Below are 72,089 nucleotides of genomic sequence, written 5' to 3'. Positions count from 1 at the left end.
GCTGAGGCCAGTCTTTTTGAGTACTCGCTTGAATGATATCTTGAAAATTCCTCCTTATGCAAAGTATATGAAAGACATCATCACAAATAAGAGAAAAGTACCGGAAGCTGAAATCTCCAGTATGATTTCTAATTATACTTTCGAAGATGGAGTACCTAAAAAACTTGGAGATCCGGGAATACCAGCTATACCTTGCACTATCAAAAAGAATTATGTGAAAACTCCTTTGTGTGACTCAGGAGCTGGGGTTAGTGTTATGCCTTTCTCTTTATATAAAAGACTTGACTTGAATAAACTCACACCTACTGAAATATCTTTACAAATGGCTAATAAATCAACTGCCATACCTATTGGTATCTGTGAGGATGTGCCCGTTGTTGTTTCTAATGTTACTATTTTGACTGACTTTGTTATACTTGAGATGCCCGAGGACGACAACATGTCGATTATCCTTGGTAGACCCTTCTTGAATATTCTAGGGGCTGTTATTGATTGCAATAAAAGCAAGGTCACTTTTCATATTAATGCCAATGAGCATACGATGCACTTTCTGAAGAAACAATTCCAAGTGAATGGTATTAATGTTATTGAAAAATCTCCGACAATCACTATTGGAAATTTTCAAATACCTCTACCTACCGCCAAAAAGAAATATGAAATACTTATTGTTGGGGAAATGCATATCCCCATTGAGGTAACTTAGTGATTTACGAAAGTTCTTTTGTTTCATGCTAACCGAAAGTGGTTGTTAATAAGACCTGATCAACCTTATTAATGAATCATTTTTGAGCGGTATGAAGTTGATGAATTTCGTAAGCACTTCTTTCTATGCCTACTTTTTATTCTCTATTTTTATTAGTTAAATAAAATAAATGCCTTGTTTTTTCTGTTTTCTGAATTTCCCGTGCAATAAAAAAATGACCCAAAAATAAAAGTTCTTAGAATGCCCTGAAAATTTTATATGATTTTTTCTGCATATTTAAAAAAATTTGGTTCAAAAATAACCATAGGGGGGTGCACCAGGTGGGCACAACCCACTTGGGCGCACCAGCACCGCCTGGTGCGCCCTGGGGGTTGTGGTCCCCACGTGGGGCCCCCTCACTTATCTCTTTAGCCCACATTGTAACCTACCTCTAGTAAAAAATCACTCTTGCTCTCTCTCCCGTGTTGTTGCTCATTTCGCTGCCATTTTCGCTCTGTTTGCTCGAAGCTCCATTTCCAAAACTGTTTCGGGGATTGTTGCTTGGTATGTGACTCCACCATTTGTCCAATTAGTTTTTGTTTTAGTGGTTTATACTTTGAATAAATAGCTACTCTTAGTGCTGGTGTAGATGTATTTGCATGTTCAATCCTTAGTGTTCTAAGTAGTTTGAATGCTTGCTATGGCCTCTATTTATCCCTATGAGTAGTTGCTATCAATTTTGTGAAGTTTTATTGGAAAAATTTTGTGAACTAAAAATTTAGATTTTTGTTCATAGGAAAAATTGTACGCGGACATGAATATCTTCAGGAAATATGGCTCTAAGAGGAACTCCAAGGGTGTAATTGGAGAGTCTTCTGATAGTGATCTCCGCCCTCGGAGGTTGGCGGAGGTACGGCCGTGCGAATGGCCACACACCCCATTCCTGCAAGAGGCTGTAATTCATGAGGAGTTCTTGCAATATATTGCCAATGTCGGTCTCACCGACTTCATCGCACATGAGTGTGACCAACACCAAATCCTCACAAACATGTTTGTTCAAAGTTTTACTTTCCTGCCTAGAAATAATCCTCCTGAAGTGAGCTTTGACTTATATGCTGAAAACCATTGGATACCAATTACTGAGTTTTGTAACATATGGATGATGCCTTCTGATGGGAACTTGGCTGAGCCTAAGCCGGCTGAGTTTGAGGACTTCTGTCGCTCTTTGACAGTGGGTGATGAGAGGACAGTGTCAGCCATCGTTGTTGGTGACTTACATTTTCCTGTTGTTCGTTACTTTGCATATTTCATTACCAAATGCTTGCTTGCTAGGGAGAAGGTGGGTCACTTAGTTCACCAGACCTTGTTGTTTTATGTCGTGCAATTGAGGGTGACAACACGTATAGCTTGGGAGCTATCGTGGCTCATCGCATCCACCTTAATAAATCCCAGGATAAAATACATGGTGGGATTTTTGCTACTCTTTTGGCGGCTCACTTCGAGGTTGAGATACACCCTCATGATTACCCTCTTACCAAGGTTTACCTAGACCAAGCAGCCATGTATCACAATCACTTTCTTGTGCATGATCGCCTTGATGTTGCCATTCCTTATAACCTGGTCTATAACGTTGACACTCGTGATGTTATTCCCTTGCTCGCACCTTCTTTGTTTGATTCTATTGCTAGGGGTGGATATCGGATTATGCCTCCAGACATCCTCGCCTACTGGAACGCTCACGCTGTTGTAGAGGCTGCACAAGCACCTCCACAGTGGGATCAGTGGATGCCCGCTCCTTAGTACCCTGACTACTACCCTCCAGGCTACTGATCGATTACCAACTTAGGCCAAAAGCCTAAGCTTAGGGGAGTACGTGTTTCTCACCGACATTATATTCATGCTCACATATCATTCTATCTGTTAGTGTTCACACTTTTTCATTGTGTCATCCATGCTTAGATTTATTTTTCTTCCTTCCTTCTTGTGTGTTTGAAAAACTTTGGAAAAACCAAAAAAATTAGTTGTAGTTAATTTACTTTCTATGCATGCTTAGTAGTACTAAAATAGAAAATCCAAAAATATTTCCTTGTTCTTCTTTTTCTTGTTGGGAGCTTTCCCGTGTAAATAGTTTTTCTTGCTTTTGCTTTTCCCTTATTTGCTTGCTAAAGAAAACCAAAAACTCCAACAATATTTTAGTGTGTTTCTCTGAATTTCTTCTATTTTTATTCGAGTTGTACCAAGGAGAAGACCACGATGAAAATGTTGAGTGGCTCTCATATGAATAACTGTTGAACTAATAAGAGCCCATTTTACCTTGTCTTCTCCTATTGAATAAAATGCTTTGCAAATTCCAGCTTAGTCCATGGCACTCTTGCACTATTATTATTTTCATATCATTCAGTCATGCAAGTGAAAGGCAATAATGACGATATTCGATGAGACGGTAGTTATCGGTGTCAAAACCGGCAGATCTCGGGTATGGGGTCCCAAACTGTGTGTCTAAGGATCGATAGTAACAGGAGACAAGGGACACGATGTTTACCCAGGTTCGGGCCCTCTTGATGGAGGTAATACACTACGTCCTGCTTGATTGACTTTAATGAGTAAAAGGGTTACAACTGTTGATCTACCACGAGATCATAATGGCTAAACCATAGTTGTCTAGCCTATATGATTATGATTATCTCTACGGACTAAACCCTCCGGTTTATATAGACACCAGAGGGGGCTAGGGTTGTACAGAGTCGGTTTATAGAGAAAGGAATATTCATATCTGCACGCCAAGCTTGCCTTCAATGCAAAGGAGAGTCCCATCCGGACAGGGGGAAAGTCTTCTATCTTGTATCTTCACGGCCTATTAGTACGGCCCATGATGCATAGCCCGGACACCCAAGGACCCCGTAATCCAGGACTCCCTCGGTAGCCCCTGAACCAATCTTCAATGACGATGTGTCCGACGCGCAGATTGTCTTTCGCATTGCAAGGCGGGTTCCTCCTTCGGACACTTAGAAATATTTGACCACCAGCACTATATCCGGATCTATACAATAGTCACAATCCTCAAATATAAAGGTAAAATGCAGATAAGTTCCGTCTTCTGATGATTTAACGGACGAGACGTTACATCCAGCCGTTTTATCACTTCGAACTATTTTTCGGCCTCCCATTTCGCGCTTCGAGGTGCAACCTTCAGTGACACGTCTTGACAAAGCAGAGATCGTGCCCCCTTATTATGGGATTCTCATCAATACGAGTTTTGGTAAAACTACAAAAAAAGACACTTCCGTGATGATACGTGTTTGTCACAGTAGGTCACGTTTTCTGTCATGCATGTACATCCATGACAAATTTATGACAGAATCAAGATAGTCATACATGTGCTGTCATAGAAGTGTTCCATGACATTACCAAAATTATCATCATGTAAGTGTCCACTTCCATGAAGATAAATCACGCGTCATGGAAGTGCTTTCGTCAAGGGTGACCGACATGTGGCATCCACCATAACGGAATGTCGTTAAGCTATCGGGTCCGGTTTTGGATCCGATAACCCGCTAACAGCCCGGACCAATGAGGATTTTCCACGTGTAAAATTCTCATTGGCCGGAGGAAACACGTGTTGGCACACCGTTGGGACAGATGTCATTCATTCATTGGATAGGAGGCGCCTATGATACGTCGACACGTGGCACAGCCCAACAGAGGCCCATTTCGGTGAAAAGGCCGGCCTGTTTGACTTGGTCAAAAGGTAACGGGCCGGCCCATGGAAAGCCTGTTAATGGCCTGTTCGTATATAGCACATTTACGGCCCGCTAACTCACGGCCCGTTACGGCCTATCCGAATTAAGCCAGTAGCTTCGTCTGGGCCTTGCAATATGATTCTAGCCCATTGTAACTTCTGGCCCATGTATGGCCCATGATGTTTTGGCCCATACGAGACCATTGGTAACTCTTGGTCCTTTAACGGCCCAGTGAATCTGGCCTGCAATGAACAATGTACCCCTTTATACCCATTAACGGCCCATTATTCCATTGGGCCGTTTCCAGCCCGTGTTATATTTCAGCCTTCTCGGGCCCATTTATTCTTGGGCTCATTTATAGAATTCAGTTAGATACGGTCCGTTACTGGCCTGTTCAATTTGTGGGCCAAATACAGCCCGTGGTTACATTCGGCCAGTTTGTGGCCCGCTAACCCGTTGGGCTGTTTTCATATCGTTATCAAATACAGCCTATTAACGACCCGTTATGGTCCATGAATAGTACGGCCCATGTCTGGCGAAATGATTATACGCCCTGTAGAAGGCCCATGGATCCTATGGCCCATAGAAGGCCCATGGATCATACGGCCTGCAGGAGGCCCATGGTTACAACAGTCCATGTGTTTCCATGATTATTGTGGCCTAGTTACCAAAACTAGGTTATTGTGGCCACTAAAAAAACGCGGAAAAGAACTGCAGTGACTACAAGCAAACAACTAAACAAGACTATAAGGAAATAAATAAGCAAGCAACTAATGCTACCCTGTTACAGCTATTACACATATTACATCCACTGGGCATCAAAGTTCGCCACCAGTGCAAATATAGGGAACAAAGCAGCATATTACATACACTGACCGTCAAAATTGGCCACCAGTACAAATAAATGTAATAGCAAAACAAGTCCATAAATGAAACAACTTCAGAAGAGCTCAAGAAACGTTATCCTGGGTATCCACCATGCTGGCAATAAGCTTAGCAAGCTTATTAGCTTTGTCCTGTTTGGCGCTAAAATCCTCCAACGCTTGCTATTGCACCAGAAAGTATGCATCTGAATGCTCCAGGGACTTCCGCAGTCCTTCCGCTTCTTGCCGCAGCACAATTGATCGATGTCTTTTAGCTTGTAGCTAAGACACAAGAAACCGAACTGATTCATACAGTGAGTTTGAATAGCTTATGCAAGCGGTAGTGGCCAGTAACTCGAACAGTAAACCAAGACAGGACTTTGGGGTTGCCTCACTGTCTTCAAGGTAGTTTTCCTTAGCTGTTTTATCATCTTTGTTGGAGAACAACAAGGATGTCTCATGATCCTGAACCTTATCTGCATTACTTCCTTTATCATTGCTTAATACGGCACTCTTCCCAAATATTCTGACAGCATTCTAAAACAAGAAACAAGCAAACACATAACAGTTTTAGCATGTACTAGTATATGAAACTCATTTTGGTGAACCAGTTCATTAGTAAGGTGGACAAGATTAAACTACCAAGTCTGTCGGATGTGGGGCTCCGGCAAACTCTTAAGGTTTGAACACTGGGGTGCGCGTGAAGTCTTTTCCTCCCACCGATCTATGCCCTAGCTCGCTAAGATCTCATGGACGAACTCAACGAACTCGCAACACAGAAAGACATGAGGTTTATACTGGTTCGGGCCACCGTTGTGGTGTAATACCCTACTCTAGTGTGGTGCTGGTGGATTGCCTGTAGGGCTGATGATGAACAGTACAATGGAAGAACAGCCTCCTGAGGTTGAGGTGTTCTTGAGCTCGGTGAGCTAGTGTGTGTGTGCATGGTTTGAATGATCCGTCCCTTACTAAGGTGGTGCTAGTCCTATTTATATTGGCCCTGGTCCTCTTCCCAAACATCGAGCGGGAAGGGAGCCAACAATGGCGGGCTAATTCAAAGGGGGACAACTAGTATAAGCTATCCTGACAAAAGTGGTCTTCGCCTGCCAAAAGCTCTGGTGGTGACGCCTGGAAACGGGATAAGGCGAAGACATGCACGCTGGCGAATCTTACCCAGCTTCAGGGCTCTTCGTGGAGATAACACCCCTAATGCTGCTCTGCAGGGTCTCCGCATGATCACTAGCTCGGTGGGTTGCTACAGAATGCTCCTTGAGCTATTCGGTGAAAGGTTGAGGGAGGGCCAGGCAAGCCCGCTCCTCTTCTCCTTGTGGTGTCTAAAATCTATCCAAAGAGTGATCTCCCTCTGCATGGGAACCCTGGGGGTTTATATAGGCCTACCCCCCAGGAGTACAATGGTTATCCGGCTGGGCGTGGGCCCCAGCCGTCGGTGTCTATGCCCGCCGGCTTCTCCGCCGACTGGTGGGGCCGCCGGCTGCCGACCCTTTGGCCGACAGGCCGGCCCCACCCCTCGGGGATCTTATCGGGGGCTGATTACTATTACCTTACCCCTGGTGACGATGGCTTTGTCGTGGTAAGCATGGCTACAGTGCCGCCGCGAGGAGGCTCATCACTATAGCCTTACCTTCTCTTGTCTCCTTAATGAAGCACCTCCTTGGAGGGAAAGAGCTGGCCGGCTGTGGGAATCCTGGCTGCCTTCGGGATCTCCCTTACCAAGGGGGCCCGCCACCCATGGGTCGTACTCACCCCTCGCCGTGGGTGACGTCACGATCATCGTGGCAACAGTGCCGCGCCGGACAGGGATGGTCGCCCCGTATGGTGCACTGTGGCCATGCGTGCGCCGGGATTCAGGGGTAGCAGGCTTTACTGTAGCCATGTCCTGTCTTGTCGCCGTTATGTGGGTGCAGACTCTGACGGCAAGATCTTAGCCGCCTGCTGAGGGGCTGGCTCCCGGGAGTCAGCCCTTTCATGGCCGGCTTTTGGAAGTCGGCCTTCTCGTGGTCTTGTTTCTCAAGGATTTCAGGGCTGGGTTGCCTTTGCGTAGCCGGCTTGAGAGGTAGCCGGCTGGGGGAAGACGGCCCCATGTCTTGGAAGCTTGGAGGCTTGTTCGGCTTGTAATTTTTCTGAAGTGCCAGGGGAAGCCGGCTAGGCTACCCGTGGTCATTTACTACGATAGTAGTCCCCAAAGCTGGTTGGGCTCCGAGGCAGAAAAAAGTCGAGGAGCTCGGTCATCTTCCTATCTTGAGGAGCCGGGAACCGGAAGCCGATTTTGACTAGGCGCGCCATCTCTTAGAGATCTCGAAGTTTGAAGGTGGGTGCCAGTCGGCGCGCGAGTCCGGCTGTGAACTGACCGCTCGTCATCTGCGTGCCACGTGGCATCCCCGGCTGGAGGGGCCTGCCAGCCCATGCGCGCGACGGGACACCACCGCAGTCTGGGGCCCGCCACTACAGGGCCTCGGCCCACGCGCGGATCTTCTGCGGCCTGGACGGACCGCGCGCGCCCCAGTGGAGGTTTCCCCACGCCGTAATGGCGCAATAATTGCGGGGCGTGGGGGGAGTGGGTGCAGTTAATCCCATGCCCCCCACGTCCTGCCTCCTCGGCTTCGCCGCACGAGGCTATAAGTAGGGGTAGAGGAGGGGAGCGCCAAAACGCTCGCGCGCTCTCCCTCGCTCCGCCCCTCCTTCTTCTTCCTCCTCTCGTCACGACAGCCACCTGTCGCCGCTCGGCCTTCGTGCCAATCTTCTTGGCTCGCCGCCGCTTCATCGCAGCTGGGTTGTGCGCCCTCCTTTCGGCGTACCTTCGTCGCTGCCGCGTCGTCCTCATGGCGTTGTCGAGCTCCTGGGACGGCTCAAACATCCATGACGACCACGTCGACTTCATCCGTCGGACGCGGCGGTTGCCAGGCGCGGATCTCATACGGGTCCGCCTCGCGCCGGAGAGGGAGATCTCGCCGGCGCCAGAAGAGGATGAGCGGGTGATCTTCTGCTTGCACTGCCTGCGTGGCTTCACCCTGCCGGCGAGCGGGTTCCTCCGCTCGTGTCAGGACCCCGATTCCAAGTCACACCAATCTAGCCGGTAACACCTCATATCACTTTGCGGCCTCACGCATGGTATCCCACGGGTGTCACCTTACCATGGCCCGGGACCGTTTGCGCCTTTTGGCTCACGTATATGATAGTGTTGGTAGCATCCATATGACAAAGAACCCAGGCCGACATGGCTAGTCGTGAACCCAAAGCGGCACAGACCTATGGAGACAGGCATACATGAATCACATCGAGCATCTCGATCATCAACGAGTGATTCCGGGCTGTAGCACTGGGCTAACAGGACTCCGGATATCATCACGTGACATTTCCCCGAAGGGACAGACATAGCAACGAAGTGAAACACATGCCGGCCAGTCAAGTGTCCTGAGCAGTAGTGCTGGGCTAGCAGGACTCCAGTGAACCGGGCTGTAGCGGACTACTATGGCTCGAGGAACACTAGACTACATTTCCCCATAAGAAAGGCTGCCAAGGATAAACAACTAGATTGTCGGATCCCACTCATACCAAGCATTTCAATCATACACACAATATGCCCGATATGAGTATATACAACATGGCATCACAACAAAACTCTACAACTCAAGTACTTTATTTAAAGGCTCTAGAGAGCCATACATAGCATGTTCATACAGATAGGGGTCACATGACCCGACACTCAAGTCATATAATCATTCAAGCACATGCGGAAGCAACTAGTCTGAGTACAGACTCTAGAAAGAAAGAAGGCTTCTCGAAGCCTGTCTATCTACATAGGGCCCTCCATGGCCAAGATCACCACCTGGGTGGCTAGTCACTCGTCGACGTCAAGGTCTACGTAGAACCCATCTGAGGGGGCGGTGTTGTCGTCTAAAACAGTAATTAAGCAAACATGAGTACAAAGGTACACAGCAAGTCTTACATCAGAACCTACTATACATGCTTATTCTCAAGAAGGCGGTGGGGTTGATGCAGGAAGCCAGCTTTGACTCTTGGCTAAGCTATCCTATGGAACTCCACCAGTAAAATAGTTTTCGCACACGAGTCCACTACTCACCAACACAATACTCCACCGGGGATCCTCCCTCGTCATCCTACGAGAGGGCCATCCTCGGTACTCACACTTATCTTGAGTCTTTTAGTAGTGTCCATTAACTTGTCTATGAACTGTATAGGCAACCAAGTAGTCCTTTACCGCGGACGCGGCTATTCGAATAGTTTATACCCTGCAGGGGTGTACTTCGTCATACACGCTTTCACCACTTACCGTCGTTTACACGACATGTACTCGGCAACCTTCAAGCGGAAGCCCAGCGAGGGTGTCGGCCACGGCCTACCTAAACACTTAAGTCTCTAGTCCAGGTTTATCGCCTATCCAGGTTCCATCCGCAGGGAGTCCGGCCGAGGTTTCCACATATGGCCCCGAACGATGTGAACAGGGTTCCTGAGACACCAAACGGGTGACTCGGTACACCGTGCCACGGTGTATCTACCGCAACATAGCCCACCCCTAGGGTCAGCGCTACGCACGGCCGCCAACACATAACCTACAAACACTAGAAACTAATTGCAACTCCTGGATAGAGTACTAGGGTGATTAAGAAGCCGAGAGGGTCCATTGGTTTCGGGCCCAATGTACGGTAGTAACTGCATCTTAAATCACACATACAGATCTCAGTTCTTATGGACGGCCTCAATGAAACAACCCACCATGTACTCCTACATGGCCCCTCATCGATACCTTTACCAAAACATGTTCAATACATCCCTCATATTACCGACATAAGCATTTCACTCTAGCTCATCACCCAGATGAACCAGACCTGACTCAACTCTAAGCATAGCAGGCATAGCAAGGTAGGAATCACATACATGGCTCAATCAACTCCTACACATGCTAGTGGGTTTCATCTAGTTACTGTGGCAATGACAGGTCATGCAGAGGATAAGGGTTCAACTACCGTAGCACACAGCAATTTGAATCATGATGTCTTAATGCAGTAACAAGAGCAGGAGCGAGAACATGGGTTGTATCGGAATGATCAAGGGTTGCTTGCCTGATGGAGTGGTAACGGGATACGGCCCTTCAGTTGGATACTCGTGAATATCCTCGGAGGCAGAACCTACCACGAAGAACACATCGGAACACAATCAACACAAGACGATATGCAGCAATATGATGCATGCTATGACATGGCAATATGATTGTGTCTTGGCCTAATGCAAGCTAAAATAGAAAGGGATGAACTCATTTGAACCAAAGATTCAAATATTAGCTCATTAAAAATGGCATTTATGGTGCATTTCCTTATTCTGCTTAAGCAGCAAGGTAAACTTGTTTTGTCATGCATGAAACCATTACAGATGGATAGATTGAATTTTTCTGATAATTTTTCATATATAATTTATCTCATTTGGAGCTATGGTTGAATTTCTATGAATTTTTGAAGTTTGAACTATTTTCTGGAATTTCCTGAATAAAAATAATTCCAGAAAATGCATTACTACGTCAGCATTGCATCATGCTGACCTCAGCAGGTCAAAGGTGCCAGTCTAGGTCAAACCTGACTGGTGGGCCCCTTCTGTCAGCCTCTCAGTGCACTAACTACGTTTAGTTAGCCTAATTACTGGGCAGGGCCCACTAGTCAGTGACTATACTAATTAAACTAACTAATTTTTAGTTAGAAACTAATCTGGATAATTAGCAGACGGGAGGGCCACTTGTCATTGACTCAAAGGAGTCAACCTGGGCCCACCCAGTCCATGTCAGTGGTCAAACCACCGGTCAACAGGGCTAATCCCGCGGGCGTTGAGTCACCGGCGAGGCCGAGACGGCGGAGGGCTTCGGCAAACGCCCTCAGGCGACCAAAACGACGGCGGAGACCACCCGTGCGAAGCCCAGGCTCTCGCGCATCCAATGGAGCAAGTGTGAGGAGCTGGGGTGGAGTGAGCTCGCCGGAATCGAGCTCGTGGCGGCGGCCGGAGTTCTGGCGAGGTCGGTTTCGACGCTACGGTGCACGGGAGGAAGAGCTGGTGGTGGCTACAGGTTCTTGGTGCTGCACTGAGCACGGTGAGGCGCTCCGTTGTGAGCTTGCACGGCTGTGGCCATGGCTGTGCCATGGCCGGCGGCGGGGAGCTCTCAGGTGCGGTGGAAACGGTGGCTACAGGGGCCAAACGAGCACGGGAGCTAGGGGAAGAGGAAGAGGAGTGCACAACGAAGTCGGAGAGGGGGTCAGCGAGCTCGGGGAGGTCCTGGCGGCGGTGAATCGACCGGAGATGGCTCGGGTGCCCGAGGTTGAAGACGAGGGCGAAGGCGGCGATGCAGGGCCTCCGGCGATGCATGGCTCGGTGGGGAGGACGAGGGAGTCGAGGCGGAGCTAATGGGCTCGTCGGAGGGGCGAGGGAGTGGCTGTAGTGGCAACTACGGCGATCGGCGGCGAGGGACGTGCTCGGCCGTCGCGGGGGAGAGTGAGAGAGACGAGGGGGAGAGTGCGAGAGGATGAGAGGGAGACGTGGGGGTCACGTGGCGTCCTCCGGGCGTCTCCCGGCGTCGGCAGAAGCAGGAGGTGGCCGGCGCGCGGCGAGCACGCGCCCCTGCCTCCTGGCGCGAGGTAGGGGGTGACTGGCCGAGCCAGTAGGCTGGGCTGAGCCAGGTAAGGCCCAGGTGGGCTTCTTTCTCTGTTTTTTTGATTTAGTTTCTGTTTTCTATTAAACTGCAAATGTTTAGCTTTATTTAAAATACTAGCACATTCCCAAAAATCCTGAAAATAAATGTGGCCTCTGTTTAGATTATTTCCAACAGGAAACATTTACTCCCAGAATTATTTGAGCATTTAAATGCCCAAATTCAAATACTTATGATTTAATTCAATGACCCTTTGTTTGACCTAGAAAATTGTGCACCAATTTTGCCAGAGGTTCTAACCTAAGACAAAGAGAGTGAACATTTTAGAAGGGCATTTCAGGTTCATTGAAATTATTTTTAGTAAACCCTAGTTGATTTCAAAAGGGATGCTGGGGGTTCTGCCTTCCCCATTTCAAGTTTCTGATGAAAAGTAAACATGATGCACACTCTAATGCATGGACTAGCTAGGGTGTGACAACTCACCCCCACTCAAAAGAATCTCGTCCCGAGATTTAGGATCCTCTGGAAAGAAGGTGGGGTACTCAAGTCGAAGACGATCCTCCCTTTCCCAAGTGGCTTCTTCCTCGGAATGGTGTGACCATTGAACCTTGAGAAACTTGATATTATGACGTCGAGTGGTACGCTCGGCCTGATCAAGGATACGAACGGGATATTCTCGGTAGGAGAGGTTATCTTGTAGATCAAGCATTTCGTGGTCCACTCCACGGATAGGATCCACGAAGCAACGCCTGAGTTGTGAAACGTGGAAGACATCGTGAACTCTGGAAAGATGCTGAGGTAGTTCCAATTGGTAGGCAACTTCTCCTCGTTTGGTAAGAATGCGGAAGGGTCCAATGTAACGAGGGGCCAATTTGCCTTTGATACCGAAACGATGGGTTCCCTTTAACGGAGTAACCCGAAGGTAAGCCTTCTCGTCGACTTCATAAGCCATAGGCTTATGTTTATGATCATATTGACTCTTTTGACGAGATTGGGCTGTTTTCAACTTCTCACGAATAACGCGGACCTGCTCTTCTGCTTCCTGAATCATATCCGGGCCAAAGAGTTGTCTTTCCCTGGTTTCTGACCAGTTAGGAGGCGTTCGACATTTCCGTCCATAGAGAACTTCGAAAGGAGCCTTGTCTAAGCTGGCTTGATAACTATTGTTATAAGCAAACTCCGCAAATGGATGGCATTTCTCCCAACTCATTCCGAACGAGATGACAGAAGCTCGGAGCATATCTTCCAGAATTTGATTGACTTGTTCCACTTGACCACTTGATTGAGGATGGAAGGCGGTGCTAAAGGAGAGACGAGTTCCCCTAGCATTTTGGAAACTTTCCCAAAATCGAGAGGTTAAGAGACTCCCACGGTCTGAGTTAATTTCCAATGGAACACCATGAAGAGACACTATTCGGGAGATGTATAACTCAGCTAGCTGGCTAGCGGTGATACTCTCACGAACAGGTAGAAAGTGGGCTACTTTGGAAAGTCGGTCGATCACAACGAAGATGGCATTATTCCCTCTCTTGGTCCTGGGAAACCCAGTGATGAATTCCATACTGATTTTATCCCATTTCCATTCAGGAATAGCCAAAGGTTGAAGGGTGCCAGCAGGCCGTTGATGTTCTGCTTTAACACGACGACAAACGTCGCAATTAGCAATGTATTGAGCGATTTCTCTCTTCATCCTAGTCCACCAAAACCTTTGGCGTAGGTCTTGATACATTTTGGTACTACCGGGATGAATGGTGAGAGGGGATTCATGAGCTTCCTTAAGGATCAGTCGCCTCAGGTTTCGCGCCTTCGAAACCACTAGGCGATTCCCAAAGTATACGACAACTTGATCATCAATGGAGAAACAATTCGCGACTCCTTTCTTAATGTTTCTCTTAATATGGGAGATTCCCGGATCTACCTTCTGTGCCTTGATGATCTAATCCGTAAGGGTAGGTTCCGCTACCAGGGTGGATAGGAATCCTCGAGGAACAATGTGAAGGTTTAGCTTACGAAATTCCTCATGGAGAAGTGGTTGACTTTGTTGTAACATCAGGTTGTTACAATAGGACTTACGGCTTAGCGCATCAGCCATGACATTGGCCTTGCCCGGGGTGTAAGTTATTCCTAAGTCGTAGTCCGAGATCAACTCGACCCAACGTCATTTCCTGAGATTCAAATCTGGTTGGGTGAAGATATATTTCAAACTTTGGTGATCGGTGAAGATCTCGCAACGATTACCGAGAAGGTAATGTCGACAGGTTTTAAGTGCATGGACTACAGCTGCAAGCTCTAGATCATGTGTAGGATAATTTTCCTCATGTGGGTGTAATTTCTGTGAAGCATAGGCAATTACCTGACGATCTTGCATGAGTATGCAACCTAGTCCTTGTCGTGAGGCGTCGCAATAGATAATAAAGTCCTTGGAGAAGTCTGGTGGTACTAGTACGGGGGCAGATGTCAGGCGTCTTTTCAGTTCTTGAAAACTGATCTCGCACTGTGGAGTCCACTCAAACTTTTTATCTTTCTTGAGGAGTTCAGTTAGAGGTTTAGCAACCTTGGAGAAATTTTCGACAAAGCGGCGGCAATAGCTCGCTAAGCCAAGGAAGCTCCAAACTTGCTTGACCATCTCAGGTGGAGTCCAATCAAGGACGGCTTGAACTCACTCGGGATTGATAGCAATACCCTTACCAGAGATTACATGGCCTAGATAGGTCACTTCTGGCAACCAAAATTCATACTTGGAGAATTTGGCATAAAGGCGATGCTCTCGAAGTTTCATCAATACCAGCCTTAGATGTTCGGCATGTTCCTCTTCATTCTTGGAGTAGATGAGTATGTCATCGAGATATACTACGACGAATTTATCCAAGTACTCCATGAAAACCGAGTTCATTAACCGGGAGAAGGTTGCCGGGGCATTGGTTAAACCGAAGGACATGACGGTGTACTCGTATTGGCCATAACGAGTAACAAAGGCCGTTTTGGGAATGTCCCCGTTTCTGATTTTGATTTGATGGTAACCCAACCTCAAATCCATCTTGGAGAAGACTGAGGATCCAGCGAGCTGATCATACAGATCGTTGATCCTGGGAAGCGGATATTTGTTCTTGATGGTGACCAAGTTGACAGGTCGGTAATCCACAACCATTCGATCCGTTCCATCCTTCTTCTTAACGAAGAGGACGGGGCAAGGACAAGGAGAGGAACTGGGACGGATGAAACCCTTTTTCAAGGACTTATCGAGTTGATTCTTAAGCTCGGCTAGTTCTAGGGGTGCCATCTTGTAAGGTCTTCTAGAAATTGGAACGGTTCCTGGAACAAGGTCTATCACAAACTCGACATCCCTGTCAGGTGGAACACCTGGCAGTTGTTCTGGAAGGACATCCGGAAAGTCTTGGACTACCGGAACATCTTCAAGGTCTGGAAGGGGGTTGGCATTTAGGGAGTAAAGTTGGCGCTTGGCCACTCGAGTTAAGACATTAACTGTCTTGCCCGAGGGGTGGGTAAGTCGAACGGTTCTAGTGGCACAATCGATCTTAGCATAATGAGCTGACATCCAGTCCATACCCAAGATGATATTTATGTCGCAGGACTTGAGAGCTATTAAGGATGCAAGGAAGACAAGTCTATCGACAAGAATTTCGTTCCCAAGGCTTACTCTAGAAGTTTGCCATTTGGAACCCGGAGTTTGAATTACCCTGGAAGTGGGCATGTCGCAGAATGTCGTGTTATGCAATCGAGCATAGTTCTCGGATATGAATGAATGAGATGCTCCAGTATCAAAAAGAACAGATGCCGGATGGCAGTTAACAAGGAGCGTACCAAGGACGACGTTAGGATCCTCATGAGCCTCCTCGGCTGAAACATAATTGACATGGCCACGTGCAGTGGTGGCCGGCTTGGCGTAGAAAGTCTTCCCCGCTGGCTTACCACGGCCAACGGACTTTCCAGTTCGATTTGGGTTGTTGTTCCGGGGACACTCTCGGCTATAGTGACCCGGTTCTCCACACTTGAAGCATGTCACCACATTGGGGGGTGGAGAAGCATTAGCAGCGGGGCCACCATAGGGCTTGGGCGGTGCAAATTTTTGGTTGGGACGAGGCGCCTCAAAGGATGGCCTCGGAATGAACCTGGGTGGCAGTGCCGTGCTTGGAATCCACACCTGGCGCTTCTGAGCACCAGAGCCAGATGAAGAGCCAAAATCACGGGAGTGCTTGCATGAAGCGTCATAATCAGTCTGGCCTGTCTCAGCACTGATGGCTTTATTAACCAACTTCTGAAAGGATGTGCACTCGTGCAGACGGAGATCGCGGCGAAGCTCAGGGCTAAGTCCCTTGCGGAACCTTGCCTGCTTCTTAGCGTCAGTAGATACCTCTTCAGGAGCATAACGTGCCACATTCCCAAATTCACGACTGTAAGCATCCACAGTCAGTCTTCCTTGGGTGAAGTTGCAGAACTCCTCCCTCTTGCGATCCATGAGACCTTCCGGAATGTGATGCTCACGGAAAGCCTCACTGAATTCAGCCCAAGTAGTGATTTGACCGACCGGGCGCATAGCTTCGAAGTTTTCCTACCAAAGGCTAGCAGGGCCTTCGAGGTGATAGGCAGCATAAGTAACCTTGTCGGCTTCGGCTACGTTGGCAGAACGTAGCTTGTGGGTGATGCTGCGAAGCTAGTCATCCGCGTCGAGGGGCTCGATGGAATGGTTGAACTTTGGTGGGTACAGCTTGATAAAGTCATTGATTGACACCAAGTCATTTCGCGGGTGGCGTGCAGTGTTCTGCTCAATCCGCTCCAGCAGGCGGTTAGTCTCACGCTTGTTTCTTTCCGCCTCTAGCATCACTTCGTCCTGAGAAGGCGGGTGAGGCAGATTTTCACCTCTAGCTGCAGTGGCTTCCCCCTGCTCCGGGACAGCAGGGTTGCCGCGGGTGTTGACCATCCTAGGAGAAAACAAAACAACGGTTTAGACAAGCATGGCTCAAACTTAGCAAGGAAGTGCAGAATGTAATGGATAACACGGAATGCAGAGATGTTCATCTGTATGTCATGGTAATATAAAACTGCCATATATATACCAACGGTCATACACATCATACATAGTTTAGTACAAGCCCAGGCTACAGTACAACTATGATGAAAGACGTTACATCTCATCGGAGGCATTCCAAGCTCCTATACATTATTTGTCTACACCTCCGGAATTGATTACACGCCAAGTCATATTCCACAAGTCATGCAGGACAGTGGAGATACAACTACTACAATACTAGTGGTATTACTACTAACTCAGATAGCTCCGTAGTAGTCCTCACAGAAGTCACCTCAATAGCCTGGAAGTTCAACGTGACCATCCGGAAACAGACGGTCCTGAGGAGCCTGTGGACCATAGGGGCTAGGATGAGGTCTTGGACCAACAAACGGTGGCCTGCGGGGACCATGGGGTGGGGTGATGCCTCCCACATCACACCAATCCACCATGTACGGCAGAGCTGATCTCACAGGATACACATCCCTTGTATCCATACATCCAGCTTGCACCGTAGGTGCAAACCGAGTCAATGTGGCCCAATGATCAGCACGGGTATTGAAAAGCTCCAGCCTCAAGGCCCGATTCTCTCAGTCCTTATCTTCGAGCATCTTGGCAGTGGTACGAGTTAATGAGTCCTCCTGAGTGGAGTCAGCATAGATGGCCTGAAGATACCCTTGCGCTCCCGGAAGTGAAGCTGGCATGTAACGGAAGTCGGTGTTCTGAAGCAGGCCAGTCCGGACTCACAAGATGGTCATCATGGAATAGGCAGCATCCCGCACAGCCATCTCAATAGTAACCCCAAGTCCATAGGAACAGTGAAGGGGCTCGGTAGATCCAGGATAAGAAGGAAATATCCTGACGGTGCAGAGATATTGGCTTTGATTAAAGTCGCGGAACTGCTCTTCGACAGTGTATTCGGGATCCCAACGGTACCCCGTCTCGATCATTACCCGGACTAACATAGCAGTATGACCAGGCACGTCGAGGCACCGGGTCAGGCAGACCACTTGGTTCTGAACACGGTTGGCCATCTGAAAGCACAACCACAATGCAAAGACATCAGAATTTCTACGGAAAATTGGACAGCATAACGGCTGTAAATGCTTAGAAAAAGATTTGAGACATCCACAACAGTTCACAATACCACTCAACAACATCATATCAAGGTTTTGATTCAATTAGCAACATACTAAGAATAGAGAAACTAAACTGGGACTTGTAACAACAATCCTATAAGCTACAACAGATTAGTAACACGTGAACCTGATAGAAGAAGAGAGTCTAGTCCTTAACCCACGTTGAATGAGAAGAGAATGACTCAGAGCAGAGGCATAGGGTAAAGGAGTAAAAGAACCTTACGTTCCCTCCCACAATCAATTCCCCTACATATAACTAAAGCATTTCTAGACTCGACATCGACCAGTTTGGCTCAACGAACCTACAGGCAGTCCGGCTCTGATGCCAACGCTGTCAGGACCCCGATTCCAAGTCACACCGATCTAGCCGGTAACACCTCATATCACTTTGCGGCCTCACATACGGTATCCCACGGGTGTCACCTTACCATGGCCCGGGACCGTTTGCGCCTTTTGGCTCACGTATATCATAGTGTCGGTAGCATCCATATGACAAAGAACCCGGGCCGACATGGCTAGTCGTGAACCCAAAGCGGCACAGACCTATGGAGACAGGCATACATGAATCACATCGAGCATGTCAGTCATCAACGAGTGGTTCCAGGCTGTAGCAGTGGGCTAACAGGACTCCGGATATCATCGCGTGACATTTCCCCGAAGGGACAGACATAGGAACGAAGTGAAACACATGCCGGCCAGTCAAGTGTCCTGAGCAGTAGTGCCGGGCTAGCAGGACTCCGGTGAACCGGGCTGTAGCGGACTACTATGGCTCGGGGAACACTAGTCTACATTTCCCCATAAGAAAGGCTGCCAAGGATAAACAACTAGATTGTCGGATCCCACTCATACCAAGCATTTTAATCATACACAAAATATGCCCGATATGAGTACTGTGACACCCCAAATTTTTGGCCTTGTTTTATTAAATTAAAATGTTTCCAGGAATTGAAACTTTGATTTTTTTTTGGACTCCCTTTCTTAAACATTTTCCTTTCTTATTATCATTGAGTTGTTCCCTAAAATGAAAACATTTCAAATATGTTATTGGACTTGTTTAACCTCTCAAGAAAAACTTCTCTTTTATCAGTATAACTAATTACATAATTAATTTGCTTGATCTTTATTTTCTTGAAAAATGGTTTTTCAAGGTTATATGGCCATATTTGAACTATAACCATTTGATAAATTCACTTAAAATTCCAACCAAAATTTGGAGATGTCATGTGATGTTTTTAAATCACTTTTATTCAAAAATATCTTTTATTCATGTAATATTTTAAGCTCTGCATCAATTTTCCTTCTCTGGTCCAGAGTGCAATTTTGCACTACAACCCATTTAAATATTTCTTTCTGGCCTCCACGAAAATTATGGGATGTTGGTAGTAGCATATGATTCAACATTATGCAAAAACCTAGTGCTGTTCTTTGAAAATTTTGAGTGAATCAACCTCTTTTCCATTCTGGTCCAGCCTTGTGATTTCTACTGCAACCCTATTTATTTTTGCTCCAGTAACCTTGTGCCTTCTCCTGCTTATAGTCCTCCCTACCAAACCCCTAAGTCCAGGAGCATGCACTTATTGGATCATTTTTAGTTCATGAAATGATGCCATCTATCTCCTGTCCAGAATTGAAGTTCAGCAAAACTTGCACTAGCAAGTTTCTCCTTTTGTCCAAATGACCTCACCACTCTCTCTTGCATCTAAGGAGACCTTGATCTGGAGATTTTGGCCACCCCAAGTATTGCCTAGATGCCCTTGGCATTTTGACAAACACCCTGTGTGCATAGCCAGATTTGGCATGGATTCAAGTTTACATTGTGAACTTGGCCACCTGACCTAACCACCATGTCCATTCACCCTCTAACTAACCCTAACCTAGCCCTGTTTCTTCCCAGCCTCAACCGCGACCTTTAGCATGCTTTAGCATTTCGTCGAGCACATTCAGTGCGTGCTCTGGCTGTGAGCAGAGCGCGCGTTTTGCACGTGCCACGCCCGAGTCGCCACGTCGTGCCCCTAGTTTTTCCCGCACTAGAGAGCCGCGCCACGCAGTCCCCCTCTCACCGCAACACGCCAAGCAGGCCCTGGTGCCCTGCAGCACCGCCGTCAGAGCCGCTTGGCGGCATGCCTGCGGCTGCATCCGCCACCGCCATGGGCAGCGCCGCCCAAGCCACCCCGGCTCGCCACCTGCCCCAGGGAGCCGCAGGAGCTTATCTCCTTGCTCGTCGGCTAGTTCTCATCGCCTCCACGTCGCCCTGTAAGCTACAGAGAGGCGGTTCGCCGGCATCCTCATCCACCGCCGCGGAACCGACCTCGTCGCGCTATAAAAGGAGGTCCCCGTACTCCCCCGAGCATGCAGGCAACCTCAGGCCACCCCAATGGCACTCCACTAGCTCGCATTCGACCCGGGGAGGCCTCCTTCCTCATCTCCGGCAACCGCAGCCGCCGCCATTGCCCCAGCCCTTCCAACGCCACCAGGTCCTCCCCCTCTCCGTTCTCTTCACCAGGAACCTTCTCATCCTCCTGTGAACTTGTTCCCCTGCTCGATTTTGATCGGGAACCACCGCAGCCCCAAACTCACTTCGCCCCCGAAGCCATCTCCGCCGTGAAGCTCGTCGCCGGCAACTCCGTCCACGTCGGCGACCATGGCGGGTACCCCCGAGTTCGTCTCGACCTCCTGAGCATGCCCATGCACTCAGATCACCGAGGGACGCTGCCATTCGCCGGCGAGCCTCGCCGGAGCTCCGCCTCTGTTCGGTTAGGGGGAGACGACGCGCGCGTGGACCAGTCAAACCTGACCGGTGGGCCAGGCGGGCCCACTGACAGTGACTCACGCGCCAGCCACGCTGGATAAGTGGAGGCGTAAAGGCTCAAATACGTCTTCTCTGTCCGAAAGCGTAATCTCGTTTGAACCGTTTTCTTTTTCTGATTTTATTCAAAACAGATTTTGACCAAATCATTGACTGGCTATAACTTTTTAAATATAACTCCAAATGAATTGATTCTTTTTCCTACATCTCTCAAATTCTGTCTAGTTTATTTTAAGATTTATTTGAAAATTTTCCAAACAACTTTTTTGTACTGTTTTTGAAATATGTGTTATTTGCATATTTTTGAAAATAGGATTTTGGAAGAGAAGAAAGCTTTCAAAAGATTTGGAGTGCACCCTGCCCTTCCACACCATGAAGGTAAGCATTCTAAACCTCGGAATAATATTTTTGGTGTGTTAGTTGACACGTTTATAACACCACCTTATATCGGAGAACTTGTTATTTCATGTGATATGATCATTTGCATGAATGCATATCAGTGATTTCCTTGCTGTTGGAAATGAATATACTTGTGATGGTAATCATCCTCATGTGCCTTGCATGCATGCCGGAAAGAAATCCGGGAAAGCCTCTGCCTTGGGTAGGCGTGAGCTTATCGCCGGTCTCCATCGGGACGGTTATGTCCGGTATGGCATGGTAAGGTATATTGAGTCGTGATTTTGTTGGTTGAAATATATTTGTTATACATGTCATGCAGGGAATTTATAAACCTCCTGAGTCGACCGTAGATCGAGTCTTGTTCCAGTAACCCCCATACTTGTTTTGTACTACCACTTGTCCCTGCCGCAGGTACGGTACGGTTCAGTAAGTCGTCAACCCCTTTCAAGCACACACCTTACAGAGAGGCCATGGTGGAAGATACCGGTTGTAGCCGGTAGGCAGGCCACCTGGTCCGGGGGCATGGGTGTTTCCGATTGGGACCGAGAGGGGAGGCCACCCCTTAGAGCGCGCGATATAAATTTGATCCCATGCTACGCGAGGTTGTAGCCTCCCCACTTAGAGTTTTGCTTAACAAGTGTCGTGGGTGATTCCAGACACTGATGAGTTAAGCTGGTGTGTGCAAGTTAGGCGTGTTTTCAACTAAAAGGCCATAGACGGAATTAGTCCCGATGGACTAAAGGAATCCGTTACTCGTGGGTAAAGAGTACACCCTCTTCAGAGATTAAACCTATTCGAATAGCCATGTCCATGGTTAAGGATTAAAGTCTGGGATGGGTCAAGTGTTGGTCTTAGTGTCGGTCTTCGGAGGTGAAATATTGTTAAACCAAACTTGGATACCTATTCGAATAGCCGTGTCCACGGTTAAGGACCATGCAGGGAATTTATAAACCTCCTGAGTCGACCGTAGATCGAGTCTTGTTCCAGTAACCCCCATACTTGTTTTGTACTACCACTTGTCCCTTCCGCAGGTAGGGTACGGTTCAGTAAGTCGTCAACCCCTTTCAAGCACACACCGTACAGAGAGGCCATGGTGGAAGATACCAGTTGTAGCCGGTAGGCAGGCCACCTGGTCTGGGGGCATGGGTGTTTCCGGTTGGGACCGAGAGGGGAGGCCACCCCTTAGAGCGCGCGATATAAATTTGATCCCATGCTACGCGAGTTGTAGCCTCCCCACTTAGGGTTTTGCTTAACAAGTGTCGTGGGTGATTCCAGACACCGATGAGTTAAGCTGGTGTGTGCAAGTTAGGCGTGTTTTCAACTAAAAGGCCGTAGACGGAATTAGTCACGATGGACTAAAGGAATCTGTTACTCGTGGGTAAAGAGTACACCCTCTGCAGAGATTAAACCTATTCGAATAGCCGTGTCCATGGTTAAGTATTAAAGTCTGGGATGGGTCAAGTGTTGGTCTTAGTGTCGGTGTTCGGAGGTGAAATATTGTTAAACCAAACTTGGATACCGACTGGTTACTTGTGAGGACCATGATTATTATTTTGTGATGGACTAACCCGTTGCATTATTTGTATCCCTGGGATGGTTATACCTCCTGGATATTTATTGTGATCATTTATTTTATGGGCCCTTTATGTGGTGTCGCTCAGACGCCCGACTGTGGCATTTCTTTTATGAGCCCTTTATGTGGTGTCGCTCAGACGCCCGACTGTGGCATTTCTTTTATAAGCCCTTTATGTGGTGTCGCTAAGACGCCCGACTGTGGCATTTCTTTTAAAGCCCTTTATGTGGTGTCGCTAAGACGCCCAACTGTGGCATTTCTTTTAAAGCCCTTTATGTGGTGTCGCTAAGACGCCCGACTGTGGCATTGCTTGTTATTTATTTCATAAATTTTAATACTACTATGTTACTGCATATTCATAAATAACACGCCTGCACGCATCAGAGTTTTATTTATCTTTTGTGACTGACATCATGAGCATAAAATATTTTCAGCACATCATTGTTATGTTATACCTGTGTTCATAATGTTTGCGAGTACATTCAAAGTACTCACTGGCTTGTCCCTGGCTATTGTCTTGGCCAGATTTCTGCTTGGAGAGGAGCGTTGCGGTGACAGCCCCGGAACCCACGTAATGGTGATAGCAGCCTCGCGAAGATAGGAGTTAACCTGGTCAGCTGTTCCTGTGGGAAATGGAGTCCCCTATACGGTCATGATCCACAAACCGCTTCCGCCATCAACCACCAGAAACCTTTTGTTGTACTCACAGGCCAGAATGGTCTTGTACTACATATGTTGTATTTTGCTTGGAATTTCTATATCAAGTTGGTGCCTCATCAGCTAATAGTTAACCTGGGGCTAGTGAGTACAACGACCATTTTCTAGAATTTAAAACCCGGAAAACCGGTCGTGACAGACTTGGTATCAGAGCCAGGCTGACCATTGGCTAATCCTATCTTAGCCGGGTCTATAAACTTAGGCAAACCAACCCACCAAACCATAACCAAACCCTAGCCAAGCTTCTCGTGCAAGATAGCCACACAGTGACCCAACACCTTTTGGCAGTCGATGCCCAACCTATCAACCTAACCTGTCGCTCATGCGCCAGTGATCGAATCTTAAATAGTCCTTTCTCGCAAGCGTGCAAAGGAAGACTCCGTCCCCTTTTTCCCATAAAAAGGGGCACTCTAGCCCCAACACAGCACAGCACAGCCTCTACCCCAAACCAAGCTACAATGCCTGGCCCTGTCGTGCACAATGAGACCACAGCAACCAACCTTGGAGGCTTTGTGACCATACTCGCAAACCTCACCCGTCGTGCCTATGCGTTAGAAGAGCCCCCAGAATATGTTGTGTACCAAGGACCCATGAGCGGTGAGAACCGTCAATTTTGGGCCACTATACACATCTACTGTAGGGGTCTAGAGCCCGAGCGCCCCTACAGGTTCACTGGAAGAACAACTTCCTTTGAGCCACAAGCCATCCAACTAGCTGCTCGAGAGGCTATAATTCATCTCCGGCACTTGTCGCCCAGAGTTAACTGTCGCTCGTTCCACTACTACCCCAGACGTGAAGGGTATGGTAGACCACCCCAAGTTGCCAACGGAGATCACGAGACAGATCCTGCATTGTTGCACCTAGTGCGCTATGTAAGTGCACTAGAGGAACTGTGCGATCAAATCACTATTGATCTAATCGCAGCTCGTGGAGAGCTGGTTCGTCGAGCCCCGGCGAGAGAAGAGAACGAGCCCAACGTCGAAAACCCAGTCGTGCTGTTTGGACACCCGATCGAGTCCCTGAGGCCTGCCCCAGCCATCGGCCAAGGTGCTGCGATAACCCCAGAGGTGCTTCGTCGCATATTGGGAGCACACTGCAATGGGATTGTGGCCAACAATCCCCGAGATGGTCCTCATCGCTACCCCGAGCCTGCAGCCCCTCAACCCACTCCAGCTAATTCCGACGACGAGACCCGTGGAGGAGCCTCAAGGCACGCCCGCTTGGATGTAAACGAGGTAGATTAAGTCACCCGAGTCGTATCGAGTACCAGTGTACCCTCGCTTTGTAATCGTGTGGCCTTGTAATTAAATGCCGCCTGTTGTCCTGCCTCTGTTTTAATAGTAGCCTTGCCTGGATACGCCAGTATGCAGTATAAGATTTCTATCCCGGACACAGTTACACAAATCACCCCGTCAATCCCACAGTAACACATCACTATAGTGAAATGTGTGAATCTATGGCTTGACCCCGACCCTTGGAACAGAGCTGAAAATTTTCTTTACCATTCACCACGGTAGAAATGACCCAGCTCCAGTGCTATAAAAAGGCCACCGCGTGACCTTGCCAAGCACCTCTCACCTTTTGCACCACCCTCACAACCATTTCTTGCCATGCCGAGCCCCAGTATTTATCTGAGAACCCCAGATGCAACCCCGGGTAGTTTTGTCAAGATATTGCGGGATTTTACCTGTAGTACCATGGGCGCTACCCAGCCACCCCAGTACGAGCTGTTCAAATCGAGAATTACCCCTTCCACCTCAAGATATTGGGCAGCAGTACACATCCCTGCCGTAAACTCAAACCAAGATCCAACGGAGGTCTCCTTCGTGGGGAAATCTATGCCAACCCCACATATGTCCATAGAAGCTGTTGCATACGAAGCGCTTGCTCGCCTTCGATTCGCGGTACCCTATGCCAGCGAACGAGGGTATTACTACTTCCCGAGCTGTGCAGCACCCGGAGGGGTGACATCTTTTCCCGGTGGACGAATTGAGAGAGACCCAGTCCTGGCCAACCTTGTCCAGTACGTCATCGCTCAAGAGCGTTTAACCCAACGTGTGATGGGTTATCTCCAGAGCCTCGTAGATTTAAATCCTCAGATCGCCATCGGCAGAGCACTAAGGCCCGACCAGGAGAGACACGTACATCGACTGGTCAATCCACTTCCCCCGATAGAAGAGGAGTGTATCCCAGTACCGGAGATGTTTTCTAGGGACGCCCTCCAGTTACCATTCCCATTTTAGGCGTCGCTGCGGTGTTCATTATTGCAACATTTATTTATGTGTGTGACTTATGCGTGATACCCTGAGTTTGTATGACGAGTCAATTATTTGGCTTCTACTAATGTGTGTAGTTTTTGTTGTGGTTTATGCCCCTTTAAATTAACTGTTTTTCCCTCGTAAAATCCTGGAGTGAGATTTCTTTTCCCTGAGTTGCTACATCTGCACCTTCTCACGGCGTGGATTAATTAATTTCTCGCAACACCACGGCAGCAGACTCACAACCATAATCATGCGAACACATACACTTTTTGCAAAACTTTGCAACGGTGTTACATCCAGCTAATCACCCCCTAACAACAGTTAGCACCCGGCACACCCCATCTACTCCTCGTGATCACCACCACCGCGGAGAGCCAACACCCGAGCAGCAGCGTCGCGACGATCGTCGAGGACCATCGCGCACAGGAGCACGGAGAGCCCCAGCAGTGTCGCCAGCCCTCCGCATATCAGGATCACAAACCAGTCCGGCATCGCCTCCGCCATTAGAGCCTAACCCGAGCTTTTGTAAGCAGTAATTGAGGAAGAAGGAGGAGGAGAAGTGAGGCCAGGTGCGAGGAAGAAGAGAGGGGCACCCCGGCCGTTTTATAGCTCGAGCTCGGTGTACGGTGGGCGAAGTCCACCAACGCCGCACGTCGCCGATCCCCGGTGTTTGGAGACGAATCCGCGAGCAGTGCCGACAGCGCACTGGCCCGCGAGTTGAGTGCACACTGCACCGACAGCTAGCACACCGCGCACTACCGCGGTACGGCCTAGATGCCCTACGCGCTAGACATCGCCGGTGGAGAAAGCGCGGGAAAGCGTGCGGGAGAGAGGAAGAAGAGAGAACCAGAGGGAGAAGAAGAGGCTGACAGTGGGCCCCGGGTCCACCTGTCGGCCAAAGAGAGCACTGTGCTCTCGGGTACGACCAGCGTATTATAAGATTTAGAATTTATTCTAAATTTACTGCGTCCGATGTAGAAATCTCATGTTTTTGTCCCGAACCGTAGATTTTTCCACGCAGCACCAGTATTCACACTGTGGTTTTTCACCACTTATTGCCCTCTCACTGTAGCCACATTTTTATTGCGTATAGTTTTCTTAAAACAACTTTGAACAAATCTCGAGGACGAGATTTTTCTTAAGGGGGGTAGTGTTGTGACACCCCAAATTTTTGGCCTTGTTTTATTAAATTAAAATTTTGCCAGGAATTAAAACTTTGATTTCTTTTGGACTCCCTTTTTTAAACATTTTCCTTTCTTATTATCATTGAGTTGTTCCCTAAAATGAAAACATTTCAAAGATGTTATTGGACTTGTTTAACCTCTCAAGAAAAACTTTTCTTTTATCAGTATAACTAATTACATAATTAATTTGCTTGATCTTTATTTTCTTGAAAAATGGTTTTTCAAGGTTATATGGCCATATTTGAACTATAACCATTCGATAAATTCACTTAAAATTCCAACCAAAATTTGGAGATGTCATGTGATGTTTTTAAATCACTTTTATTCAAAAATATCTTTTATTCATGTAATATTTTAAGCTCTGCATCAATTTTCGTTCTCTGGTCCAGAGTGAAATTTTGCACTACAACCCATTTAAATATTTCTTTCTGGCCTCCACCAAAATTATGGGATGTTGGTAGTAGCATATGATTCAACATTATGCAAAAACCTAGTGCTGTTCTTTGAAAATTTTGAGTGAATCAACCTCTTTTCCATTCTGGTCCAGCCTTGTGATTTCTACTGCAACCCTATTTATTTTTGCTCCAGTAACCTTGTGCCTTCTCCTGCTTATAGTCCTCCCTACCAAACCCCTAAGTCCAGGAGCATGCACTTATTGGATCATTTTTAGTTCATGAAATGATGCCATCTATCTCCTGTCCAGAATTGAAGTTCAGCAAAACTTGCACTAGCAAGTTTCTCCTTTTGTCCAAATGACCTCACCACTCTCTCTTGCATCTAAGGAGACCTTGATCTGGAGATTTTGGCCACCCCAAGTATTGCCTAGATGCCCTTGGCATTTTGACAAACACCCTGTGTGCATAGCCAGATTTGGCATGGATTCAAGTTTACATTGCAAACTTGGCCACCTGACCTAAACACCATGTCCATTCACCCTCTAACTAACCCTAACCTAGCCCTGTTTCTTCCCAGCCTCAACCGCGACCTTTAGCATGCTTTAGCATTTCGTCGAGCACGTTCAGTGCGTGCTCTGGCCGCGAGCAGAGCGCGCGTTCTGCACGTGCCGCGCCCGAGTCACCATGTCGTGCCCCTAGTTTTTCCCGCACCAGAGAGCCGCGCCACGCACTCCCCCTCTCAACGCAACACGCCAAGCATGCCCTGGTGCCCTGCAGCACCGCCGTCAGAGCCGCTTGGCGGCATGCCCGCAACCGCATCCGCCACCGCCATGGGCAGCGTCGCCCAAGCTACCCCGGCTCGCCACCTGCCCCTGGGAGCCGCAGGAGCTTATCTCCTCGCTCGTCGGCTAGTTCTCATCTCCTCCACGTCGCCCTGCAAGCTACAGAGAGGCGGTTCGCCGGCATCCTCATCCACCGCCGCGGAACCGACCTCGTCGCGCTATAAAAGGAGGTCCCTGAACTCCCCCGAGCACGCAGGCAACCTCAGGCCACCCCAATGGCACTCCACTAGCTCGCATTCGACCCGGGGAGGCCTCCTTCCTCATCTCCGGCAACCGCAGCCGCCGCCATTGCCCCAGCCCTTCCAGCGCCACCAGGGCCTCCCCCTCTCCGTTCTCTTCACCAGGAACCTTCTCATCCTCCCGTGAACTCGTTCCCCTGTTCGATTTTGATCGGGAACCACCGCAGCCCCAAACTCACTTCGCCCCCGAAGCCATCTCCGCCGCGAAGCTTGTCGCCGGCAACTCCGTCCACGTCGGCGACCATGGCGGGTACCCCCGAGTTCGTCTCGACCTCCTAAGCACGCCCATGCACTCATATCACCGAGGGACGCCGCCATTTGCCGGTGAGCCTCGCCGGAGCTCCGCCTCTGTTCGGTCAGGGGGAGACGACGCGCGCGTGGACCAGTCAAACCTGACCAGTGGGCCAGGCGGACCCACTATCGGTGACTCACGCGCCAGCCACGCTGGATAAGTGGAGGCGTAAAGGCTCAAATACGTCTTCTCTGTCCGAAAGCGTAATCTCGTTTGAACCGTTTTCTTTTTCTGATTTTATTCAAAACAGATTTTGACCAAATCTTTGACTGGCTATAACTTTTTAAATATAACTCCAAATGAATTGATTCTTTTTCCTACATCTCTCAAATTCTGTCTAGTTTATTTTAAGATTTATTTGAAAATTTTCCAAACAACTTTTTTGTACTGTTTTTGAAATATGTGTTATTTGCATATTTTTGAAAATAGGATTTTGGAAGAGAAGAAAGCTTTCAAAAGATTTGGAGTGCACCCTGCCCTTCCACACCATGAAGGCAAGCATTCTGAACCCCGGAATAATATTTTTGGTGTGTTAGTTGACACGTTTATAACACCACCTTATATCGGAGAACTTGTTATTTCATGTGATATGATCATTTGCATGAATGCATATTAGTGATTTCCTTGCTGTTGGAAATGAATATACTTGTGATGGTAATCATCCTCATGTGCCTTGCATGCATGCCGGAAAGAAATCCGAGAAAGCCTCTGCCTTGGGTAGGCGTGAGCTTATCGCCGGTCTCCGTCGGGACGGATATGTCCCGTATGGCATGGTAAGGTATATTGAGTCGTGATTTTGTTGGTTGAAATATATTCGTTATACATGTCATGCAGGGAATTTATAAACCTCCTGAGTCGACCGTAGATCGAGTCTTGTTCCAGTAACCCCCATACTTGTTTTGTACTACCACTTGTCCCTGCCGCAGGTAGGGTACGGTTCAGTAAGTCGTCAACCCCTTTCAAGCACACACCGTACAGAGAGGCCATGGTGGAAGATACCGGTTGTAGCCGGTAGGCAGGCCACCTGGTCCGGGGGCATGGGTGTTTCCGGTTGGGACCGAGAGGGGAGGCCACCCCTTAGAGCGCGCGATATAAATTTGATCCCATGCTACGCGAGGTTGTAGCATCCCCACTTAGAGTTTTCCCATACTACAAGTGTCGTGGGTGATTCCAGACACCGATGAGTTAAGCTGGTGTGTGCAAGTTAGGCGTGTTTTCAACTAAAAGGCCGTAGACGGAATTAGTCCCGTCGTCCTCATGGTGTTGTCGAGCTCCTGGGACGGCTCAAACATCCATGACGACCACGTCGACTTCCTCCGTCGGACGCGGCGGTTGCCAGGCGCGGATCTCATACGGGTCCGCCTCGCGCCAAAGAGGGAGATCTCGCCGGTGCCAGAAGAGGATGAGCGGGTGATCTTCCGCTCGCACTGCCTGCGCGGCTTCGCCCTGCCAGCGAGCGGGTTCCTCCGCTCGTGTCAGGACCCCGATTCCAAGTCACACCGATCTAGCCGGTAACACCTCATATCACTTTGCGGCCTCACGCACGGTATCCCACGGGTGTCGCCTTACCATGGCCCGGGACCATTTGCGCCTTTTGGCTCACGTATATGATAGTGTTGGTAGCATCCATATGACAAAGAACCCGGGCCGACATGGCTAGTCGTGAACCCAAAGCGGCACAGACCTATGGAGACAGGCATACATGAATCACATTGAGCATGTCGGTCATCAACGAGTGATTCCGGGCTGTAGCACTGGGCTAACAGGACTCCGGATATCATCACGTGACATTTCCCCGAAGGGACAGACATAGCAACAAAGTGAAACACATGCCGGCCAGTCAAGTGTCCTGAGCAGTAGTGCTGGGCTAGCAGGACTCCGGTGAACCGGGTTGTAGCGGACTACTATGGCTCGAGGAACACTAGACTACATTTCCCCATAAGAAAGGCTGCCAAGGATAAACAACTAGATTGTCGGATCCCACTCATACCAAGCATTTCAATCATACACACAATATGGCCGATATGAGTACATACAACATGGCATCACAACAAAACTGTACAACTCAAGTACTTTATTTAAAGGCTCTAGAGAGCCATACATAACATGTTCATACAGATAGGGGTCACATGACCCGGCACTCAAGTCATACAATCATTCAAGCACATGCGGAAGCAACTAGTCTGAGTACAGACTCTAGAAAGAAAGAAGGCTTCTCGAAGCCTGTCTATCTACATAGGGCCCTCCATGGCCAGGATCACCACCTGGGTGGCTAGTCACTCGTTGACGTCAAGGTCTACGTAGAACCCATCTGAGGGGGCGGTGTTGTCGTCTGAAACAGTAATTAAGCAAACATGAGTACAAAGGTACTCAGCAAGTCTTACATCAGAACCTACTATACATGCTTATTCTCAAGAAGGCGGTGGGGTTGATGCAGCAAGCCAGCTTTGACTCTTGGCTAAGCTATCCTATGGAACTCCACCAGTAAAATAGTTTTCGCACACGAGTCCACTACTCACCAACACAATACTCCACCGGGGATCCTCCCTCGTCATCCTATGAGAGGGCCATCCTCGGTACTCAAACTTATCTTGAGTCTTTTAGTAGTGTCCATTAACTTGTCTATGAACTCTATAGGCAACCAAGTAGTCCTTTACCGCGGACGCGACTATTCGAATAGTTTATACCCTGCAGGGGTGTACTTCATCATACATGCTTTCACCACTTACCGCCGTTTACACAACATGTACTCGGCAACCTTCAAGCGGAAGCCCAGCGAGGGTGTCGGCCACGGCCTACCTAAACACTTAAGTCTCTAGTCCAGGTTTATCGCCTATCCAGGTTCCATCCGCAGGGAGTCCGGCCGAGGTTTCCACATATGGCCCCGAACGATGTGAACAGGGTTCCACAGACACCAAACGGGTGACTCGGTACACCGTGACACGGTGTATCTACCGCAACATAGCCCACCCCTAGGGTCAGCGCTACGCACGGCCGCCAACACATAACCTACAAACACTAGAAACTTATTGCAACTCCTGGATAGAGTACTAGGGTGATTAAGAAGCCGAGAGGGTCCATTGGTTTCGGGCCCAATGTACGGTAGTAACTGCATCTTAAATCACACATACAGATCTCAGTTCTTATGGACGGCCTCAATGAAACAACCCACCATGTACTCCTACATGGCCCCTCATCGATACCTTTACCAAAACATGTTCAATACATCCCTCATATTACCGACATAAGCATTTCACTCTAGCTCATCACCCAGATGAACCAGACCTGACTCAACTCTAAGCATAGCAGGCATAGCAAGGTAGGAATCACATACATGGCTCAATCAACTCCTACACATGCTAGTGGGTTTCATCTAGTTACTGTGGCAATGACAGGTCATGCAGAGGATAAGGGTTCAACTACCGTAGCACACAGCAGTTTGAATCGCGATGTCTTAATGCAGTAACAAGAGCAGGAGCGAGAACATGGGTTGTATCGGAATGATCAATGGTTGCTTGCCTGATGGAGTGGTAACGGGATACTGCCCTTCAGTTGGATACTCGTGAATATCCTCGGAGGCAGAACCTACCACGAAGAACACATCGGAACACAATCAACACATGACGATATGCAACAATATGATGCATGCTATGACATGGCAATATGATTGTGTCTTGGCCTAATGCAAGCTAAAATAGAAAGGGATGAACTCATTTGAACCAAAGATTAAAATATTAGCTCATTAAACATGGCATTTATGGTGCATTTCCTTATTCTGCTTAAGCAGCAAGGTAAAATTGTTTTGTCATGCATGAAACCATTATAGATGGATAGATTGATTTTTTCTGATAATTTTTCATATATAATTAATCTCATTTGGAGCTATGGTTGAATTTCCATGAATTTTTGAAGTTTGAACTATTTTCTGGAATTTCCTGAATAAAAATAATTCCAGAAAATGCATTACTGCATCAGCATTGCATCATGCTGACCTCAGCAGGTCAAAGGCGCCAGTCCAGGTCAAACCTGACTGGTGGGCCCCTTTTGTCAGCCTCTCAGTGCACTAAGTACCTTTAGTTAGCCTAATTACTGGGCAGGGCCCACTAGTCAGTGACTATACTAATTAAACTAACTAATTTTTAGTTAGAAACTAATCTGGATAATTAGCAGAGGGGGGGCCCACTTGTCATTGACTCAAAGGAGTCAACCTGGGCCCACCCAGTCCATGTCAGTGGTCAAACCACCGGTCAACAGGGCTAATCCTACCGGCGTTGAGTCGCCGGCGAGGCCGAGACGGCGGAGGGCTTCGGAAAACGCCCTCAGGCGACCAAAATGACGGCGGAGACCACCCGTGTGAAGCCCAGGCTCTCGCGCATCCAATGGAGCAAGTGTGACGAGCTGGGGTGGAGCGAGCTCGCCGGAATCGAGCTCGTGGCGGCGGCCGGAGTTCGGGCGAGGTCGGTTTCGACGCTACGGTGCACGGGAGGAAGAGCTGGTGGTGGCTACGGGTTCTTGGTGCTGCACTGAGCACGGTGAGGCGCTCCGTTGTGAGCTTGCACGGCTGTGGCCGCGGCTGCGCCATGGCGGCGGCGGGGAGCTCTCGGGTGCGGTGGAAACGGCGGCTACAGGGGCCAAACGAGCACGGGAGCTAGGGGAAGAGGAAGAGGAGCTCACAGCAAAGTCGGAGAGGGGGTCAGCAAGCTTGGGGAGGTCCTGGCGGCGGCGAATCGACCGGAGATAGCTCGGGTGCCCGAGGTTGAAGACGAGGGCGAAGGCGGCGATGCGGGGCCTCCGGCGATGTGTGGCTCAGTGGGGAGGACGAGGGAGTCGAGGCGGAGCTAATGGGCTCGTCGGAGGGGCGAGGGAGTGGCTGTAGTGGCAACTACGGTGATCGGCAGCGAGGGACGTGCTCGGCCGTCGTGGGGGAGAGTGAGAGAGACGAGGGGGAGAGTGCGAGAGGATGAGAGGGAGACGGGGGGGTCCCGTGGCGTCATCTGGGCGTCTCCCGGCGTCGGCAGTAGCAGGAGGTGGCCGGCGTGTGGCCGGCGCGCGGCGAGCACGCGCCCCTGCCTCCTGGCGCGAGGTAGCGGGTGACTGGCCGAGCCAGTAGGCTGGGCCGAGCCAAGTAAGGCCCAGGTGGGCTTGTTTCTCCTTTTTTTGATTTAGTTTCTGTTTTCTATTAAACTGCAACTGTTTAGCTTTATTTAAAATACTAGCACATTCCCAAAAATCCTGAAAATAAATGTGGCCTCTGTTTAGATTATTTCCAACAGGAAACATTTACTCCCAGAATTATTTGAGCATTTAAATTATTTTATAGCATTTAAATCCCCAAATTCAAATACTTATGATTTAATTCAATGACCCTTTGTTTGACCTAGAAAATTTTGCACCAATTTTGCCAGAGGTTCTAACCTAAGACAAAGAGAGTGAACATTTTAGAAGGGCATTTCAGGTTCATTGAAATTATTTTTAGTAAACCCTAGTTGATTTCAAAAGGGGTGCTGGGGGTTCTGCCTTCCCCATTTCAAGTTTCTGATGAAAAGTAAACATGATGCACACTCTAATGCATGGACTAGCTAGGGTGTGATAGCTCGTTCCTTGAATTTTATCATCTCCAGCCGCATCACCTCACTCCCCTCGCGGTGATGCTGCTGTCGGTCTTCGTCACCCTATGTGAGGGTTTTCTCGGCATCCTCCCCACTCTTGAACTGTGGGGAGAGTTCTTTCAATGCAAGCTCGGCACCATCATCACGGGCGTGCCCGCCCCATGTGGTGCCGTCATCGCTATGCGGAGGGCGAGCGACAACAACCCGTTTCCGCTCATCCTGCTGATCCAGTCGGTGAAGCTCTGGCAGAAGTCCTACTTCTACGTGAAGAATATTGCTCCGCAAGGAGACTTCATCAACCTGTCGGCTTACATAGACGGCCCGCCGGCTGGGAGGCAGCCTTCATGGTCCATCCGGTCCAGGTCGCTGTCTTCGGGCGGGTCCGCCTCCGTTTCCCGGCTCTGGGTGATGGTCGAGTCGGAGGGTCTGTCCGGGGCCGACCTAGTAGCCGCCTTCATGGAGCGCCGGGTGCTCCCGCTCCAGGGCCGACCTCATATGATCTGCTAGATGAGCAGCCGCTTCGACCCGTGCCGGCTAAGCAACAAGGAGATGCCTCACGCCAAGGTGTCTTACATGGCGAACTACATTTCCAACTGCAAGCTCACCGAGGAGTGGCAGTATGGCAAGGTGCCATACTCTCGCGCCAATCCTCCGCCGGTGGTAAGTTTCTCTTCCTCTTTTCTCGTTGCCGAGTTCATGGTGGCCAACTCCTGACCAGTCGGCCTTTCATTGGCAGAACCCCATGCTTCCGCCAGCAGCCGGGGCCACAGGGGTGGAACGCCAGTTCCTCCCCGACCGTACCATGGATGATGTAGACGACCCAGAGCTGGGGGCGGCCGCCATGGAGGACGACGTCGCGGGGGAAGGCGGGGACGCAGGCGAGTCCGGGCCCGGGGCCGGCTTCGAGGACTGGCCAGATGACGACGAGGCTGAAGTCATCGCGCGCCACCGACTGGCGTCCGAGCACCATGGCGCGGGGCCATGCGCCGGGCCGACTGCCCAGGGCGGCGTGCAGAAGCGCCGGGCCGCGTCGACCCACTTCGGCAGTCGGCCGAAGAATCCCAAGAGTACCGCGGCGGCGACCAAGCGAGACAAGGCGGCCGCGAAGGCAGCCCGCTTCCGCAAGGTGGTGAAGCAGCCGCAGGCGGTCTTAGCGTAAGTATCGCTGTTCTTATGCCTTTCTTTTTTCTTCTTCTTCAGTTGATGTTTTTCCAAACCCTTTTTTCTCAATTTTTCAAACAGGGCCCCTCTTTACCTTGGGCGAGTCCCGGCCGCCTCCATAGTTGGAGCCGTAGGTGGGCCTTTGAACTAGCGCCGGGTAGATCCCCGCGCCGACCTCCTTGAGGCGACGGAGCGGAACGCGCGGGAAGCACGAGAGGAGCGGGAGGCAGAGGAGCGGAGGGCGGCTCAGGAGGCGGAGCATAAGTCGGCGGAGGCGCGAGCCGTCACAGCCGCCAAGGCCCAGGCGGAGGCCGCAGACGTGGAGAGGGAGGCGGAGGCCCTGCAGAACCAGCCTCCGCGGTTCGTCATTCCCCTCTGTGTCGCGGCTCCTGAAACCCCTGTGCCCCCGTTGGAGGAAGCCGGCCGTGGCCAGCCGGAGATGGAGAGGGAGACGGCGCCATCGCCGCCGACTATAGCGGGCCGATGAGGCCGGCCTGAAGTGCCGCCAGCGCGGCCGGCTGGGGGCGAGCCGACCGTGGGAGGGGATCTTGTGATCTCGTCACCGCTTCACCGGCGCGCGGGGAAGGCGACTTCAGCGCCGGACGCGCAGAAGACCGCGGACGCCGGCTCGTCTGCCCAGGACCTAGGACCGGCCAGCGACAGCTCATCCGGGTGGACACCGGGTGGCGGCATAGGACGTCCGGAGCCGGCTTCAGGCCCAAGCCACCGCACTAAAGCAGTACACCCAGGAGTTTCTCACGACGCGGTCGGTTATTCGGGTGAGTCCTCCTGCTCCTTTGATTGCTTTTAATTTTTTCCATGGGGGCGCATCAACGCACCCACTGGGTGTAGTCCCCGAGTTCCGAGCCGGCTGCTGAGCTGGCGGCATGGAACTTATTGGAAAGTTTGATTACAATCTTGCTCTTACTCACGTCCCTTGTTTTCTCTGCAGGAGTACCACAACCTCCGCGCGGCTGCCTTCAACTCCCAGGCCCAGGAGTTGAATCAGAAAGCCACTGATCTGACCAAGAGCCGGAGTAAGCACTCCGTTTTTCTTTTAAGTGGGGGCGCGTCAGCGCATCCACTGGGTGTAGTCCCCGAGATTCGGGACGACTACCGAGTAGTCGGGTCGGATCTTTTCCTTACGACTTCTTTCTTTATATTGCAGGGGCCAATGCCGACTTGAGGAGCCAGCTGAGCGGAGCCCAGACCACCCGTCATGCCAAGGAGACCGAGTGCACCACCCTGGCTCAAGAGCGTGACCGCCTGGCCAAGAGGTTGGCCGACCAGGAGGAGAGCCATAGGGCGGCCCTGAAGGTGGCGCAGGACAGCGAGGCCGCCCTCAAAGCCGAGTATGAGACCGAGGCAGCAAACTGGGCCGAGATGAGGCAGGCGCTGAGCCAAGGCTACAACCGGGTGGAAGACTTGATTGACGGTAGGCCGCCTTATTCTTTGCTTCCTTGCCTGCCTTCTACTATCTAATTCATTTTTTGATTTTGTGTCACTGCTTTCCTCTTTGCGCAGATTACTTCCCCGGCTACTCAGCCGCCGCCACCCAAGCCATCGAGGCCTACTGCGAAATGCAACGGCAGGCGGGGGCCGAGATTGCGCCGAATGCTAGCCGGTCACTTGAGGAGCGGCTTCTGGGGCTTCAAGCCCGCCTACAACCGGCCCATCACATGCCCCGCCGTCTTCAGCGTGCTGGAGCGCAAGTGTTGGTCGCCCTCTATCCTGGCGAGGTGATTCCGTGCACCCCAAGTCAGACCGCCGACTGGCTGGAGGTCGCAGTCGGCCGCTTCGAGGCTTGGAAGGCGTCAGCGGCCTGCTCCAGCGCTGGGCGGGCTTTGGAGTTCGTCCGGGCTTGGTATCCTGGGCTAAACATGGACCAGCTGAGCACCTGGCGGCAGGAGGCTGACGAGGAGCTGGAGGCGGTGCGGCCGACTATCATCCAGCGCGCCTCATCGATCGCCGAGTATACCGATACCGGCGCCTTTGCTCCTGAGGTGGATGACGCCCGCGTCGCTCAGCCGGAGGAGTGGTTCGGGCTGAACCCGGCCGAAGGTGAGGACTCGGCGGAGGAGATTGCCTCCAGTGATGAGGGCAAAGAGGAAGAGGGAGAGGATGACGAAGACGCTGCGCCGGATGGTGAAGCGACCAGCCCGCCTCAGCCCGATCGTGCTTCTAGCAACTATGCCGAGACTTGCCAGCCGGTCACTCCTCCAGCCGGCACCGCCGACTCCGCCAACCTGCCCCACTCGCCTGTTGCTCCCCTGGCTTGATCCGCCGTCCTAGCTTTCCTGCTTGTTACTTCTTTGAACAATTTTTAAATTTGCACAGTTCCACCCACTGGGGGTGTATTCAGACTATGTTGAATGATGGCCTTTCGAAGGTCTTTTGTGTAAATATTATGCATGTGTTTGGCTTCTGCTTATGTTTGCTTTTTATCATTTGGCTTTTTCCTTTGCCGCCTTCCCTTGGCCGCCGCCTTCCCAGCCGGGCAGCTGCTCTGCAGTCTGCGGCCGGAGAAGGACTTGGTCGTTTTTGGGAAGGCAAGTACTTGAGCTTTCTCGGATTGCAGCAAGGTGAGCGGGAAGCCGGCCAGCCGACTGCTCTAGTAGTCGGCTGGCGGGGTGGGAGGCCGACTCGTGTTATATAAGTTCGTTAGTCCTTAGCCGTTTTTTCGCGTGGGCATCCTTTCCTACCCTTGGATCTTGCCAGTCGGATAGTCATTTCTTCGAGCTACAACTTTTGGAAAGAGGGGGCTTGGGTGCCGGCACACTACTTGTCTGGCTGCATGTGGAACTTCAGATATAACTTGAGGCGGCGAGTCCCCGGGCCGACTGGTCGAACCCGGTGCCGGACGAAGAAAGCAAGTGTAGCAACATAATCGTATGCGTGATACTCATCTTTCATAGATAAAAGAGGGTAGTCCCCAAGTACTCCTCGGGGCACCCCTTTTCTCGTACTTAGTACAAAAGGTAGCGTGCTACGTACTGCTTTTTAACTATAAAATCTTCGGAGGAGATTGGCATTCCACGGTCGGTCCGACTCCTTGCCGGAATCATCTCTCTTGCGTGCCTTCGGCTTCTGCGAGTCGATTAGGAAGTAGGAGTCGTTGCCTAAAGCTCTGCTAATGATGAAGGGCCCCCCCAAGGGGCCGAGAGCTTGTGCTGGCCAGTTGTTCGCTGGATCAGCCGGAGCACAAGGTCGCCCTCTTGGAAAGATCTTGGCTTGATCTTCCGGCTGTGGTAGCGGCGCAGACCCAGCTGATAGATGGCGGACTGACTGAGAGCTAACAGCCGGCCCTCTTCCAGTAGGTCGACGCCGTCTTCTCGTGCTTCCTTGGCTTCCGCCTCCGTGTACATGGTGACCCGAGGCGAGTCGAACTCGATGTCAGTTGGGATGACGACCTCGGCACCATATACAAGGATGGTGACCCGAACGCTCCAGTGGCACGACCAGTCGGGGCTTGATGCCTGAGAGGATGAGGCCGTTTGCTCGCTCGACCTGGCCGTTTGACTGCGGTTGGGCAACGGACGCTAGGTCTAGCCGGATGCCGCGTGTTGCGTAGAAACGTGCCAGTGCTCCCTTTGCAAAATTTGTGCCGTTGTCGGTGATGATCCTATGCGGTAGGCCATACCGGGTTATAATATCTGCGATGAATGTGATGGCAGTCGGCCCATTCAGCTTTTTGATCGGTTTCGCCTCAATCCATTTGGTAAATTTGTCCACAACAACGAGCAGATGTGTCATGCCGCCGCGTGCCGTCTTGAACGGGCCCACCATGTCCAGCCCCCAGACGGCAAAGGGCCAGGTGAGGGGGATGGTCTTGAGTGCAGAAGCTGGCAGGTGTTGCTTGGAGCTGAAAATTTGGCACCCTTTGCAGTTTTTGACTAGTTCCTTGGCGTCTTCCAAGGCAGTTGGCCAGAAAAATCCGTGGCGAAAAGCCTTGGCGATGAGTGATCTTGAGGCTGCATGGTGGACGCATTCGCCTTGGTGGATGTCCCTGAGGATTGCTGTGCCCTTCTCTGGTTCGACGCAACGCTGGAAGACTCCAGTGATGCTGCGCCTAACAAGCTCTCTGTTGGCGATTGTGTAGGCTCCGGCTCGGCGTTGAACTTGTCTTGCCGAGATCTCGTCGGTTGGCAGCTCTCTCTTTACTAAGAAGTTGAGGATGGGCTGGGCCCAGGATGGAGCTGTGACTTCTTCTATTGTCAGGATTTCCACTGTGATAGGTGCGGGTGGGCTGGGTATTGAAGAGTTATGGTCGGAGTCGGCCATCGCCTGTTGTGTTGATGTAGTCCCCGGGCTGGCTGCAGTAGTCCCCGGGCCGAGTTCCTAATTCCCCAGGCCGGGTGCGACTATGGCAGTCCCCAGGCCGCCTATTGGAGTCCCCGCGCCGCCTGCTTTGTTTCCCAAGTCTGATTCGACTGCGTTGGGGTCAGGCGGCACGAAGATGGAATCAGATTCTGGAGACGGCTTGATAGACGGCTTAAGGAGTCGGTGGAGAGAAACGCCGGCTGGTATGGCCTGCCGGGTGGATCCTACTCATGCCAGGGCATCCGCTTGCATGTTGTCGGCACGTGGTACATGAAGGAATTCACATCCTTCAAAGTATCCACTGATTTGCTGGACGAGGAAACGATAGCTCGCCATGTTTGCGTCTTTGGCGTCCCAGTCACCGGATGACTGTTGGACCACCAAATCCGAGTCGCCATAGCACAAGATCCGGCGGATGCCGAGTTCTTTGGCAAGCCGGAGCCCGTGTATGAGCGCCTCGTACTAGGCCACATTGTTGCAGGCGGCAAAATGAATTTGCAATGTATACTTGAGCTTGTCGCCCTTAGGAGAGGTGAGGACGATGCCGGCTCCCAAGCCAGTGTGCATCTTGGACCCATCGAAGTGCATCCGCCAGTGAGTGGAGTCAGGAGCCGGTGGCAGGTATTGGGTTTCGGCCCAATCGACGAGGAAGTCGGCCAGTGCCTGGGACTTAATGGCGGTGCGGGGCTGGTAGAAGATCGCGTAGGGGGCCAGCTCAATGGCCCGTTTGGCCACTCGGCCAGATGCATCCCGGCTGCCTATGATCTCGGCAAGCGGGGCAGTACATACGACCATAATGGGGTGCTCTTGAAAATAGGGCTTGAGTTTCTTGGCAGCGAAGTACACACCATAGCACATCTTCTGGTAGTGTGGGTAGTTCTACTTCGACGTGGATAAGACTTCGCTTAAATAATACACCGGCCTCTGAACCGGCTGAGCCCGGCCTTCTTCTGGGTGTTGGACTACGATGACGGTGCTGACCACCCGGCTAGTAGCGGCAATGTAAAGGACCATGGGCTCCTTTTCAGCCGGTGCCGCCAAGACAGGCGGCGTGGTCAGCATCTTCTTTAGCTCTTGGAAGGCTTGGTCCGCCTGGTTGTTCTACTCGAAATGAGTGGACTTCTTCATGAGTCGGTAGAGGGGGAGGGCCTTCTCTCCGAGCCGGCTGATGAAGCGGTTCGGGGAAGCCAAGTATCCGGTGAACTTCTGGACATCCCGCAGCTTGGTGGGAATCTCCACTCTCTCTATGGACTTGATCTTTATTGGGTTGCACTCGATGCTGCGTTCGGAGACCAGGAAGCCTAGGAGCTGGCCGGCTGGTACTCCGGGCACGCATTTCTCGGGGTTGAGCTTGATTTGGAATCGGTGCAAGTTTTCAAACGTTTCTCTGAGGTCTTCCAGCAAGGTGCCGCGCTTCTCCGTCTTCACCACAATATCGTCTACACATACGTGAGCATTTCTGCCGAGCTGCTTGAGAAGGCATTTCTGCATGCAACACTGAAAAGTGGCACCGGCATTTCTCAAGCTGAATGTCATAGTCAGGTAGCAGAAGGCTCCAAATGGTGTGATGAAGGTGGTTTTTAGGCGGTCAGCTGGATCCAGCTTTATCTGGTGGTAGCCTGAGTAAGCATCCAAGAAGCTCAACAGCTCGCATCCGGCTGTGGAGTCCATTACTTGATCAATCCTTGGCAAGGCAAAGGGATCTTTAGGGCAAGCCTTGTTGAGGCTAGTGTAGTCCATACACATGCGCCACTTGTTGTTTTTCTTTAGCACGAGGACCGGGTTGGCAAGCCATTCTGGGAAGAAAACTTCCATAATGAAGCTGGCTGCCAGAAGCCGGGCTATCTCTTCTCCCACAATCCTTCTCTTCTCCTCCGATAGTCAGCGGAGAGGCTGTTTGACTGGTTTTGCACCTTCTCGGACATGTAGCTTGTGCTCGGCGAATTCCTTCGGCACACCTGGCATGTCCTTGGGGGACCATGCGAAAATGTCCCGATTCTCATGGAGGAAATCGGCGAGCTCGCCTTCCTATTTGCTGTCTAGGTTTGCCCCGATGGTGGCAAACCTTTTTGGGTGATCTGGGTCCAGAGGTACCCTCTTTGTTTCTTTGGCCGCCTGAAAGGAACCTTGGGCACCACACTCCTTGGGGTTGGGGGACAGGGTCGGCTGCTTGCCCGTCATGGCCACGACTCGGTCCAGTATCTTCTTCTCTTCAGCAATTACAAGGGACTCGGCCAGCTGGCTGCTGGCAGCCTCGCACTCGGAGGATTTCTTGTAGTCTCCGGCTATGGTGATGATGCCCTTGGAACTTGGTATCTTCATCTTGAGGTAGGCGTAATGGGGTACAGCCATGAACTTGGCCAGGGCAGGTCGACCAAGCAATGCGTGGTAAGGGCTCTCTAGATCCACCACTTCAAAGCACACCGCCTCTCGGTGGAAATGATCCTTGTCTCCGAAGAGGACATCTATCTTGATCTTGCCGATTGGGGAGCAGGACAAGCCGGGTACGATGCCATGGAACACAGTCCGACTAGGCATGAGCTGCCTTGTCTTGATGCTCAGCTTCTCCGTGGTGTCGCGGTATAGGATATTGATGCTGCTCCCACCATCTATCAACACACGGGAGAAATGGGCGGCTCGCCTTTTCGTAGCGAGGGTGGCGTCCAGAACCAATGTGTAGGAGCCGGGAGACGACATCACCTCTGGGTGATCTGTCCGGCTCCAACTAATAGGCCTTTCTGACCAGTGCATGAATTCTGGGTTGTTCGAGGCAACTACGTTGATTTCTCGGTGTTGTCGGCGCCGGCTACGCTGATCTTCTGGCTGGCTGGTGAAGACGACATAGGAAGCATGCTCGTCGGGGTACTCGTCTTGAACTGCCCCGACCGCTGGTCGAGCGGCCAGCTGCGGAGGAGCTGGAGGCGGCTGACCAGCAGGCGGACGCGGCGCCATCCCCTCACCCTTGGAGATCTGAGTGAGCCAATGGCATTTTCTAGTCATGTGGTTTGAAGGCTTCGCGCTGCTGTGAAACTTGCAGGGGGCATCAAGTGCTTGCTCGTAGGAGAAAGTCGGCCGCCAAGCCGGCCTGCCGCCCTTCTGCTTCATGGGTGCGGGCCGTCCTTCGGGTTGTTCGTCCTCGATTGTGGCCACCTACCGGCTGGTGGAAGGCGGCAGGGGAGCCTTGCGCTTGTGGTTGTTTTGGTGCGGGCGTCAGCTGGATTCTCCAACCGACGTCTTGGGAGTCGGAGCGAGCACCTTCCCGGAGGCGTCTACTCGGAGCTCGGTCTCCATCGAGGAATCGGCCGTGGCGTATTTGTCAGCTATGACCAGTAGCTCGTCAAGCATAGTCGGCTCGTCGCAGAGGAGTCGGTGCTTGAGGAGGGTGCCTTCTCGGCACCCGGCGGTGAAGTACTCTATAGCTTGGACCTCATGCACTCCTTTGCAGGAATTGCGGAGCTCGGCCCACCACATGAGGTAGTCGCGAGTCGATTCGTTGGGCCCTTGGACGCACAAGGAGAGCTGTCGGGGCTTAGGAGCCCGCTTGTAGGTGCTGGTGAAGTTGCGTATGAAGGCTTCAGTGAAGTCTAGCCAGCTGTTGACACTGTAAGGCTTGAGGCTGTTAAGCCAGGTGCGCGTCGTGCCTTGGAGCTTGAGGGGCACATATTTTACGGCAACACGCCTGTTGCCGTTTGCGATGCTAACCGTGGTGGAGTAGTTGATCAACCAATCTTCCGGCTTCACGGAGCCGTTGTACTTGGGCGTGTCTCTTGGGAGCGAGAACCCTTTGGGGAAGTGTTAGGACCCCGATTCCAAGTCACATCGATCTAGCCGGTAACACCTCATATCCCCTTGCGGCCTCACGCACGGTATTCCCACGGGTGTCGCCTTACCATGGCCCGGGACCATTTGCGCCTTTTGGCTCACGTATATGATAGTGTCGCTAGCATCCATATGACAGAGAACCTGGGCCGACATGGCTAGTCATGAACCCAAAGCGGCACCAACCTATGGGAACAGGCATACATGAATCACATCGAGCATGTCGGTCAGCAGCGTGTGAATGCAGGCTATAGCACTGGGCTAACAGGACTCCGAGAACCCGGGCTGTAGCGGGCTAGGCAGGACTCCGGATGTCACCGCGTGACATTTCCCCGAAGGGACAGACACAAGAACGAGGTGAAACACATGCCGGCCAGTTAAGTGTCCTGAGTAGTAGTGCTGGGCTACCAGGACTCCGGTGAACCGGGCTGTAGCGGACTACTATGGCTCATGGAAGCACTAGACTACATTTTCCCATAAGAGAGGCTGCCAAGGATAAACAACTAGATTGTCAGATCCCACACATACCAAGCATTTCAATCATACACACAATATGCTCGATATGTGTAGATACAACATGGCATCACAACATAACTCTACGACTCAAGTATTTATTCATTAGGCTCCGAGGAGCGAGATATTACAAACATGGGTCTCATGACCCAACAATCATACCATACAAATCAAGCACATGCGGAAGCTTAACATGTCTGAGTACAGACGTCTACAAATGAAAAAGCTTAAGAAACCTGACTATATCTACCAGATCCTGCCGAGGGCACAAGATCGTAGCTGAGGTATGAAGCTAAACATCGAAGTCCACACGAAACTACTAGCGAGGCTGAAGTCTCTCTGCAAAACATAAATAAAGCAAACGTGAGTAAAAAAGTACTTAACAAGACTTAGATCAGAACTAGCTACATATGCATCGGTATCAACAAAGAGGGGTGGTGGAGTTTAACTGCAGCAAGCCAGCTTTGACTCAGTGGCTAACCTGAACTATGACCGCAAGCAACTCTTTTGAGGTGGCGCACACGAGTCCACATATTCACCAATTAATACACCACTGTGGATCCGCTCCCGTCTCCCCACGAGAAGGCCATCCATAGCACTCACACTTATCTTGCGAGTTTTAGAGTATCCACTTTCACTTGTCTATGAACTAAGCAAGGGGTCCAAGTTTTTATATCTGAGGAATCCGGCTATTCGAATAGATAATGATAACCCTGCAGGGGTGTACTTCTTCACACACGCTCCCACCACTTACCGTCGTTTACACGACATGTACTCGGCAACCTTCAAGCGGAAGCCCAACGAGGGTGTCGGCCACGGCCTACCTAAACACTCAAGTCTCTAGTCCAGGTTTATCGCCTATCCAGGTTCCATCCGCAGGGAGTCCGGCCGAGGTTTCCACTTACGGCCCCGAACGATGTGAACAGGGTTCCCGAGACACCAAACGGGCGCCCGGTACACCGTGCCACGGTGTATCTACCGCATCATAGCCCACCCCTAGGGTCAGCGCTACGCACGGCCGCCAACACATAACCTACATACACCAGAAACTAGTTGCAACTCCTGGACAGAGTACTAGGGTGATTAAGAAGCCGAGAGGGTCAACTAAGGATCCCAATGAGTGGTAGTAGCTGTTCATGGATCACAGACACAGAACTCAGTTCCTGAGGACGGCTGCAATGAGACAACCCACCATGTACTCCTACATGGCCTCTCACTGCTACCTTTACCAAATCGTGTACACACACTTAGCTCTCAACAGTAGGACATGTTCACCATGTTCGAATTCATTCCCGATGAATCAGACTTGACTCAACTCTAAGCAATAGCAGGCATGACAAACAAGCATAAATGAGTAGGCACATCAGGGCTCAAACAACTCCTACTCATGCTAGTGGGTTTCATCTATTTACTGTGGCAATGACAGGTCATGCAGAGGATAAGGGGTTCAGCTACCGCAGCATGTAACAGTTGAAACGTTGTTGTCCTAATGCAGTAAAAGAGAGCAGGAGCGAGAGATTGGGATTGTATCGAAATGAACAAGGGGGTTTTGCTTGCCTGGCACTTTTGAAGATAATATAGCTCTTCATCGGTGTCATCGAACTCATCGTCGGAACCACGTCTATCGAGAGGGGACAAAAACCGGCAAACAAAGAGGAACACAATCAATGCAATGCAACAATTATGATGCATGATAATGTCATGGCAATATGCTGTTGATTGAGCTAATGCAACTAGCAATCATATTAAAAGAAGTTGGTTTGAACCAAGGGTTCAAATTCAAACTCCATATGTGCTTATTTAAATGTCAATTATGCAAATTGCCATGTACAGCAAACCTAGGTGGTTCAAACATGCATGCAAATGCAATAAACAGATTCCTTGAATTTTTCTGATAATTTTTCATATATAAATAATTTATTCTGAGTTATAGATTATTTTCTATGATTTTTCATATTTTTGCATATTTTCTGGAATTTACTGATTATTAATAAATCCAGAAAATGTATTACTGCGTCAGCATTAAGTCATGCTGACGTCAGCAGGTCAACAGTAGCCGTCCAGGTCAAGCCTGACCAGTTGGGCCCACTTGTCAGTGACCCAGTTTTGCCTAGGTCACAGACAGGTGGGGTCGGGTCAACGACCATGTCAGCAAGTCAACGCTGACGTGTGGGGCCACTGTGGTTAGTTTAAGCTAAATAGAGAAATAAACTATGGTTAACTAAAACGTGGGGCCCAGGTGTCAGTGACTCAGGGGGGGTTAATCGGCAGGGTCATTAGTGGCTAATGACGGGCCACGTCATCTCACCGGAGTTCAACGCCGGCGAGCACACAGACGCGGCGGCGACGATCGGAATGGCTGCTTCGGCTACCAAAACGATGGCCAAGCCCACCCACGAGGAGCTGGGGCTCGTGCGCATCCAACTGTGGCAGGGGGAGGGCGCAAGGTGACCGGAGTTGGCCACGGCGTCAACCTCGGCGGCGGCCGGAGCTACAGCGTCGAGCGGAACGGGGCTGCGGAGCACGACAGGAGGAGTTGGGTGATGCGTTCGGCTCCTAGGAGCTCGGTGAGCATGGCGACACGCTCAGGCGTGAGCTATGTCATCAGTAGCCGCGGTGGCGACGAAGAGCAACGGCGGCGAGCTTCAGTGACGGTGGGGAATGGCTCTACGGCATGCAAATGAGACGGAGAAGAGGGGGGTTCGGGGAAGGAGCTCACAGCGGTTGCAGTACGCGTCTCAGCGCGCTCGGGGAAGGGTTGGTGGCGGCGTGCGGTCGTCGGCGATCTTGGCGGCCGAGAGGTTGAAAACGACGCCATGGTCGTGGTGTGGTGCATCCGGCGTCCTGTGGGTCGTCCAGGAGGCATAGGCGACGGTGGCGGAGCTTCCACGCAACACGGGAAGGCGAGAGGGGGTCCGGGAGCATGGTGGTTCACGGCGGCGCTTCCATGGCCGCGTCGGTCGTCGCGGGGGAGAGCGAGGGAGAGGAGGGGATGGACGCGAGAGAGAGAGGGAGGGGGCCCGGGGAAGTGCGTGGCGTCTCTTGGGCGTCGAGGAGGAGCCAGGCAGGCTAGGAGGGAGGAGGTGGCTAGGGCGCGTGCCCACATGCGGCGACCACACACCCTCCTGCCTACTGGCAGGAGGTTGAAGACGGTGGGGGCGCCTGCTGGGCCGGGCCAATAGTGCGGAGCCGTAGCTGGGCCGCCAGGTAGGTTAGGTAGGTGGCCTAGTGGCCTTCTCTCCCTCTCTTTATTATTTGTTTCCTCTTTTCTAATTTTTGCAGTTTGTTTTTGATTTAGTTTTAACGCCAAATCAATTTTAAACTTCATGAAAAATAATTGTGTGAGCTAAATGGACTTATCCAAAGCCACGCAACAATTTTTCAAAATTATTGAACATATATTTATTATATAATAAATATAGATCCAATTCAAATATTTATTGGATTAATTCAAATGGCCAGAATAAATGTTTCTGGGCTCCTAAAAATATTGGTTTGAATTTTACCTCTTGCCAATATTTTTATAGGATACCAGGGACATTTTCTTGGACTAATTTGAGAAGATTTTAAAGTTGGTTATTTTTGAACTGATTTCTGAGGGTTTCAACAAACCTCAATTCAACTTTCAGAAAGTTTAGACATGATGCATGAGTGCAGATGCAACTATTTCACTCAGGTATTCTAGGGCTGTGACAACTCACCCCCACTAAACAAGAATCTCGTCCCGAGATTCAAGACGTGAGGTAAGAAGACAGAGGGGCACAAGACCAACACAATCTTCACGATCCAAGTTGCACCTCATAAGGTTGTTGATTCGTAGCATACGTTGATCTTGACATCCTCGCTTTTGAGATCTTCATTCATGAGATGACGACGGAAAGAAACTCTACTAGGATTGATCTTCTCAAGATCGAACTATACAATCTCAACTCGCGGAAAGAGATGTTGAAACATCTCGAGTTGAGACACAAAACACATCGAGAGGGATGGAAGAAAAAATGACGGAGTTTGATTTGGTGGGCAACAATTCCACGCTTACAGAGATGGTGGATGGTATCAAGGTGGCGCGGAAATAATTGCCATGATCCCGTAACGGGGCACCTTGGAAAAGGTGACTCGTTGAACTATTTCCTTAAGTGGCAAAAAGAATTACTTTTCATACAAAGATCATTGAAACTCTTTATACCAGACTGAGGTAATCACAATCGATCGTTGGAAGGTTTCGGCAGAATGGCATACCCCGACAAGGATGGATGATGTGGACTACCTTGTTGAAGACAAAGTAACGGATGAATTTGCTTGCGCGTGCTCTCAAGAACTTGATCATTTCCATATTCATCAAGGTTCTACCAACATCTGAGTTGAGGATCCTGGCAACACATCTTACTACCTTGACGAATAGTGATGGACAATGCAGATGCATAGGAAGACAACCCTTTCTCAGATTTCACCTTAGCGAGGCCAAGGGAATGAAATCTGGATGATCGACCGAGAGACATTTAGCACTCCGCTCCTAATGTTCTCCTTGATGTACTGGTTACCACGGTCATGCTTTAAAGCATCAACATAGTCATCAAGTAGTGGTCGGACTTCATAATACAAAGGATCCATAAGAAAGAACTCCTGGAGTAAATCCTACGAAATCCTTATGGGGAGGTGGCCAACTTCCTCAATCAAGATACTACAATAATAGGTCTTCCGGCTCGGTGTGTTGGCCACGACATCCACTTTACCGGTTACAGAGAGACCAATATTATAGTTCTTGGAGTGTGTTCCAACCATCATATCTGCCTGAGATTCAGATCTGGTTGGTGTCAGGATATTCCAGACTCATCAAGTCTAGAAAGAAAAATGAAAGTTTGCAACATAATTTGACGATATGACATTGTGAGATTCTTGGGGAAATGAACTACGGTAGTAAGCTCCAAAACATGAGCTAGTTTTGCTAAACACATGGGAACACGCTGTCCCAGACAAGCATGCCCATATAGTAGTCTTATGAAAAATACTACCGAGTTCAGGTGGGGAACCATCATCTAGGTAACGAAGTCTTGTGCATGACCTAGGATTGGCACAACAACTCCTTTTCCTTGAACAAATCAATCGGTGGCTTGGTGTGCTAGGGACACATATAGGACGAAGGTTGCAAGTCTCCGAACCACAGAATACTTCAAACGTATGCATGACCGATTTGGGATGATTCCAAAAGAAGCAACATTGACTTTCTCGAATCCATGGTGGCAACTTGCCTCAGATGCACATGAATTAGAGGAGGTCACTACTTTCATCCAAACATATGCTTCATGAACGAAACATGAAGAAATGGTTACACAAGTTTCCAACACTAAGTTGATGTTCAACATGAGTCATGGGGGAAGAAAAAATGTGTCGGTGTACAAAAAGAGGGGTACACTTTTTGTACCCCTATAACTGTGCACGGGCAGTCTGAGCCACGGGCACCACCACACTGGGCAAGGCAAGGGAGGTGAGCCAAGGTAAGGCCGAAGCTCAGGAGAAGCAGAACGACGCCAAGACCAAGACCACAAAGAGCAAAGGGGACGAAGCGAACCCCCCCCCCCCGGCAAGATCTTTGCCGGGAGGCGGTTTTAGCAAACCCGGCAAGACCCTTGCCGTGGCAGCTCGCCCCACACCGACGGAGTGAGTCACCCTTGAGTCCACTGCCCCATGGGGCAAGGATTCGGGAGACATCCCCGTGGTGGCATGTAGATCTTTGTGAAGGCATTCAAGATCAGATACACACTTTAGAAGATGATGATCCTTGGCGGAATCCCAGCCAAGAAGGACCACAAGGCCCCTGGCAAGAGCCTTACCGGGGATGACAGCAGGCGCGACGGCAAGACCCTTGCCGGGGCCCCGGCAAGGCCCTTGCCAAGAACACCCATAGGGCCACCATCAGGCCCACGCCAGTCAAACCTCCACCGCTGTTCGCATGCAGCTGCCGACCCAACCAGCTGGGCAGGCACCTGCGTGGCGGCATGCGGATCTTCATGGAGACCTACCACTATGCCACCTCAGCTGCCTGCCTGCCTACATGGCACCGCGGGCGCCGCTGGCCTTGGCGCATGTCGACACGAGAGGGAGCGGCGACGGATGAGACAGGTCTCTCCCCCGCCCCCGATAAAGCAAGGACACCTGGGCAAGACGCATTAAATGCACCTTGTCATGTAATGCGAGGGATAACCTCGCATCACTGTTCCCTTTCCACCTCCTGTGTGCCACTGTGGCTACCCCTTTTCCTATAAAAGGAGGCCCGAGGCGACCAGGAGAAGGATTGGGCTTTTTGGAGCTCCTCACGCCCCATAGCTAGCTCAAGAACACAGATATACAATCCACCAAAGCAGGAGTAGGGTTTTACGCATGCTCGCGGCCCGAACCTGGATAAACGAACCGTGTGCTATCTGTGTGATCCGCTCTTCTCAGGACCCCGCGCCCTGCAACCGTAGTAGGGATTCTTGTGATCCCATAGGTGTCGTTCCCACCAACATCTTTGGCGCGCCAGGTAGGGGGCGCAGTTGTGTGAATCGGCTTTAGCAGTTAGTTCGACGCTTCTTCATCGTCATGGCGCCCAAGAAGAAGACGACGGTGGCGGTTGGCCCGTCGGAAGCCGGACATCCCATCCCGATGCGGGCGAGCAGCGGACCGGTCGCAGAAAGGACCCGAGGCGCCGTTCGCGAACACCAACACCATCCCAGTAGCCGGAGTTTGGGAGGCGGTGATGTTCGTGCGCCTGGTAACGGGCCACAGGCTGCCAAATCCAAAGACGGAGCCAGGCCCCCCGCGGGTGGCGCGGGGCCTTCCAAGATCGCTACCGCCCCGCCCGAAGGCGATGCGAGGGCCTCCAAGACTCCCACGCCGGCGCCGACGGCGCGATCCTCTCAAACGGCGCGCGACGAACGGCGCAATCACGCCGAAGACCCCGGGCGTCGCCGCTGGAAGAGCCCCGAGCGCCACTCCCGGGAGGTAGAAGACCTGCCCGCTCGCCGAGGCGCTGGTGAAGATGGCATGCGACCGAGGGGCCGTGATAGAGCTCCTTCTGACATGGTCAGAAGTCGAAGCGCGTCGCGATCCGTGCAGGTTTCCCTGCCACCAACGCTAGCAGAAGCCCTGCGCGCGCGCAGTTGCTCCTCGATTTTCCTCCCACTATGAGGAAACTCGACGAATGGAGAGCCACTATCCAAAGCCTTGTTGCGGTGGCCAACAAAGACGAACCAAGTCCGTTGGAGCCCCCGGGTCGACGCTCCGACGGAGTCCCACGCACCAGTGGCAGGAAAGCCGGCGGCGCCGCGACCACGGTGCAGTCGCCTCCTCCTCGCCCGGTACCGCGGATGCCAGCCCGTCGCGGTGTTGCGGGCGAAGAAATCTCCATAGCGTCGTCCGACCCGCGGACCCACCGTGACCAGCGCGAAGTCCTTCGGGAAGGAGAACATGAAGATGCTCGAACCACTATCGAGCGTCGGCGCGGAGTGCGCCACCAGTCAGACAGGCGAGCAGGGGCCGCTGTGAACCACCCAGCACCGGAGAGCCCTGGAGGCCTACCTTACGAGGTAGGCTATCCGGCTTTTACCCGTGAGCTGCGGCAGTTCCAGTGGCCCACTCACCGCACCTTCAAACCTGATGTGGGCGAAAAGTATGGCGGCAAGACCCACCCGTCCGAGTTCCTCAGCATTTGCACCATTGCGATGCAAGCTTCCGGAGCCCGCGACGATAAGGTGCTTGCGAATTACTTTTCGTTGGCTCTTAAACCCAACGCCATGTCATGGTTGATGCACTTGCCTGTAGAATCTATTTCCTCCTGGTTGGATTTGCGCCATGTGTTTGTGGGCGCCTTTATTGGAGGCCACCAAGCCCATGGCCAAGCGAGCGACCTGCACGTCATTCCCCAGAAGGGAGGCGAGAGTCTCCGCAAGTATATACAGAGGTTCAGCCGGATACAGTACAATATCCCTGATGTTCACCCTGCCGCCATCATCACCATGTTCCATCAGAACATGCGTAACCGCAAGATGCGCTAAGAGCTGGCAATGAACAAGGTGAAAGATGTGGCAGGACTCTATGTTCTTGCTGACAGATGTACCCAGGCTGAAGAGGGAAGGAAGTACCCCGGCGAAGATGCCGGTGTGGAAACCGACTCCTCAGATGAAGATACTGCAGCCCCGGCGAAGAAGGGCCGGCGCCGCAACAGGAAGCGCAAAGGTAAAGCCGTGCTTGTCATCGAGGGATCTGATGACACCGGCTCCACCAAGAAAACCAAGGCAGATGACCCCGGCAAGGAAATTGCCGGATGTGTCGCCTGCCGGGCCTTGGCGGTTGCCGAGAAGCCAGGAAACTCCGACAAGCGATACTGCAAGATCCATCGCACCAAAGGCCAGACTCTCCAAGACTGCCAACAGGTTGAGCTCCTCGCTGAGAAGCAGAGGACTAAATATGAGAGGCGGGACAAGAAGAAAGGAGGCCAGAAGATCGACACTCGAGCGATCGCAAACAGAAGCTAAGTTGCACTGAACCCTTATTTGTGCTACCCTTTTTATTTGAGGTTATTCCCCCCGGAGATATTTGCTTTGTATGAGAAACCTGCACACCAGGGGGCTCTACCACGATTGGCAATGCCCTTGCCCTATTTCGAGTCCGCTCACGAGCTCAAGCGGCTGCGTCGAGAATGGCAGAGTAGCCTTCCGCTATCAGCAACGCCCCAGATTCTGACTCGAGTCAAGCTCGACAGTTCGAGCGGCCGCTCTCAGAACAGAAAGGTGGCTCGTCCGGCAGCACGCGTACCCGGCTGGCCATGGGGATCCATCCCCAAAATGCTGCTCGGGGCTTCCGCGCCGGCAAGCCTACCCAATCGGCGTAGGGCACGCATACAAAGAGGAATTGAACGGGGATATAACATGCATGAAATTAAGAGTACTTCAAAGTTATATTACATCACATCATTGCTGCGGTTCTAACTAAAGATAAAATTTGTCTTGGTCGGGAACCCGTAGCGGTGAAGAAGAACGGGATGCCTAATCCCGGCACTGGCCTTCCACCCTCTTGATTTTGTCGATGCAGTCAGTGATGGGCTTGATGTGCTCCTTGAGCACCGTGATGTCAGCAGCATCCGGCAAGCTCTTCATCGCGGCCGCGAAGTCAAGATTGGGATTCCAATACGCCATCGTGGTGAGGAGCTTGGTCACGACCCTCCGGCAAAGTCGCCGGGCCTCCTTGTTGGGACCCCGATTCTAAGTCACACCGATCTAGCATGTAACACCTCATATCACTTTGCAGCCTCACGCACGGTATCCCCACGGGTGTCGCCTTACCATGGCCCGGAACCGTTTGCGTCTTTTGGCTCACGTATATGATAGTGTCGTTAGCATCCATATGACAGAGAACCCGGGCCCACATGGCTAGTCGTGAACCCAAAGCGGCACAGACCTATAGAGACAGGCATACATGAATCACATCGAGCATGTCGGTCAACAGTGTATGAATCCGGGCTGTAGCACTGGGCTAACAGGACTCTGGAAGTCACCGCGTGACATTTCCCCGAAGGGACAGACATAGGAACGAAGTGAAACACATGCCGGCCAGTCAAGTGTTCTGAGCAGTAGTGCTGGGCTAGCAGGACTCCGGTGAACCGGGCTGTAGCGGACTACTATGGCTCAAGGAAGCACTAGACTACATTTCCCCATAAGAGAGGCTGCCAAGGACAAACAACTAGATTGTCGGATCCCACACATAGCAATACACGTCACACGTACGCATAACATGCAAGTATGTGATGTACAACATGGCATCACAACATAACGCAACTCATATAGATAAAGGCTCAGAAGAGCCACATAGCATAAATACAAACAGGGGTCACATGACCCATCATTTAGAGCATACAAGCAACGGAAGCATTACATGTCTGAGTACAGACAACTACAAAAGAAAAAGGCCGAGAAGTCTGACTATCTACAAGTCCCTCCAAAGTACAAGATCGTAGCTGAGGTAACAAGCTACTCATCGAAGTCCAAGCGGTACTACTAGTGAGACAGATGTCTCACCTGCAAAACATAAATAAAGCAAACGTGAGTACAAAGGTACTCAGCAAGACTTACATCAGATCCTATCATACATGCATTTGTATCAAGAAGGTAATGTGGGGTTTACTTGCAGCAAGCCAGCTTTGACTCAGTGTCTATCCTGTTCTACGATAATGAGAAACTTCTTCGAGGTGAGGCAGCGCACACGAGTCCACTAATCACCACATCAATACACTACTATGGATTCATCCCCGTCTCTCCTACGAGAAGGCCATCCATAGCACTCACACTTCTCTTGAGCATTTTAGAGTATCCACTTTAAGTTGTCTATGTACCACGTAAGCATCCAAGAAGTCCATAACCGAGGACACGGCTATTTGAATAGATCATGATAACCCTGCAGGGGTGTACTTCTTCACTCACGCTCTCACCACTTATCACCATATACACGTCATGTATCTCGGCAACCTTCAAGCGGAAGCCTGGCGAGGGTGTCGGCCACGACCTGACTAACCACGCAAGACTCTAGTCCAGGTTTATCACCTATTTGGGTTCCATCCGCAAGGAGATCCGGCCGGGGTGTCGCTCACGGCCCCAAACGATGTGAGCAGGGTTCCCAAGCCCACCATTCGGGTGCCACTTGGTACACCGTGCCACCTGGGCCTAGTCTGTCCCGAGCCCACCCTGCCAGGTGCCACTCGGTAGAAAAATAGCACTACCTACAAACACCAGAGACTATTTGCAAATCCTGGACAAAGATCAAGGCGGTTAATAAGCCGAGAGAGCTTGGAGCGCACGGAGCCCAATGTGTGGTAGTAGCTAGTCATTGGACAACTTACACAGAACTTAGTTCTTAAGGACGGTCCCAATGAGACAACCCACCATGTACTCCTATATGGCCTCTCACCGCTACCTTTACCAAATCGTGTTCACACGCTTAACTCTCAGCACCAGAACATATCATAACACTCCAATTCATTCCCAATGAATCAGACCTGACACAACTCTAAGAAATAGCAGGCATGGCATGGTAGGAACACAACATGGCTCAAACAACTCCTACACATGCTAGTGGGTTTTAACTATTTACCGTGGCAATGACAGGTCATGCAGAGGAATGGGTTCAACTACCACAGCATAAAGTAACGGTTGAATCGTTGTTGTCCTAATGTAACAAATGAGAGCAGGAGCGAGAGAGCAGGATTGTATCAGAATGAACAAGGGGGGTTGCTTTCCTGGTAGATCAACAGGGGGGCACTGCTCCTCCGACAGATACTCTCGAACACTCTCCGGAGCAGGACCTATCGAGAAGGAACGGTGACGGAAATCAAACACAAGCATATGCAACAATATGATGCATGAACATGGCATGAGTATGTGATGTTGATTGAGTTACTGCATCTAGCATTTATTTAGTTGAGGTCCATTTGAACCAAGGGTTGAAATGCAACTCCAAAATAAGCTCTTAAATATGCCATAAGTGTGTTTTCATATATACAGCATGTATAGGTTTGTTTGTCATGCATGAAAATGGTACAGATGGATAGATTGAATTTTTCTGATCATTTTTCATATATAAATTATTTCAATCTGAGCTACGGTTGAATTCCTATGAATTTTTGAAGTTTTGAACATTTTCTGGAATTCTATGAATTATTTAAAATCCAGAAAAATCATTATTGCATCAGCATGACATCACAGAGGCGTCAGCAGGGCTGACCAGGTCAAACCTGACGTGTGGGGTCCACACATCAGTGACCGGTTAGTTAACAGGGGGTTAGTTTATCCTAATTATAGGATTAGTGGCGCTGGGGCCTACTGTCAGTGTCAGGTTTAGTTAAATGGTGATTAGCCCTAAGCTAATCACCTGACCCATGGGGCCCACCTGACGGGCCCGCGAGGTCAAAGGGGTCAAACCCCACCGGCGTTTAACCGCCGGCGAGGCCGAACACGGCGGAGGGCTCGGGAACGTGTCTCCGGCGACCAAATGGGCCGCGGAGACCATCCCCGAGGAGCTGGTGCTCGTGCGCATCCAGTGGAGCAGTTGGGAGGCCGCGGGGGAGGCGGAGCTCGCCGGAGCGAAGCTCGCGGCGGCGGCCGGTGTTCGGGCGCGAGCGGGGATACGGCTGCGATGTGCGAGGGCGAGAACGGAGAGGGGGAGGAGGAGGAGCAGCTCACGGCGATCTCGATGGGCTTGACGGCGAGCTCGGGGACGCGCTGTGGTCGACGGGGCGGCGATGGGGATCCACGGCGGCCGGCGGTGAAGGAGACGACGGTGGCGACGATGGAGGCCGTCCGGAGGTGCGTGGCTCGACGAGGAGGTAGCAGGCGACGTGGCGAAAGTTCTGAGCACGGGGAGAGGGCGAGGGGGAGGCGGTGGCTACGGCAACGGTGGCCGGTGGCGACGGTAGCGCTTCGGGCGCGGGGAGAGGGAGAGATCCAGGGGAGGAGGGAGAGCGAGAGAGAGTGCGAGAGGTCCCTGGCGGCGCGTGTCGACGTTCGGGACGGCCAGGGCGTCGGGAGAGAGGCCAGGCAGGCAGGTGGCGTGGCCGGACGCGGGGCCGCGCGCGCCGGGCGTGTGCCCCTGTCCTCCTGGCGCGAGGAAGGGGACGACTGGCACTGCCAGTCGGTTGGGCCGGCCTGTTGGCCACTGGGCCAGGCCAGGCTGCATAGGGAGGTAAGTGCAGGTGGGTTTTCTTCCCTTTTGCTTCTATTTTGCTTTTGTTTTCTATTTTCTGACATTTGTTTTGATTTAATAAAAATACTAAATCATTTTATTTTATTCTGTAAATTATAGTAGGGACTAGTTGGACGACTCCAAAGCCCCTCACCAAAATTTAGAATTATTGGACAATATTTTATATATAATAAAATATTTATCCAACGCAAATAATTACTGGATTAATTCCAAATGCCCAAAATAAATACTTATGAGCTCCTAAAGATATTGGTTTGATTTTTATCTCTGTCCAATATTTTCAGAGAGCAACATGAACATTTTCTTGGACCTTTTTGGAGAAATGTTTATCTGGGTCATTTCCAGAAATGATTTTTGAGGGTTTCACAATCCCCATTTCAAAGTTAAATGAAATTTAAACATGATGCACACATGACTAGCTAGCCTAGGTCATACCAGAACTAGGGATGTGACAACTCGCCCCCACTCGAAGAAATCTCGTCCCGAGATTTAGGAGTCGGCGGGAAGATAGTGGGGTACTCAAGTCGAAGACGATCTTCACGCTCCCAAGTAGCTTCTCTCTCGGAATGATGAGACCACTGAACCTTGAGAAACTTGATGTTATGACGTCGAGTGACACGCTCTGCTTGTTCAAGGATGCGAATAGGGTACTCTCGATATGTGAGGTTATCTTGGAGATCAAGCGTTTCGTGGTCCACTCCGCGGATGGGCTCCGAGAAGCAACGCCTGAGTTGAGAGACGTGGAAGACATCATGAACTCGAGAAAGATGTGGTGGTAGTTCCAACTGGTAGGCAACCTCTCCTCGTTTAGCGAGAATGAGAAAGGGACCAATGTAACGAGGAGCCAACTTGCCCTTGGTACCGAATCGATGGGTACCCTTCAAAGGGGTAACCCGAAGGTAAACTTTGTCGCCAATTTCATAAGCCACTTCCTTATGACTACGGTCATACTTGCCCTTTTGACGAGATTGGGCTGTTTTCAAATTCTCACGAATGATGCGAACATGTTCTTCTGCCTCCTGGATCATATCCGGTCCAAAGAATTGTCTTTCACCGTTTTCTGACCAGTTCAAACGTGTTCGACATCTTCGTCCATACAGAACCTCAAAAGGAGCTTTCTTGAGGCTGGATTGGTAGCTGTTGTTATAAGAAAACTCGGCGAAGGGAAGACACTTCTCCCAATCCATACCGAGTGAGATAACACAAGCTCTAAGCATGTCTTCAAGAATCTGGTTGACCCTTTCCACCTAACCACTTGATTGAGGGTGGAAAGCGGTACTGAAGGAAAGATGGGTGCCCATGGCAGTTTGGAAGCTCTCCCAGAAATGAGAAGTGAAAAGACTACCACGGTCTGAATTGATCTCTAGTGGAACACCTTGAAGTGACACTATTCGAGAAATATATAAGTCAGCGAGCTGACTAGCAGTGATACTCTCTCGAACAGGTAGGAAGTCAGCCACTTTGGAAAGACGATCAATGACTACGAAGATAGCATTATTCCCTCTCTTGGTCCTGGGAAAGCCGGTGATGAAGTCCATACCAACTTTATCCCATTTCCACTCAGGAATAGCTAAAGGTTGAAGGGTGCCAGTAGGTCTCTGATGCTCTGCCTTCATGCGACGACAAACATCACAGTTAGCAATAAATTGAGCAATTTCTGTCTTCATCCTAGTCCACCAGAACCTCTGGCGTAGGTCCTGATACATCTTAGTACTACCGGGATGAATCGTGAGAGGAGATTCATGCGCCTCCTTAAGGATTAATTGTCGAAGATGTTGATTCTTGGGAACCACCAAGCGACTCTCAAAGAAAACAACACCACGATCATGTATAGAGAAACTGCCACCAACTCCTTTGTTAATGTTTCTCTTGATCCGGGAAATTCCCGTATCCTGCTTCTGAGCAGAGATGATTTGATCCACAAGACTAGGTTTCGCCACCAAGGTAGAAAGGAATCCGTGAGGAGCAAGGTGGAGGTTAAGCTTACATAATTCCTCATGGAGAAGTGGTTGGCCCTGCTGCAACATGAGATTCTTGCAATAGGACTTACGACTTAGCGCATCAGCCATGACATTCCCCTTGCCTAGGGTGTAGGTAATCCCTAAGTCGTAATCTGAGATCAACTCCAGCCAACGTCTTTGCCTAAGGTTCAAATCTGGTTGGGTGAAGATATATTTGAGACTCTGGTGATCGGTGTAAATCTCACAACGTTTACCAATAAGGTAATGTCGCCAGGTCTTAAGTGCATAGACTACGGCTGCAAGCTCTAGATCATGTGTAGGATAATTCTCCTCATGTGGATGCAACTGTCGAGATGCATAGGCAATCACATGGCGATCTCGCATAAGAATGCAACCTAGTCCCTGTTGTGAGGCATCACAATAGATAACAAAGTCCTTAGTGAAATCCGGTGGCACAAGTATGGGAGCAGAAGTCAAGCGTCTTTTCAGTTCCTAAAAACTGTGCTCACACTGTGGGGACCACTCAAACTTTTTATCTTTCTTGAGAAGTTCCGTGAGAGGTTTGGCCACTTTGGAGAAGTTCTCAACGAATCGGCGACAATAACTGGCTAGACCAAGGAAACTCCTAACTTCCTTAACTGTTTCAGGCGGAGTCCAATCAAGAACGGCCTGAACTCTTTCGAGATTGATAGCAATGCCCTTACCAGAGATTACGTGGCCGAGATAGGTCACTTCTGGCAACCAAAATTCGCACATGGAGAACTTGGCATAAAGGCGGTGCTCTCTGAGTTTTCCTAGCACAAGTCTAAGATGTTCGGCATGCTCTTCGTCGTTCTTTGAGTAAATAAGGATATCATCGAGGTAAACCACGACGAACTTATCTAAGTACTCCATGAAGATCGAGTTCATCAAGCGAGAGAAAGTAGCTGGAGCATTGGTTAGACCAAAGGACATGACGGTGTACTCGTACTGACCATAACGGGTGACAAAAGCCGTCTTAGGAATGTCCCCATTTCTGATCTTTATTTGGTGGTAGCCTAACCTCAAATCCATCTTGGAAAAGACTGAGGATCCAGCGAGCTGATCATACAGGTCGTTGATCCTGGGGAGCGGATACATGTTCTTTATCATGACCAAATTAACGGGACGATAATCTACAACCATCCGGTCCGTACCATCCTTCTTATTGACGAAGAGAACGGGCAAGCCCAGGGAGAAGAACTAGGACGGATGAAACCCTTTTGCAAGGATTCATCGAGTTGTTTCTTAAGCTCAGCTAGTTCTAAGGGTGCCATCTTGTAAGGTCTCCTAGAGATTGGAGCGGTTCCTGGGATAAGATCTATGACAAATTCTACATCTCTGTCAGGTGCAATACCTAGCAGTTCCTCTGTAAAAACATCTGGAAAGTCACGGACTACCGGGATATCTTCAAGGTCAGGAAGAGGGTTGGCATTAAGAGAATAGAGCTGACGCTTTGCAACCCTAGTGGAGACGGTGACTATCTTGCCAGATGGGTGTGTAAGCTGAACAGACCTAGTGTAACAATCAATCTTGGCATAATGAGCTTTCATCCAGTCCATACCCAAGATGATGTTAATATCCGTAGACTTGAGGGCTATAAGTGACACAAGGAATACAAGTCTGTCAAGAAGGATTTCATTACCATGGCTTACACTAGAAGTTTGCCATTTGGATCCAGGAGTTTGAATTACTAGTGGAGAGGGCATATCAAAAAAGGATGTGTTGTGCAAGCTGGCATAACTTTCGGAAATGAAGGAATGAGATGCTCCGGTATCAAACAGAACCGAAGCTGGATGACAGTTGACAAGGAGTGTACCAAGAACGACATCCGGATCATGATGAGTGTCTTTAGTTGAGACGTGATGCACACATCCATGTTCAGTGGGAGCTGACTTGACACTAATCATCTTGCGTGATGGCTTACCACGGCCAACAGACTTCTCAGGCTGGTGTGGAGCATAGTTGATTTGAGAGCAGTCACGTGCATAGTGTCCTGGCTCTCTGCATGTGAAACAAGTCCCTGAAGTAGGACGTGGACCCGCATTGACAAGTGGTCTACCAATAGGCCTAGGTGGAGCATGTAACTGAACTGGGTGAGGTACCACACATGGTGGCCTCGGTGAATATCTGGGTGGAAGAGCGGAGTTCGGAACCCAAATCCGGCGCTTCTGTGAACTAGAACCGGAGAAAGAAACCAAATCACGGGTGTGCTTACGAGACTCCTCGTAAGTGAGCTGAGCTGTCTCCGCATTAATGGCCTTGTTCACAAGAGCCTGGAATGTATTGCAATGATGCAAGTGGAGATCACGACGCAACTTGGGGTTGAGACCCTTCCATAACCTAGCCTGCTTCTTGGCGTCCGTGGACACCTCTTCTGTAGCATAGCGAGCAAGGTTCTCAAACTCTTTGCTGTAAACATCAACAGCCATCTTACTCTGGGTGAAACTACAAAACTCTTCTCTCTTGCGATCAATGAGAGCCTGAGGAATGTGATGCTCACGAAAAGCCTCAGTGAAATCTCTCCAGGTAGTTTTTTGGCCAGCTGGAAGCATAGCCTCATAGTTCTTCCACCAAATACTAGCAGGACCTTCCAGATGATAAGCAGCATAGGTGACCTTGTTACTTTCAGCTACATTCACTGAATGCAGCTTGTGTGTGATACTACGTAGCCAGTCATCTGCATCGTGTGGTTCAATGGAATGATGGAAGGTAGGTGGTTTCAGACCGATGAAGTCATAGATGGACGCTAACTCTTTGTGCTGATGGGAGGTGTTCTCCTCAATACGTGCTAACAAGCGGTTAGACTCTCGCTTGTTCTTCTCCATCTCTAACATGAATTCTGCCAATGAAGACTGGTCAGGAGGATCCTCATCCCTACCATCTCCGTGGTTTCGGCTACGAGCAATAGAACTTCGATTAACTGACGACATCCTGAAGAACCAACCAAGGAAACAAAAGGATGGATTCAGCATCATCGTAAGGATGTAGATTATAGTACAAGGAAAAATACTGTCTCTTGAACTCCTAGGACAATTCCGGCAGCATAACGGCAGTAAAATGCTCAAAATGAGACATTCTGCCAAGGACGGGGTAGCACCATACTCAACATCATCACTCAAGGTTCTGGGATATTGCTAATCAGGCTACACCGAAGGTACTCAAATTGGGATATGACTCAGATCAACCAAACCTTAGAGACTACGGAGTAGTAACACGTGATCCTGATAGACGGAAGAGAAAGCCTAGTTCCTTAACCCCGTAGGAAAGATAGGATGACTCAGATCAGAAGGCATGAGGCATAAGGAGTAAAAAGAGCCTTACGTTCCCTTCCACAATCAATTCCCCTATATAGCTAAAGAATTTCTAGACTCAACTTCGACAAGGTTGGCTTGGAAATCCTACAGGCAGTCAGGCTCTGATACTAAAGCTGTCGGGACCCTGATTCTAAGTCACACCGATCTAGCATGTAACACCTCGTATGACTTTGCGGCCTCACGCACGGTATCCCCACGGGTGTCGCCTTAACATGGCCCAGAACCGTTTGCACCTTTTGGCTCACGTATATGATAGTGTCACTAGCATCCATATGACAGAGAACCCGGGCCGACATGGCTAGTCGTGAACCCAAAGCGGCACAGACCTATGGAGACAGGCATACATGAATCACATCGAGCATGTCGGTCAACAGCGTATGAATCCGGGCTGTAGCACTGGGCTAACAGGACTCTGGAAGTCACCGCGTGACATTTCCCCGAAGGGACAGACATAGGAACAAAGTGGAACACATGCCGGCCAGTCAAGTGTTCTGAGCAGTAGTGCTGGGCTAGCAGGAGTCTGGTGAACCGGGCTGTAGCGGACTACTATGGCTCAAGGAAGCACTAGACTACATTTCCCCACAAGAGAGGCTTCCAAGGACAAACAACTAGATTGTCGGATCCCACACATAGCAATACACGTCACACGTACGCATAACATGCAAGTATGTGATGTACAACATGGCATCACAACATAACGCAACTCATATAGATAAAGGCTCAGAAGAGCCACATAGCATAAATACAAACAGGGGTCACATGACCCATCATTTAGAGCATACAAGCAAAGGAAGCATTACATGTCTAACTACAGACAACTACAAAAGAAAAAGGCCGAGAAGCCTGACTATCTACAAGTCCCTCCACGGTACAAGATCGTAGCTGAGGTAACAAGCTAGTCGTCGAAATCCAAGCGGTACTACTAGTGAGACAGATGTCTCACCTGCAAAACATAAATAAAGCAAACGTGAGTACAAAGGTACTCAGCAAGACTTACATCAGATCCTATCATACATGCATTTGTATCAAGAAGGTAATGTGGGGTTTACTTGCAGCAAGCCAGCTTTGACTCAGTGGCTATCCTGTTCTACGACAATGAGAAACTTCTTCGAGGTGAGGCAGCACACACGAGTCCACTAATCACCACATCAATACACTACTATGGATTCATCCCCGTCTCTCCTACGAGAAGGCCATCCATAGCACTCACACTTCTCTTGAGCATTTTAGAGTATCCACTTTAAGTTGTCTATGTACCACGTAAGCATCCAAGAAGTCCATAACCGAGGACACGGCTATTTGAATAGATCATGATAACCCTGCAGGGGTGTACTTTATCACACACACTCTCACCACTTATCACCATATACACGTCATGTATCTCGGCAACCTTCAAGCGGTAGCCTGGCGAGGGTGTCGGCCACGACCTGACTAACCACGCAAGACTCTAGTCCAAGTTTATCACCTATTTGGGTTCCATCCGCAAGGAGATCCGACCGGGGTGTCGCTCACGGCCCCAAACGATGTGAGCAGGGTTCCCAAGCCCACCATCCGGGTGCCACTTGGTACACCGTGCCACCTGTGCCTAGTCTGTCCCGAGCCCACCCTGCCAGGTGCCACTCGGTAGAAAAATAGCACTACCTACAAACACCAGAAACTATTTGCAGCTCCTGGAGAGAGATCAAGGCGGTTAATAAGCCGAGAGAGTTTGGAGCGCACGGAGCCCAATGTGTGGAAGTAGCTAGTCATTGGACAACTTACACAGAACTCAGTTCTTAAGGACGGTCCCAATGAGACAACCCACCATGTACTCCTACATGGCCTCTCACCGCTACCTTTACCAAATCGTGTTCACACGCTTAACTCTCAGCACCAGAACATATCATAACACTCCAATTCATTCCCGATGAATCAGACCTGACACAACTCTAAGCAATAGCAGGCATAGCATGGTAGGAACACAACATGGCTCAAACAACTCCTACACATGCTAGCGGGTTTTAACTATTTACCGTGGCAATGATAGGTCATGCAGAGGAATGGGTTCAACTACCGCAGCATAAAGTAGCGGTTGAATCGTTGTTGTCCTAATGCAATAAATGAGAGCAGGAGCGAGAGAGTAGGATTGTATCGGAATGAACAAGGCGGGTTGCTTTCCTGGTAGATCAACAGTCGGGAGGCTGCGGGGGCGGCGGAGCTCGCCGGAGCGAAGCTCGCGGTGCCGGACGATGTTCGGGCGCGAGCGGGGATATGGCTGCGGTGTGCGAGGGCGAGAACGGAGAGGGGGAGGAGGAGGAGCAGCTCACGGCGATCTCGATGGGCTTGACGGCGAGCTCGGGGACGCGCTGTGGTCAACGGGGCGGCGATGGGGATCCACGGCGGCCGGCGGTGAAGGAGACGACGGTGGCGACGATGGAGGCCGTCCGGAGGTGCGTGGCTCGACGAGAAGGTAGCAGGCGACGTGGCGAAGGTTCTGAGCATGGGGAGAGGGCGAGGGGGAGGCGGTGGCTATGGCAACGGTGGCCGGTAGAGACGGCAGCGCTTCGAGCGCGGGGAGAGGGAGAGATCCAGGGGAGGAGGGAGAGCGAGAGAGAGTGCGTGAGGTCCGGGACGGCGCATGGCGACGTTCGGGACGGCCAGGGCATCGGGGGAGAGGCCAATCAGGCAGTTGGCGTGGCCGGACGCGTGGCCGCGCGTGCTGGGCGTGTGCCCCTGTCCTCATGGCGCGAGGAAGGGGACGACTGGCACTGCCAGTCGGCTGGGCCGGCCTGTTGGCCACTGGGCCAGGCTAGGCTGCACAGGGAGGTATGTGCAGGTGGGTTTTCTTCCCTTTTGCTTCTATTTTGTTTTTGTTTTCTATTTTCTAACATTTGTTTTGATTTAATAAAAATACTAAATCATTTTATTTTATTCTGTAAATTTTAGTAGGGACTAGTTGGACCACTCCAAAGCCCCTCACCAAAATTCAGAATTATTGGACAATATTTTATATATAATAAAATATTTGTCCAATGCAAAAAATTACTGGATTAATTCCAAATGCCCAAAATAAATACTTATGAGCTCCTAAAGATATTGGTTCGATTTTTATCTCTGTCCAATATTTTCAGAGAGCAACATGAACATTTTCTTGGACCTTTTTGGAGAAATTTTTATCTGGGTCATTTCCAGAAATGATTTCTGAGGGTTTCACAATCCCCATTTCAAAGTTAAATGAAATTTAAACATGATGCACACATGACTAGCTAGCCTAGGTCATACCAGAACTAGGGATGTGACACTCCTCGGCCACTGTGGCCGTCCTGTTGGAGTGGAGATAATCCAGGGCTCCGAGGACGCACTCGACAAATAGGGTCAACTTGGTGTTGACGGTCCCGCTGCGCTCAGGGGCGTACGTCACGTGTGGCATCCCCATGGTGGCCAACTGCGAGGTGACCCTGCCAGCGACCTCCTCCAGACAGCTGATCCATCTGTTCTCGCCCGCCACATAATCCTAGTGGGAGGCGGCCTCGTTCGCCCGCAACTGCTTCTCCTCCTCCAGGCTCCTGGTCAAGGTCTCCTCCTGAGCCCTGCTCTCCGACAGCATCTTCTCGAGATCCTCCAGTTTCAGCTTGAGGTCTCTAACGGAGTTTTGCGCTTCAGAGAGCTCCCCAGCCCTGCTGATGACCGCTCCTTGCGCCTCCACCAAGGCGATGTTGAGAATGCTCTTCTCGTTGGACAGCTTGAGGGCCTGCTCCTTCAGCTCGTCCTGCGCCACCTCCAACTCCCTTACCTTTCTGGCATGGGCCAGAGCCTAGGCATCGAGTGCCTCCTTGTGCCTCTGCTCCAGCTCGCGAGTCCGCCATGCAACAAGGGCCTCGAGCTCCTCATCCTTGCCACGGTGCGCTACGGCAAGCTTCGCCTCACGCGCGGTGAGGTCCTCTTCCTGGGAATCCAGTGCAGCTTGATGCTGGTTCCGGACGGCCTCGGCCGCGGCAGCCAAGTTCGCCGCCTGTTCCTGGGCCTTCTCGATGTCGGCCTTCTTCATGGTGAGCTCGACATTGCCCTCGGCCAATTTCTCCTGGAAGGCCCTCTGCTCCTCGCGAGTCTGGTGGAACCAGGTCTGCGTCTTGGCAACACGCGCCTTGAAGTCCACCTCTGCGTTGTCCACCGTTGCCATCCTGGACTTGACCTTGTCCAGGCGAGCACGGTAGAGCTCTTGGAGCTTCCGGAAGTTGGCCCCCATGGCACGGAAAAGCTGCTCTTCTGGAGAACCGTCGCCACCAACGCCTGGCTCATCAACCACCTCGAGCCCGGTGGTGGCAAGCACCTCGCCGTCAAAAACTTCCCCTTCGGCGGGCGCCCAGCTTGATGCCCCTGGGAGGTGGACGAAGAGATCATCGCCCACCTTTAGATATCTGCCGGACCCCGAGGTTGAGGAGGAGGGAGGCTGGTCACCCACCACCTTTTCCTCGGCGGAGGCCTTGCCGGCCTCACCGGCAGGTCCACCGCTGGCGCCCTCGGCAGAAGCCTCGCCGGTCGCCTTGGCGGCCCCCGCAGCGGCGTCCCCCGCGGCTTCGTCGGCGGCGGACTCGTCAGCGTCTTTGGCGGCCTCCTCGGCGGCAATCCTGCTGGCCCTCCGCCGCGGCCTCCTCAGCAATATCCCCGACAACAGTGTCCACGTCCTCCATGTCTTTTGAAGGAGGGCCTAGGCAGCAACGGGAGCAATGAAGCCAAGAAAAGAATAAGGGAAAAACAGAGACGAAGGACAGGCGACTCACCAGTGCCAGGCTGTGAAGCAGAAGTCCCCCTTCCACCAGCATTTGGCCCCGTGGCAGAGCCACCAGCGCCCAAGTTCCCCTCTTCCTCCATGGGTGTGGGCTCCGTGCCTGATGCCCTTGCCAGGGACGCCCCCCGCGGCGGCGTAGTCGATGGGGGTGGTGTGTTAGGAGTAGCCCTCTGTGGCTCCTCCTGCTGCTGCTCCCCTCCTGCAAACCCGGCAAGGTCAGCATCATAGCATCGAGCGTCTACCACATGTCGAGTAACAAGAGGGTGACGAACTTACGCGGGGGGCTGCGCCGGGGGCTGCTGTCCGGGCTGCTCAGCACCACCAGTGGAGTCTTTGAAGCCCCAGCCGGGGGCTGGCTGCTCGCCGAGGTCCTCGCCCTCTTCGCCCTCTGGGCCAACGTCTCTCTCTCCCTACGGAAGCAAAGATGGATCAAGACAAGTGACCCAATTCGAGGAAATGGAAATGACAGTAAGGAACGGAGAACTTACTCGTCGTCCGTCTCCTCCTCTTCCACCAGTTTCCTTTTCCTCTCCGGGCTGAGAGGCTCGAGATCAAAAGGGAGCTCCACATCATCATCCGAGTCAATGCCTGCCGGAGGAGGCGAAGGAGGCGGCGGGGTTTGTGCGAGCCCGGATGAGTAAGGGGCTGTCACGTTCTTCTTCTCAGCGGCCCTCATCAGCCTCTTCGCTGTCGTGGCCCTGGTGTGGCACCCGGACCCCTCCAGGGTCAATTGAGGATGCGTAGCCCTGCCGGGCCAGACCGGCTCACCAGAGCCAGACCGCCGCAGGACTCACCCTCTTCCCCTGGCTGGCATCGAGCCCGCCGCCACGTCCTCCTCCGACGACGACGACTCGTCGGCCGCGTCTTCGATGAACAGAGACCCAGTGTCGGCGCTGCTGGCCTCCCCGGAGGCCGCCGCCCACCGGGTGAGCTCCTCTTCCTCCGCCGCCGTTGCGGCCTTGTCCTCCACGCCCCTGGCGCTGCCGCCCTCCATGGCAAGCTGTGCCTCCCTCGCCCTAGTGGCGATGTAGTCCAGCTCTGCCTGGGTGTTGTCCATGATAAGCCACCGCTCGGCGTCGGCATTGACGTACACCTCAATCAGGGTGTCGAAGAATTGCTGCACATCCTCGTCCTTCGGCTCCTCCCATCTCGGGAAAGGGCCGTGCGCATTGCAGTCCGGCATCATGGAGATGATCTTGGACCGACGCGAATTGTTGCACAATGGGACCACCCCCGCTGGCAGCTTGAAAAATGTCCCCTTGAGAGCCTTGCCAACCTTTGCGGCAGCCCTCGCAGCCTTGCCGGTCCGCTCGACCTCGCCATCAGGACCCACATCAAGCTGGAAAATCCGCTGGCAGAAGTGGGCATGCGCCAGAACTCTGAAGTTGTGATCAAGGCCGGGGCGGAGTCGCATAATGTCAGCCGGGTTCGTAAAGAGCCAAGTTGGCCTCCCCTTGTTGTGCAACGGGGCGATCCGGCGGCGAATGAAGTCCGACCCGATCATCTCAAGGGTGAGTCCGGCCTGGGTGAGCCAGAGAATCCTGGTGGTGGCGACGGTGAGCCTCCCATCGGCGGCATCGACATCGCTCCAATCGCTGCCACGGACCGGCGGCACTCGCCGGACCTTGCAGAATTCCGGCGGGTTTTTATCTTCAATCCAGCACCACCGGCCACGCCATTCCTCCCACCTTTCCTTCACGGCACCGTCCGAGTACGCCCCCTTGGATCTTGAGATCCAGGTGACGCTACCAGAGACGGCTCCTCCCGGCTAGATTCAAGGGAAGAAGTAATGGCGGAAGAGCGCGGTGTTGGGCCGCACCCCGGCAAAGCCGTCGCAAAGATGCGTGAAGAAAGCCATGCACGCCACCGCATTTGGAGTAAAATCCAAGAGGCGAAAGCCGAAGGTGCGCATAACATCGCAGAAGAAATCGGAGAAAGGGGGGCATAACCCACAGGAAAAGTATTCAACGAAGAAGGGGTACCGATTTGAAGCAGGATCAGCGCAAGCGGCAGGAATGACGTGCGTCACCGGGTGTCCCGAATCCTTGCCCGGAGCTCTCAAACATCAACCGTCGAGGGGTAGAAGAAGGCAGACTTCGTCCGGTCCCCCGACAGCGCGCTCGCTGGCGGCTCCACCGCCCCGGCGCCCTTAGCCACCCCCTTGTCCTTGGCGAATTTGGGAGCCATGGAGACCAAGAAGTTCAGAGGGCTGAGGAAGGGGGATGGCGAAGCAACGACGGCGGGCTCTGAGATTGGAAAAGGCACGACGAAAGAGGAGAAAGTGAGCAGCACGCCCGTGGTTATTCCTTCTTATGGGCGAAAACGCGGGTCGCCTCCTTTCACATTAACTGTGATGTGACGCATGCCCACGGGAAGCAGCCCCACGCATGCCGCCCACGTCACACACGCTTCCCCATGCCGCGCCACGCGCGGGAAGCATGGGAAGCACAGCGCACGAAGAGACTTACCATGGTAAAAACTGCCCCGCCTGCCCGCGCGCCATTTTTGGGCCTAGCCCAACAACGCGATTGCGCTTACGTGTGGCCTAGGCCCGGGGGCTCCTGTCGGTGTACAAAAAGAGGGGTACACCTTTTGTACCCCTATAACTATGCACGGGCAATCTGAGCCACGGGCACCACCACACTGGGCAAGGCAAGGGAGGTGAGCCAAGGTAAGGCCGAAGCTCAGGAGAAGCAAAACGACGCCAAGACCAAGACCACAAAGAGCAAAGGGGACGAAACGGACCCCCCCGGCAAGATCCTTGCCGGGAGGCGGTTTTAGCAAACCCGGCAAGACCCTTGCCGTGGCAGCTCGCCCCACGCCTACGGAGTTAGTCACCCTTGAGTCCACTGCCCCCATGGGGCAAGGATTCGGGAGACATCCCCGTGGTGGCATGCAGATCTTTGTGAAGGCATTCAAGATCAGATACACACTTTAGAAGATGATGATCCTTGGCGGAATCCCAGTCAAGGAGGACCACAAGGCCCCCGGCAAGAGCCTTGCTGGGGATGACAGCAGGCGCCACGGCAAGACCCTTGCCGGGGCCTCGGCAAGGCCCTTGCCAAGAACACCCGTAGGTCCACCATCAGGCCCACGCCAGTCAAACCTCCACCGACGTTCGCATGCAGCTGCCAACCCAACCAGCTGGGTAGGCACCTGCGTGGCGGATCTTTGTGGAGACCTACCACTACGCCACCTGAGCTGCCTGCCTGCCTAAATGGCACCGCGGGCGCCGCTGGCCAGGGCGCGTGTCGACACGAGAGGGAGCGGCGACGGACGAGACAGGTCTCTCCCCCGCCCCCGATAAAGCAAGGACACATGGGCAAGACGCATTAAATATGCCATGTCATGAAATGCAAAGGATAACCTCACATCACTGTTCCCTTTCCACCTCCTGTGTGCCACTGTGGCTACCCCTTTTCCTATAAAAGGAGGCCCGAGGCGACCAGGAGAAGGATTGGGCTTTTTGGAGCTCCTCACGCCCCATAGCTAGCTCAAGAACATAGATATACAATCCACCAAAGCAGGAGTTGGGTTTTACGCATCCTCGCGGCCCGAACCTGGATAAACGAACCGTGTGCTATCTGTTTGATCCACTCTTCTCACGACCCCGCGCCCCGCAACCGTAGTAGGGATTCTTGTGATCCCACAGGTGTCATTCCCACCGACAAAATGCTGCTGATGAGTTCAACAGCAACTCATCGGAATTTCCATATCACTGGACTTCCACCATCATGTGAACACAGTGATAGCATTGCTCAGACCAAAAGATGTAATGGTGTATGCTCGAGGGATCAACCACGAGTAAGACAACATTACGAACATCGTTGGTTCTGATTTGACTTGATGATAGCCCACACTCGAGTCAAAGTTTTGACAAGGCAATAGATCCAACAACTGATCACGAGGACCAATTGGTGAAGGTATCATCTTCCTTCAACACACACACAAACACAAAGATAACCCTTCGGAAAGAACCAAATTCGGCAAAGCTTTTATCTTCCAACTCTCCAAGTTGTTGTTTAGCTTAACCAACTAGCTCAGGGATATCCAACACAGATTCTTGGAGAAGGGGTGGTTTACAAGAAACCAACTTGATCACGAACTCAACATAACAGTCAGGGGACAACCTGGTAATGCTTCCGAGAAGATATCCGGAAAATCACGAACCACCGATATGACTCTAAGCTCGAGAACAATCTTGCTTTTCAAGGCAAAGATGACATGATCAGAAGAGTAAGGGATTCAATTCTAACTCAAAGATCGAAGAGTGCACCAGAAATAAGGACAAGATAGCACGATCAATCCTAGAATAGTGTTTCGATAACCAACACGCTAAGAATGATATTAGTGTCCATTAACTACCGAGCAACGTGGTTGTAGGAGTATTGATTTCACACATCATGGTTCACTTGTTGGCATTCTGGTTGCGACAACATGGGACCGAGGAATGGAAAATGATGGCAAGAGGTATCACTGCGTCAAGAATTCATGAGAGATGGTGCAATTCTCATGACAATCCTGACATAAAGGGGTATTACTCTAGGGTAGAACAGAGTCAAAAGCTGGATTGGCATTTGATTTGCGGATTACAACTACTTTGACCCAATCCTGGATATGGATGAGGTACTGGAGTTTGTTTCTCCTAGTCATTCTGGAATAGAGTGGCTTGACAGACCACAAGAATAATAGGCATCGACAGCGAATGCACGCATACTCTTGACTATCAATTGATAGGCCAAGGTCGGAATACAACTAAAGGGGGACAACTCAAAGAACATAAATTTTCCGAGTTGTGGATGCATAGATTAATATGTCGAACCAAGTTCAACAGGTTTCTTCCAGACAACCCATGCAGAAAGGTAGAACTGGCAGATTCACAATGTAGAACGAAGAACTCATCAAGAGCACTGTGATTGTGATCTTTTGGTTCAAAAGAACTCCTGCCAAGAATTGTTCATGATAATTTCAAGAAGGATGTACCACGAACCTCGAGGACTATCGCAAAGGTTAATAATATCCTAAAGGAACGAGCAAACGCTATCA

Source organism: Triticum urartu, chromosome 2A (genome assembly GCF_056163025.1).
Source record: "Triticum urartu cultivar PI428250 chromosome 2A, HENAU_Tu73, whole genome shotgun sequence".
NCBI lineage: Eukaryota > Viridiplantae > Streptophyta > Magnoliopsida > Poales > Poaceae > Triticum > Triticum urartu.
Note: the sequence above shows the minus strand (reverse complement) of the source record.